We start from the raw sequence: 64,420 nt of genomic DNA on the forward strand, positions 1-64,420 counted from the left end.
TCCTACCTTATTCCCTGTCTTCCTTCCATCACCTTTTAATGGCTTGAGTCTGTTTAGTATTGGCCTATGCTATTCCTTGTTTAAGGCTTCCCTTTTCTTAGGCTGCTATTTTCAGATCTGGGTGTCCTGAGAAGCAGCACATGCATGTGTTAGAGTCTTGGTGACCTCCTATTTAAGATGCCATTGGGACCTGTCCTGCTCACAGCCTTTTTCCTGCCCTCTGCTCCTTCTAGTGCTTCCCTAGCCAGACATTTCCCTTGTTTCTTCATTCAGACTGGCCTTAAGGTTTCTATGACAATTTTATATATTAGCTTGTATTGTTTCAAGAACCCTTTTGTACTTTTTGGACATATCCCCAGACAGAAGTAGTGTAGAAAACAGACTCAAGCTCTAGAAGTTTTTTTGGTTACTAGGAGAAGACTCGCTGCAGTTACTTGCAGACCAGTATCAGCTATTTCACTTTGCTTTTTCAACAACTAAAATGGTTGAAACACTGAAAGAAGCTGAATTGAATCTGATTACTTTTTTAGCCTGTCCTAAGTTATTTGCTTCTTTTGTTACAGTTAATAATACAGGAGCTATAGTCTAAAATTATCTCAGGTATGTGATCCCCACCCTTTTGGCACAGTAGTGATTACTCAGTAAATTACTCTTAAACCCAACTATGTGTGGAATGATATGGACAACAAGAGAGAAAAAAATTTGAGAACTGGAAACATCGTATTTCTGAATTGTCTAACTTAGAAACAGCCTCTAGATTTATTTCAAATCTTGCTTGAAGTTTCCCTTCATGCAAACCCTTTCATGAGAAGTAAAGGGAGCTTTTAACTTAACAACTTTGACATGGAACTAATCTTTACTGCAATTTCACAATATACCAAATTGGCAGTCAAAAAATCTACCAACTTAGCAAGCAGTAGCTATAGAGTTGTATGGTTTGTGTTTCATTGACAGAGTTATACGTGAAGTATAATTTATACATGTTGTTCAAAAATCTATATAAAGAGCCAGAGGTTATCTGGCAAAGCTTCTGATGAGCTTGTTTTATGTTAAGAGCTGCCAGAGTAGCAACCATTAAATGCAGTAATTGATGTGCTACATCCTTAGAACTTACAAAGCAATGCTTTACTTCCAAATGTCCCTATAATCTTCTTCTTAGTTTCTTTGGTATTGATCATTAATCTCCATACTTCATATCAAAATTAATCTGTAGTCCACATACTTCTGATTAAACCACTTATATTTTGATCTCTCCCTTGCCTACTTCTCTCTTATCTTTTTTTTGATCTGATTTCCTCACAGTCCTTTTTTACAGAAAGCGCCATTAGAAATCTAATATAGAGACTGATGATGAAGGCTGTGAGTACAGGTTTAAAGTCTATACACCTCATCACTTCAATAATGTGGTTAGCCTTTGAAGCTTTATTAGGCCTGAGACACAAAGTCTGATCACTTTCACAGTTTTCCTACTTGGCAGACATTGACTGTTAACACATCATTGAAATAGTTACTTAAGAAACTTGTGTTTTATTGATTTCAACACTTTTCAACATACTAGGAGTGAGAGTATGATTATAGATTAAAGGAGCTCAACTATTTTTTTACTGAATATTTTTGTCTCCATTTGATGAGTTCTTCCTGCAATAATAACTTGGAGCAACATCATCTGATTTTTTAAGTATCTAAATGACAGATCAGAAAAAGTATTTGAATAACAAAAGGTTGATTTTGGTTCTATCAGAGAGTAACAAACAGGTATTTGAAATGGAATGTCTCAGCCATGTAATGGCCACCTGTTAGCCATATATTAGGATGGCAGACACATATATAAAATATTTATGAAAATGATCTCTTAGAGCTTCTTGGACAACTTTATTCTCCTCAACATTGAAAGAACTGTGATTTAAATGAGGAAAATAAGTTTAATATTAAAGAAAATCTAAGAAGAAAAGGAAATTAAAGGATAACCACAAAAAGATACAGTAGCTGAAATTTTTCAACTACTTTCACCTCCATCGATACAGCCTAAGAATCAAAATAGAAAATCTCCATTGGTGTAATTCATCGTAATTGCACTGGAGTTGGTGGATTTATGCCCACTGGCTTTAGGCTCTGGAACCCTACTGTATAGCTGTCCTTACTGCATTATGTCTCCATCCTCGCACCCCATTCCTCCCAACACTTCCTCTTACACATTCCCACTCACAGTGAAAAGCAGTGGAAAACTTCCACTGTACATGATGGACTGAATTCCTCAGACATCAGCACCTGATTATTTTTTGCTCCTCACAGAAACTGAAGACAGGATCAGCACAACAACGATATATCCCCCTCATATTCTGGAAAAACACCTTCAAGTATCTGTATGTATGTTCCATTCTCTTCATTTTCCTGAAATGACTGAATGTCATTCTTCTGTGGACACTGACAACCTTCAAGGGTATCTGTTGCCTATCATTAACACAATGAACATTCAAGATCAGAAACTAGATGAAAGACTCTATATGAAACACTACAGTGGTAGGAAATCAAACAACATCATTAATGAAAGAAAAACTCATGTACAAGATGCTTTTCCTACAATGAATATTTCATACAATGCTTTTTTCAGGTTCAAAGCATTTCTGGACTTTCTGAAACAAGTGTGTTTCACAAACATGCACACATGTTTTCGCACACTGATAAGACAGTTGTGACTGATATTGCAATACTGCAGGATATAACACTGAAGAATGCAATCTTATCTTTAATTCTCTTGCTTAATCCAACATGCAGAACTTTTGTCTTGCAAACATAAATCAAACATCATATGCCAAAACAAGACGATGTGTGAAAATATATCTGTTGGTAACAGCATTAGATTGGGTGAGACAGCATATGGGCCATAAAGGGCAACTTAAATTTGTACATTCCATAATAACTAGATTAAAGAAACGTAACGATTATTAGCATCCAAAACCTTTTCTACAAATGGGGGTGGAGAAACAGTAAGGCTCAAGTCTACATATCAGGGTCAATAACCCTAAACAAGTCCTTTTTGCTTTACTGTAGTTTCATTTCATGGACGTTGTGGTCTATAATTAATGCTGCAAAAGTGAAAATAAGCAATGAAATGGAGATGACTTACAGAACCTAACAACAATTTGCAGATAGTATAAATACTTGGTGAAAAGTACAGATCTTAAAATTACTTCACTGTAGACAGTGGAAATAGTATACCTCTCAGAATTTCTTTAAAACTCTTAGATTTAAACATTCTCAAGACAGTAATATCTCTACACAAAAGTTTATTGGAAGTGTAGCATGGTTCATTCCCCATGTCATAATATTCACTAAGATGAGTGAAAAATTGGAAAGCAAGCAAATTGTTTTCTTCTTTAATGCTTTACTCATGGTAATATGCTGCTGAATCTTATTTCTTCCAAATCACAAGTTAATTTCTTCCCTTTCTTGGGAGGTAAGCAGGGATATCCAATGTAGCTTAAGAAAACACCAAACTTTTAGAATATGGATTGTCTTAAGTTCATTTTATATAATCAACACATTAAATATGATAAAATTAATCCTATCATCGTCATATAATTCTGTTTTGAAAGGCAAGCCAATATGCAGTATTGAACACATCATACTGCTCAACAGTACTCAGAGAAATGGCCAAATGCTGTGTGAGGGTAACAGCCTATCAAGTTCCCATGGATACTCATAACGCATGAAGGCCCAAAGGTCAACGGGTCATGAGAAAAAAGTGTTACCAACCTGAAGTGTACAGCTGCTGCATCTGTGAGCAAGTTCCCAAGAACAGCCGTGGTGCATGAGTGGCTGGAGGTCACGAGGGCATGAGAATTGGGGAGGTTCCTGCACAGTGAAGTCCACCCCTAGAGTCCACCAACTCCACTCTAACTAGGGCCCATGTAACCACATATTACAACTAGATTAGCTCTTCAGCAATGTTAGGATGTCAACAAAGACTCAACATACCACTGTTTCCCAGAAATGCCACTTCTTGAAAAATAAGAGATCTAATATATGGCTATCATACAACCACACTTCTCTAAAACGGACAACATAATTTTCACAATGTATATAAAACATTTTTCAGGACAAATATGTGCAATATAAGTTTCAGGATGCATAAGCCCTGAAGGCATCACAGAATAACCCAAGCATTTCTTATCTTTGCAAGAAAAAAGAAACACCCAACAACAAAACTATCATCTCGTAAAGCAGATGCCTTTTTTCTCCCCATAATAATTTGCTTCATCATTATAGCAAGTATATCTGAAGTACCTGAAAATATTACCAAGAGTTAAAGACTAATTCACAAAATTCGGAAAAGAACTCAGGCTAGAGAGTTGAAGTTGCCATGATATATATATATCATTTTCCTCAAAGGGTTATTCATAAACAAAACACAACCAAACATTTTTGCTTACTTTCCTTCAAGACTCTTTGTAAAACAAAGAAACAGAGAAAATAAAAAAATTATTTTATTTTTTTTGGAAATGAAATTGAGTTGCATGATTATTCCAATAATTTTTTTCACTATCATATTTTGAAATGGGACATGACATTTTTCATGCTTATTGAAGACATAAAAAGCTGTAAGTATTTTAAAGGCTGAAAATTAAAAACAGTACAGAAGAAATACATAACAGTGTAAGAGGTCTTTCATTATTTGATCTGAATTTTTTGTATTTTATTATAGTAAGCATTCTTATTAATACAGTTACTAAAATTCTTTATATAAAATATATGGGGAAAAATATATATGGGTTTAAGGTGAAAAAATACTTTCCTAGAATTTAATAGGCAGATATTTCCAAGTTCAAATACTATGCTTTTCCCTAAAATAAAGCCAATTTTTACAAAAAAAAATTTTGGATAGGTTAAAATATACACTTACTTTTCTTGTCTCCCACAGTTTTTGGATGTCTGTCATATAACATTAAAAAATAATGTGGACTTCTGGTTTCAGGACTGTAGTCCAATCAAGTTTACAAATTAGAAGTGAACTGTTCCTACTACAGTTATTGAACACTAGGAATAAATATCTTGTTTGATATAGTAATGAAGCGGGGAGGGAGAAGAATACTGCAGGATTGAACTAGGCTTGGCAGAAGAAAGAAGAGGTCAGGAAGGAATTATGACAATTAAAAATTAAAAATGAGATTGAAAAATCAACTGAAAAATTGATTTTTCATTAATTGAAAACAGAACATCCAAATCTTAATCTTCACACCTTATTAAGAAATCCATCAAAACCAATATCTTCACAAAAGTCAAATGCAGATTAGCTTCTCTGTCTGCAATGACATTTATGTGCCAGGGCATGATATAAAATTTCCTGGATCACAAGATCTGGTTCTCAGATCATATGTACGTAACAGCAAGTGACATGGATGCCTTGTTTTCCTCTCTAGGAAAACCAGATCATGTGGTAATGAAAGCCTACTGCTTATGTAGGTCTTTTTCATAGCTAGACTGCATCTAGGGATGAAGACAGTTGGAGCTGGGAAACTGGCAATACTCCTGGGTCCTGCAATACATATTTAGCTTCTCATAATGTCAATACAGTTACAGTTAATAAGTTTGGGTTCACTGGTTTTTTGGCTGTAAGGCTGGATTATGGCCAGCCACTATGCCAAAGCTAACCAATAAATGAGATGCAGTAAGTTTCTGCCACTTAGACTGCTTTGCACTGTTTGCTTTTGTTTCTTACAGAGAATCCTAGATCTCTGGGTTGAGCTTCAGTGCTCTCAGCAGTTTCATTTCTGGTTTTGGTGATAACGTCCTCAACAATTACATTTATCAGAAGCAATGATAGTTTCCTTAAAGACTCACACTCTTGGCTTTTTGGGAGCATTATTCAGTTATAACTAGAAAAAGAATTCATTTTCCATTGAGGAACAAATCCCCCCATTCTTTGTTTTCAGAAACTGCAGCAGAAAACGCATCTTCAAAATTACAATTGTCAAGTAATGCACAACTGCAACTAGATTTAAAATGTTTACCAGCTTTTGCTTCCAGGGCTGAACACCTTAATCTGCCCAGTAATTCATAATTTGTTATTAATACTGAACATTCAAATTAAGATTTTTTTCCTACCTTTTCTCAGGTATCAAAGCTCTATGGTTAGCAAAACAATCTTTACCAAGATCATTGATAATAAATCAGTGCCAATTACTGTAGGAGGGCTTGACACTAACAGATGTCCTCAAAGTTTGTTTCAAAAGTTCCCCACTACAGCTGTATAATTTTAATAACAGGATAAGCAGAATCCCTAGGAAAAGGGTTCAAATTTGCCTTGAGTAGTTGTTAGGACATTTAGCTTAGATCTTTCAAAATTACCAGTGTCAACAAATGGGAAAAAACATCATGAAGAAGCAGCAGTGTGGTTCCTCTTTCCTATTGCAACTCTTGGTAAATCACAGACTTTTTATTTTTCCTGTGAAAACTCTCACACCATCAAACTGAAACTACATGTAAGGAAAGAGAGAAAACGTTCATGATGGAGGAGCTCAAATACATATGGATGTTTGTGAAGGGGAAAAGAGCAGAGCTAGCTGTCAAGGCCTGGAGCGCTGTCCTCTACTGTAGGAGTTTTTCTCTTATTGCTCAAGGCCATCTCTCTAAAAAGACACAGCTGTCTGAGATGCCTCAGCCAGCTGGGGAGCTCTTAGAGAAAAACTGGAAGAAGCCTCAGTGAAAGCTCCCTCACCTTCCATTGTGAGCTGCTCTTAAACTAAGGCTCTCCATGTTGGTGGGTATCTGTCTGAGTTATTTGCAGCTGCACTGCAACCATTCCCATGCCTGGCGATGCACCCTATTGATCTTGACCCTAACCCACAGATTTGACTTCCTGGCCTGACCTTCAGCCTCAGCACCTTGGCCTCACTCTGGTTCCTGTCTCCAGACCTGATCCTGACCCTAACCTGCAGGCTGACTCCCTGATTGGACCTCAGCCCTCCCTGTCATCATGACCTTGCTCATGACCTCCACTCGGACACATGGCTCTGGGCTGGTCCTAGTCACCATCCTCCTCCCAGCTCTGCTTCCTTGCTGGGTCCTGTGGGATGGGGCTCTCCTTATGGAGGGCCCAGGCCTGCTAGCCCTTTAGCCACCCTCAGTTCCTGGTTCTCTCCCTTGGCTGTACCCTGACCATAAGACTTGTTGGCAAAAGAAACTGGGGGAATGTGTCTTTTGACAATAGGAATTAACTATTTTGGGTATTTGCGGTACCCTAGAAGTGGATAAGAGAGAACAGTTCACCCAGCCTCAGTGGGGTTCTTCAGATGATGGCCAGATAACTTCCTTATTTCTACTCAAGGACAAAAGCTATTGCACACGGTATTGTCTTGAGAATCTAAGGCAGCGCTTTGGAAAAAAATTTCAGGTGGATGTAAGGGTTCTTAACATTGGTCATGTTAAACCACAGGTGATCTCTTGGCCAGATGGAGCTTTTATTTAACCAACATTGTTTATATTGAGCAGAAATTATGTTAAGGATATGTCCATTTGAGTTTAAAAGGGCAAAAAACCTTGTCATGTGACAGCCAATTCAAGAGATAGTCACTTGAATACAGAAGATTTAAGTCTCTAATATAGATCAGATCCTTTACAGTTTCACTTGGTTCAATAGCAAAGCCTGTAAAGGCTGAAATCTCCACAAGAACCTAAGTTCTCCAGAATTTCATAGTACCTTTTATTTTGTAAAAATAGTCTCAGAAAAGAAATACTCCTACAGTTTATACGCCTTCTAAAGTTAATCAGCCATATCCTAACTAGAAGTTTCTTTCTCTACTGTCATGTATGTATGTGTGTTCAACATTTATGAAAAATAATAATTAGACCATTAGACTGAGAAGTCTGTTAGAAAGCTGGACAATGCAACGAAAATAAAAACAATTCTCTAAATTAATTTCTGTGCGTAAAAGTTTTTTATAACATGAATCGCTGTAAGATTCACAAATAAGGATTTTTTTCTTCATTTCAACCTCAATTAATACAACTAATTCTGTTATTTTCATATTTTTATGCTCAATAAATGCCATTTATGAGTTGGGGCTGCCAAAATGTCTGCCTCTAGTCATCAGTAAACTTTAACTCCTTTCTGAAGATAAAGTCTTACTGAAAATTAGATTTGAAATATGACACCATTCATGCAAATGTGTGACTGTTAATCATCCTGTTTTTCTGAATACCCTATTCCTAATCCATAACCACAAACTGATTGCATTCTTCTGTGGTTGTCCCTCATCATCTAAAGAAATAGTTGTAGTTTTGATATAAAACATCAAGTCATAGACAGGCAAACTGATTCATAATATGCCTGCCATAAGCCAGCTCTTACCTTATTAAAATTGTCACCAATTGATAGTACAGAGAATCTTTGCATGCAAGACAAATATTATAATTTTTTACAGTTTAGTAAGTTTTAAGAATATGTTTTGGAAATGTGATTGTAATTTAGTTCTGCTTATGGAATAGGCTCTTAGGGCCAATAAGGGACTATATATTCCAGGAAAGAATGAAATCTCATTTTTCTCCTCTGAGATAGCTAGTAATATTTTTAAGAGGGAGGACTACATGTCTCATATTAAAGTATAAAATCTCCTTGCAATACACACATTAACTTTCTTGTCACAAGTTACTTTTTCTTTTGCTGTGCATGAGGTAGAAGGGAGGAATCACTGCTACCCTGAAAAGTGGTTCATCAAACAACCTTTCAGTTTTTCTGGAAGTACTTTGTAGGTGCTTGGACCTGCACCTGACCAGTACTCTTTGGAAGAATTTCTACTGCTCTGTATTGTGATAGTAGGCTCTTTCAGCAAGGAATACTTCATCTTGGAAGAAAGGATCTTGCTTTATGTACACCAAGGAATGGGTGAAATGAAAACTGAAAAGAAGAGCAGAGAAATTAATGAAGAGGGGTGGGTTTTTTTGAAAAAAAAAAAAAAAAAAAAAAAGAATAATATATTTATTATCCCCTTGAGACAGAAAGAATTTGATGGACTGCAGGGCTTGGTTGCCCAGAGATGAGTAGTCAAAGCTGTGCAATCTGGGGTTACCTTCTGTTGTGATCTAAGATTATCAGCGGTTGGCTTGCCATGAATGTCTATACTTCAATCTCTCATCGGCACCCAACTACAAAATAGTGCCTTTCTCCAAGAAGCTTGTAACAACTATGTATCCAAGAGTCTCTGCATGATTCACATCCTTGATTCCACACCTGGTTTAATGACTAGTAGGAAGAATGAATTTCTCTGTTTCTCATGAGCTGACATCTCCTGTCCCTGTCAAGCTTTTGGTAGGTCTCACCTTTCCTCATGCAAGATCCTCTGATATTATCACATACTGAAGACCTCTTCTATTGCCAGTTTACAGAAACAACATGAAATCTTTCAGCAGAAATGCTGTGTGTGTTTTAAATGCTCTTTTTTACTGTTCTTTCCCTTCAGCCAAATTACTAGGCTATTCTGTAATACAAAATGGAGATAGAGAATATTCTTTTGGTTTCCACCACCACCTAGTGCAATCCAATGTAACAAGGAAGTAAAATACTCAGTGTGCTTACTGGCTTAAGGCAAACAAGGTCTCTTTGCCAGCATCAAGTCTGCCCTGAATTCTCAGAAAAGATGAAGAAAAGAAACAGGAGTTGCTAAGTCCCTACCTCAGGAAGGAAGGCTATCTTCTATAGCATGTAGAAGACTGGCAGACCTAAAGATCTGACCAGATTGTGGGATTACCAGCAAGGTAGTGGTAGTTATTTCAAAGTAGTTATTTCAAAGTGCTGTTGGTAACAAAAACTACAGAAAACCACTGTTCTCCACTGTGGCTAATTCTTCAGTCCTTAGTAATAGCAATGGTATGGAAATTGTGAAATAAGGTGTTTGAAACAATGACAGTGAGATTTACACCTCAACCTCACTTGAGACAGAACAAAAGACAATTTTTGAATGCAAGAGATCTTTCTGTGTGCTGGTACTAAAGACTCCTGTCCCAAAACACTGGCAGTATTCAGGCTTTTTTATTATTGATTGGTTAACTCCAGGTTTAAAAATTTAACCAATTTTTCCCAAAATTGCCTTCTGACATCACGATTCTAGATACAGATTATACTAGATTAATATCTAGGAGTAATAAACTACTTCTCAGTAGAAAATTAAATCCACAACTGCCTTTGTGTATTTACCACCTGAGACTAGGGTGAAGAATGCACATATTTGACTCTACATCAAGTGATCAATTATTTTATAGCTAACCAAGGACATTATGATTTTACAGTGTGAGCTTTCAGATTCCTTTTGCATTCAGTAATAAAGGAATTAATCTGTAACTGTCTTGAGCCAATCATCTTTCCTGATCTGTATATCTTTTAAATAGATGTCATTCTAGCTAAAGGAATTTGAATATTGAAGAATCTGTTATATAACTTACAGCTATAAGTAAACGCTGTTGATAACAAGATGCATATTTTCTACCTTCAGTTTATTGTACTGGTTTTTGATATACTTTTGTCTATGGAAGGAGAAAAGATGAGCTGAATGCTTTCAAAATGATACAAAATGGAAATAGACTTATATTTGTAGTCTTCTATTGCACCTTTGTCCATAAAATTCTATGTTTTGGATATTGTAAACTCCTCACGAGCAAAGAAATAATTATGTTATTCACATAACATTTGTAAATGGCTTCAGACTGTGGTAACTGTGGAAAACGTATTTTAAGCCAAAACTTCAAGTACGAATTCTTGGGATTCAACCTGAATGCCAGAGCCCTGACCTTTAACACTTCCTAGACCAAAAGGGAAACTATAACAAATATGTGTCAAGAGGTGATGACTCTTCTCTCTGTCATCTGAAGAAACTTAGCAGTGTCTGTGCCCTTCCAAGTATAACCATTATTACATCAACAACAAGTGATGTGAAGCAAGCAAATCTTTAACTAATTAAGAATTAAGCTGTTTCATATCTATGAGACTCACCAGTTGCTCTGTTAAGAATAAAAATATACATCTGCTTTCAGCCTAGAGGGCTATTACTGGAATATGGATGACTAAGTGAAGAAGTACTTACACATAGAATACAGCCTTGCCTGAACAAACTGGTGAGGAAATCTGTAAGAAAACTCCACAACTGGCTTAAAAAGTGTGGAAGCTAAGTCAGTTAAGAAATTTGTACAAATTAAATGCACATCTGAAATAGATAATGTCACTATATCAGTGTGGATAATATATTTTCCTTTTTGTGGGGGGTTATATGAAGCTAGAGTGGTTTGCCATGCCTCACAGTAATGCAACTCCAATACTGTTTTTTTGTTTTTCCTAGAACAGTGTCAAAGAGAGAAGCAAATAGTAAAAACCAAATAATTGTTTTTCTCTTTACAATGTGACAGCAAGTACAACCAAAAGTACTGAAATACTAATGCAGGAAAAAATACAGTAAGTGAATTCTAATGGCCTTTCACTCAGTTTTGACAAGGCTAGAGATAGGGATCTGCTGCAAGGACATAATGGTTACTGCAATGCAGAGAATTTATCAGAAAATGCAGAATATCAAGAACAAGGTGTCAAATCTTTGCTTCAAGACTACAAAGAAGCAGCCAACAAATCAATAGCGATTATAAGCAGTTTACTGATAAATCCTGGAAATAAAATGATCTCTCCTCAGCTAAGCTTCTAATCTATGACTATTGTACCATCAAAATAGGTCTTCCATTTTCCCTGTGTGTAACTGGATGCAAACAAATTTGCAAAGATCACTGAATCCATTTTGAAAGAATAGCAGTCCATCATAAATCACACTGCAACTAAACCTTATAAGTCATTATTATTTGACTGCTAGTGGGAGAAAGGAAGAGATGAAAAATGTCATTTTAGCAGTGAAAGGGAGTAAAATAAGCTGAAATTGCATAGAACTACTGTCAATCATGCAGCTACCACTACAGCCATTCTACTGCACTTGCAGAGCTTGGATAGTCTTTTCCTTTTGAATGGTTAGTAAATCCATCTAATCATCTTTTTCCTCCCAGTGACACCTCTGAAGTCTGGTCACCTTCTCTTTTTGCTGACAGTTGCAGCTTTTTTGTCAGCTTTCTTCTGAGAAGAAAGATTTTCCATATGTGGGAAGGAGAGTGGTTGACATAGTGTTGACCAATCAATGAAATCTGTATCAGGCCATTTGATCATCATGTTCTGCTTGTATATAGAATTATAGGTACATACTTTGGCTATCTTAGGAGCACAATTCCATAATTCCCAATTTTTATGTCTATAAGAGTCCATCCACTATCTGTGAAGTAGAAGTTACTATCAGCTGGTTTGCACTCATTATAGGTTATAAATCTGTAAAATTCTACTACAGACAATACTTAATGAAAGATATATTTAATGAATTCTATGAAGAGTGACAAGTTATCCAAATGCATAACACATTACTAACATTTTATATTAGAACTGCTGGCCAGCTGAGATGCCATTTCTTGTTTCCTCTCTTTCTCTGGATAACCATATAAATATAATTATAGCTATAAAAAATTATAGTGAGAGATTCATAATGTTTACAAAATAATTAGAATCACCAAATTAGTGAAGATGTTTGAAATATTATTAATGGATCATTTCCAACCTCTTTTTCTATACTACAGAAACTATCATTTGCTTTTTTGTCCCATTTTAATACCTTCATCCCAATGCTCCTCATCAATATCAGTAAGTGCAAGAATCCTAAAAAGTGTCCTTCAGAATGTAATTTAAATCTTGTTCCTAATGTGACTTCAAAAACACTAGAAAGAAGTTCATTAATGTCTTCAAAACGACTTGCCACTTTTTAAAAAGGAGACGAAAAAAAAAAAAAGAGTCCAAACCTTGCAGTCAATTGTTATAAAATGGTATCGGACAAATCGGTTGGAAAAAGTTTCAACAGCTGTCATTGTTCCTTTTCTTTGTATTGCAATGCCCCCTGCAGGTATAAAAGATCCTGTTTCTCCATAGCATTTTCTTTAGCTTCAGTGGAGCATCTCATCTGAGAAACACAGGACTTCCAAAACCCTTGCTAATTGCAAAACATCGTTTGAATCACACAAAAAACTTACAAAGTAGAAAACAGAAGGTAGAGGAAAAAAAAAGTTGATATATACTATATCTCAGATGGAGACTATATGCATAAGACAGAGAAAAAAACACCTTGCAGAGGCTAGTGAAAACTTGTGTCCTGGTCTGTACTCTGTAGGTCTCAAGAGGTTTAAACTGGAGGGGAATATGATGGTCCTGTAATACAATTTCAATACAAAACCTCTGGCCTCAGTCTTAAATGAACTGCATGGTGTTATTATTTTTCTTAAATGAACACAAGAGAAAAAGTAAATGAAGTCTCTCGGAATGATAGATTTTGTGACCTACCCAACCCCACCAATATATGTTAAGCATGAACCCAGACCACTGTCATTATGTGGTTACCATTATATTGCAGAACATACTTTGACAAATAATGGATGCTCATACCTCTTTGACAGCTTTCAGATAGGGAGCTATGGAGCAGACAATCAAAAAGACTAAGGAGGTGATGTGGACCTCTTACACCCAGGTGGGGGCCTGATGCCACTGAACAGCAGTTATGCTGGTATGATTAGAGTGATTATTGGTCTATCCTAACTGCATTGTTAACACTAGGTAAATTGAGGGATTTGTGAAAATTTTTCACAGACTAGTAGCTCGATTAAGGAAGCATGTCAAAAAGGAGAGAAAGCAAGATTTCACAGTTGTTGGCAGGTAATATTTGATTATATTATTTGTCACGTTTCCTACTGTGTTGAACTCTGAAAGGATGTTAAGCAGAAGTTCCATGAAGTAATTACAACATACTTACTCCAGACAGGGCATACCTGAGACAAGAAGGAGTGGATACAAGTGGATACAGTAGTTTCTTCATTTTTGTGGAACATACACAGTCTCAATGTAGGGACACATGAAGCTGCAACACCACCTACAGTACATAAGGGTAACATAGAGGATTCTATAGGCATGGTCCCAGCCTGTCCCCCAACGACAACTTTGAAATATGTAAGTAAAAATTAATAAATTAATGTATTTACTCTGTAAAGTGTTTTCCCAAAGAAGATGCTGCTATATAACTAGTACTAGAGTAAAGTAAGAGAGTAGTAATTCAGTTCTAGCTGAAGCTATGTAAATATACTATATATTATAAAAATGAATAAATAATGTTCCAAAATACTTTTGTATTGAAATGTAGTTTCCGCTAACTTTAAATTTACTTGGTCTTCAGCAGCACTACATTATAATTTTGGAAGAGTAGAAGAGTGCATTCCAGTTCTAAGGCTTTGATTGTAAACTTTTTCCTACAATTACATAAACAGCTATTGCAGCTGATTAATTAGTAGTGACTGATCAAGTTGGTGAAATTCTATTTTTTTACCCATTAGACACATATTCCAGACTTTGGAACTGAAAATACAGGGCATTCATAAAACTAAACGACAGAAATCTCATTAAGGAAATATCTACAAATAGGTTTGGCTCAACCTCAGATTTAGTGATCTCAGCTTATGAAGTGAGGGGTTACAGTGCAGCTACAGTGGTAAAAAAAATATATATCTACTGAGATATAGATGCACATAAATGCACGTACATACATACATATGGGCATGTCCTTCAGTTCAGAACTATTTAATACCTGCACTAGGTTGTATCTCTACCTTGAAAAAGAAGAGGTGGCCATTTCCTACGTATACCTAGTACCCAAGGTTTTGTTATGTCTTGTAATCAAATTACATACCTTGGTAATTAGTGAGGTTTTTTTGTATGACTTAGTCCTTGCAAACGGGATGCAGCAAATAACCTGTTTGGTCACAGTTCAGTTTCCAGTATTGGTCAATCCATCTAATTAGTTAATTTAATGTGTATCACCTATAAGGTGTTTTTTTCTATTCAAATCCTAATCAGTATAATTAAAGCAGTGCATTCTTTGCTAAGCAAATACAGAAGTTTAAATCAAAACAAATTTTTTGTTGGCCTGGAGACAACTGGAAATTCTGGAAAGAACTGTCTGTAGACTTGCTTTAGAAACCATGACTCATCTTATGGTTTATCTAAGCAGTCTTACATAAGAATAGGAAACCACATTAAAAAAAAACACAAGTACAAAAATTTCAGAATGAGATGTAATGGCTGCCCAACTATCCTTTCTGTTTAGTGCTGAAGAGACTCAGGAGATTAGGAGGCAAAGCTTATTTTAATGCTTTTTGTGATTCATGTCACTAAATTTTATTCTTCTTATTGATCGTTTGATACCTACTCAGATATCCTACCATTCCTACAATGGGTGCATGGAAGGAGTTACACTGGGTTTGTAAAAGCTCCATGAAACTAAGAGGACAATGACAATCACTATATAAAACACAGTTAAAATTGTTGCCTAAGAAATGACAGCATGCATACACTTCTCCTTAGGGAATTACTCATAGAAAAATTGAAAGGAAAATATTATATTAAAAATTCTTAATCCATAGAAATAAATTACAACTGTATTTATTTAAATATTTTAAAATGAATCATACAGAATAACTACATGTGATCAGGAACAGACAGTCATTGTAACCTGTGCCTGTGGAATGGGAAACAACTTTTTCTAGGGAAAAAAAAAAAATAATAATAAATAAATAAATATATATTTTTTTTTGTTGTTGTTGTTGGCAGGACTGGATTGTGAGTGATGGAGGAGCTGGGAAGAAGAGAAAGAGGGACTCCCTTTTCAACAGCAGCACAGATCTATGCAAGTTCTACAGAACCCTCTAACTATGGGGTTCAGCTTGCAGGGAACTAGATCCAGAGAGCAAGAAGTCTCTCCCACTTCTGTACATCATTGAAAGTACCCAGAAACTGATGACAAATAACTAACAACTTATGGGAAAAAAAAAAAAAATAGGTTAAAAGCAAAAGCATGCTGCATCTACTGTAGATTAACATCCTTCTATAATGAGTGAATAAAAATGGACCAGAGGCAATGTTTGACTTCAGCAACTACACGTAATTAGCCACAGCACCAATATTTTACTGTAATCCTGGAAGTCTTTGAAACTAAAACCTTTAAATTTCATGTGGGTGAAAGTGAAACAGCTTCCCTGTTCAGCACTGACAATATCTAGGTAAATTGTTGGCATTATAACCACTTTTGGATCATAAACACTTGCTTAAGGTTATTAATGCTATAAATTAAACTCCAGACTAATTTGGTTGTGTTTCATTTTCCTAACAGTCAAAAGATTGTGGCTGTGTTACCGAAAAAAGAGCTGAAGAAAACAAAATTAGTGACTTTTACTTTCATATGCTTGACTCATGAAGATCTGCTTCTCTACTGGTGCAGAAAAAGATACAGCTCATCTTTTTTTCTTTTCAAAGAAATCCAAAAGGTAAGGCTATATTCACAGCTTAGACTAACCTCTGCTTTTACTCTGTTAAACATGTATTACATCAGTGATGATGTTTGATGTTCAAAGATGAGAGAATAAGGTGAATGTGCAACAAGTGCACTAATATGCTATCAGAACCAAGTTCTATAAAGTTCTAATGCTTTTCTGAAAAACACTAGAAAAAGTTTAATCCAGATAAGTCGTACGTGCTGATTTGTCGCTTACAAATAGCTCAAAGGCTGTGTAGTTCCATTAGCTGAAAGAAGAAAGATACTCTCATATATTTCTTAAAAAAACTAGCAAAAAATGCAGCACCTGGTGTTCTGCTTCTCACACATTCCCCTGGAGTAAACATCAACAATATTTGTCTGAATTCAGTCTGAAGGCATCTATGCATCCTTTCTGACTGAAAGTGCTAAACATGAATCAAACACTTAAGAAGATGTTTCTCTCTAGCTTTATAAATACTGAATATCAAGATTTGGCAGCTCAAAGATAATAACTGGCGTAACTAGGCCTCTTGCTCTAGAATGATCAAACAGCACTGGCATTTTGGAGTGAGTTATCTTCTTAAAAATTAGAAATCTAGTTCCATAATATCCTTTCCTTGGTTTAATTTAAAATTAGATCTATTTTTTATTCAAAATAGGAACACAGAGAAAACTGAAACTTCAATAAAGGTTATGCATAGGTATACCCTTTCAGAATATCTGGTGATATAGCCCGAAGTTCATATTTCTAAAACAAAACAGCTTTCCTTCCTACTACAGTGTAAGGTCCAAGCTACTACAGTCTTACAAGCGTGTCACACCCAGATCAATTTCTGACATCAAAAAATGAAATAACTGCTGTTATTTCTGCTGTTAGTTGGCCTTCTTAATAAGAGGGTATTTTTTTTTGATAGATACATTGAATGTTACAACTGAACCTCAGTTCTGTTTTCCTTCCTTGGTTTTCTTTTATCTTACTACTTTACAGTGTCATGAAAATTTTTCAATTCTAAACCACAGAAATTAGGCAGGCAGAGATCAGTTGTACAGAAAAGGGAAATATAATGGGATATATGCAAAACTGCAATCAAATTTGATAAATCAAATTTATCCCAAGAACATTATCACACAGATTGAACTATTCCAGCAGCAGGCTAAAATGATAGAGTTTTTTTCCCATTTGAGGATATTTGCACCTCACAGTTTGAGCCAAGCATATGCAAATTACTTCATCTTATACAACTCATAATTACAAGATAAGAATGATTTCCTCCTGGATTCACCTGATTTGAAAGCATAAATACCCAGAAACTGTCAAAATACAATCTGTCAATCTTCATTTAAAATTTAATAAATCAGACTCTTAAAGGGTGATAAGCAAAATCCTTTTGTAGTAAAAAAGCCTGAAGGAAAAAGTACTAAAATTACTTTTAGTAAAAAAAGTAACATACAAGAAGAAGATTTTTGCCTAAGATAGTTGCAAGAATGTCAGAGATTTTTGCTGAATTAACTTAACCTTTTGTAGCACAAAGTCTACATGGTCGCATGGTGGATTTACAGCATTTCACTATCTGACAGCTTGCACTTCAAAAAATTCCAGTTGCATGCATATTATCTGAACATGGACTGTCATAATTAAAGCTAACCAAAACAGGAAAATGGTCAGATATATAGATCAAGACAACTATGAAATTGTAAACAAACAGCAGCTGAAAAATTTAATTCCTTTTAGAGGTTTATCTAATTCCTATCAAACCATCAGTCAGTGTATACACTGATTTAAACAGAGTGGCATCACAGCCTCTGTCCACGAAGGTCTCATCCAGATTACAACAGTACAAGAGTTGCTTTCATTTCTGCAGTGACAACAGGCTTACCTTGTGGTTTTGTTTGGTTGCAAGGGCAAAGAACTATTTTTGCCCTTGGATTCTTTGAGGTCAGTTATCACTTCTGAAAGCACTAAAGCCAATTAAGTGTAACTGAGTTGTTTTTTTGTTTTGTTTTTTTTTAAATTTTACACATTCATGCAAAAGTGCAAAGAATGATCATTGTATATAGTATAATTCCAAAGCTATAGTTTTATTATTTATCAAAAAAACTGAACTTTGCTTCAGGAAACAGAATGGTTCAATGAGCCTTCAATATGCATTTGAAGGCTGCATACCTATTAAAACATCTTAAAATGTACTTTTCCCTGCCAGATGCACTGACTGATCAAAAGGAAATAAATATACAACTCCTTTCTTCCTCAGGTTCTGCGGATTCCCATGCAGTCAGAGAGAAGGAGACACAGCCCATCTTCCCATCTTCCAAATTCAGGAGCTATGTGTTCACCTATTCTGTACGTGAAAGAGGCATGTAAACCAAAGCTGCTTATATGTCTCTTTTAAAAATATGTAAAAATACATTCTTTTATTCCAAACCTGTACAACACGTTCATCAGGGGTTCTAACACTGAACTGTCATTACTTCTCCTGTGTATTCTGTAAACATCTTTGCCTGTAACTGGTTGTCATGAATGGGTGATTTAAATCGCTTAAAGAACCACTGTCAAAGGTATTAGCAAAAGTGTTTTTAATATGATGTTGTAAAAGTGCATTTTAACAAAGTTCAGTGGCAAGGTTCACTCTATTACTGTACAGCACAGTCATTTGAACAATGATTCAAAGCTACCAAGGCACAAATCAAACTTACCAAGACAAAATCAAAGTTACCAAGGCACAAATCAAAGTTACCAAGTCAAAATCAAAGTTACCATACTGCAAGGTTATTCATGATACTGGTTGCTTACCAAAGATCTGCATTGGTAAAAAGTCTCTCTGCCTTGAGAAACAGCCCTGAGAGGCGTCCCAGCTCAAGGGGAGATCATTGCCATGCAGCCAGGCTGCTTAGCCAGGAGAGCTCAAAGAAGGCTCACTTAGGCTGTCATATTTATGGAATAAAGTGGTTGGCTTGTAGTCAAATTACATGCGATGGGAAAGGTATGCATGAGACTCCTTATACCCACAACTTTCTTTGTTCCTGGATAAATGAGTCTTGGAAAAGCCACCCCTATTCATGTGTTAATCGCATGATCTGTATCACTGTGTCACTCCTCTCCTTTGTGGCTTTTCAGAGCACAGATTGAAACTAGAGGAGTTCTTGGCCTGTTTACGGCTTGGGCCTTTACCTTCTTTGGACCCTGTACCAAACTACCGCTAGTTTGGTTAAGGGGTTGAGTGCATCTGTCATACTGGCATTTCTCACGAGGACTGTGATCCTGGAGATTGTTATGTATTTTAAAACTAGCAGGACTTATTTGTTCACAAAACAATGGTGACAGAACAGAATTTTTTGTGTGTTTTGTCACTAACACTTCCAGCAAGGAGAAATGCTTTGTCCAGTAAAGACAAAGAAAAAGCTTGAAATGAAATATTTCTCCTTAAACAGTCAGTTTCATGCTTATTCAACTATCTGAACTTATAAGATGCTTTAAATAGTTCATGCTCAAATTATTCATAAAGTGATAGTCACCGATCTCTAATGATGATTCCAGAAAAGTATTTGCACGTTCCACTTAGTATTATTGCTCCAGTTCAACACATGGTCTGAGAAATCTATTCGCTGGTTTTTAAATTACAGAAGAATGAATTTAAAGTGCAATTTTTACCAATAAACAAATTTACCAAATATCTAGGGAGATTTTTTTGTCATTATCAAAACCAATAGGAAATACCCTAAAATAGAGTTTCTAAAATTATGTTCATTTCTGGAAGATTATTATTATTCTACTGTATTTAATTTGTGATTTCTAGCACTGGACTTTTTTTGTAACAAAAATTTAATAAACTAAATCGCTTGGAAATTAGTTTACTATCAAATATGAAATCATTGAAAAAAAAAAGAGTGAGTGCCAGTAACTCAGAGCAAAATATCCCAATATTAAGCCATATTTGCATACCACACACTTAGAACACACTGATGCCAAAAGTCATGATAGACTATTTATAGCATTTAAGTTGTCATAAGATAGCAAATTATATTGAAAGTATTGTGATATCTTTAAGTGTATTTGTAAGGAAAGACATACTTTTAGTTTGAATTTCACCTGTAAGAATTCCTGCATTCTGAAATTATTTTGTGGTTCCCAAAGTGCTCCAGTCTCCTCCGGGCTTCCCAGATGTGACAAGCTGTGCCCCAGTATGAGAAGGGTCTGGGCTGAGAAGTGAGAAGTCCTTGCTCACGGGCAGACCTCTTTACTCCTGCTTAGGATTCCTGAGAACCAGAGTCAGAGAATCATCTGACAGCTCCTGCTGCCTGCTGCCACATGTAACCTGGATTCAGACAGACTTGACCCTTTCCCTGCTCTACAGTGGAAAACACTGTGAGGTTGTTTATGCAATATCTACAAGGCCTGGGCAAAGGCTCCTGAAGATACACGGCAAGAGAATATAGTCAGAGAAGATTGCCATGCAAACACGCAGGAATTTTTCAACAAATTCTTTTTACCTATAGCAGCAGAACCATTCAAATGAAGACTTACTTAGAAAAAATTCTCAGGATGGCATTTCTGGTAGAAAAGCGTGGCTTCCCCCAGCGCGACTTTGTGTTTAGACAATGGTTTTCATTCTAAACTCAGCTCTGCCCCATCTGGAACAGATTTCAACTCAGATGAGCTTTTCATCACTTAGCTATTTCAGGATAGGTATATTTTCACAGTTTCTGTTGGAGCTAAGCTATTTAAATGGCTACTGAACTTAAGTATCAAGAAAAAAAATGTTAGGGAGATAGGAAACAATAGCACAAAAGAGGATATTTTATGTCTAGAATTCACATCTAAGAAATATTTATAAAACACTAGCACTGACAACATAAGTTAACTGATGGAAGCAGAGAGGTTTTTTATCCTTTTCATACAAGGCTTATTTAGACTGTCATAACTTCATCTTCCCTATATTCCCCAGCAGCAAGCTTTCTACTTGTTTCAGGATATCTTAAGTCATGCAGAAAACAGTATTACTGGATAACATTTCATCAAAACCCCTGCTTTTTCAGGTTAAAATCTTGATCTCCTGGTAGATAATGTTATCAAAATAACCACACTTTTTTCACCTTTGCCCCTCAGGAAGATTCAGCAAATCTGTCACAAAATGTTAGTACAGAAGTCAGTTAGTAAAGATATTCCAGAGAGTGACAGATTCAATTTTCCATTTTTTTAAGACAACAGATAGTTTAAAGTAAACATTACTAAACTGTTGATATTTCACATTTTTCACTAAATTTCTTTGAGTCTGGTAATTGTTATTATTTTGTATTCATGTTTGGAAAGTGGAGGACATACACAAAACATTCAGGACATGAACTTCATGCAGGTTGATTTGAAGGACAGAAATTTTACATCTACATTTGCCTCCATTTTAAACTATTTGTTGCAGGAATATGTTGTATTTATACACGTGTTGATTACAAGATCTCCAAGTCATTTAAGCAAACACTTACTATAAAAGTGCAGTCATTATATCAGACTGCTGGTAGAATCCTAAGAAAGGAAAGGTCCTGCAAACAAGTCATATTTATAGATTTATTTTCTCTCTATTGTAGAGTACAAATTAAATCTGACCTTGATATACTACAGTAATGTAGAAAGAGCTTCAGTTAGCAAGTCTTTGTCTTATGCAAATGTTGTTCAATAGCTTTTAATGAAACTGCCAAGTATCATTACAATAATGTCTTTTGCTCATTTTACGGTGATGTAGATGATTTTAGCTAGTAAAGTTTACTGGCATAAAATATAAAGTGAAATATAGAGCTGAAGAAGCTGTGGAGCTAAAGTAGAATTCAGAGCAGACAGATCTGATATTTAAAGAAAAATAACCCAACCCATATGTGCCAAAACAGATCAAAATACAAACAGGAATTCAGAAAGTTTTGTCTTCTATCTCCTTCTGTCTACAGAACCTCTTATTCAATCTCACCAAGCCCTTTCCTATTGCCCTGCTCAGCAAATTTTCTCTTGCTTTGCACTGAACTTGCTACAATTCGTTGCTAACAGGTTATTTTTAGATAAAGAAGAATGTTTTGTCATAGTAAATCAACAAATGACTTTCTTCTCTCAGTCTAGTACTATCTCTGCCAGAAAAGGAGACATTTCAGTTAAATGTTAGTGATGCTGTAGTTAATAGTATCTGTAGATAGTACAACAAGATCATGTGCTCTTGGGGTGTGTTACCTGGTGAAAGAGAGGACAAGTCACTTTGGTCACTAAATGCCATTTGTGAGCACTTTGAGTCTGTGTTGACTCATCACATACCGCCTGCATGGAGAGTGGAATCTGTGTTTTCACAAGGAGAGGAGACAATAGGTCATACGGAGATCAAAAGTGGCCCAAAAAAGCTGAGGTGATCATTCATGTCCGTACTCAGAGAGTCTGGCTTTTTCCTCAATTACTTTTTTGTATTTTTACAAAGATCAAATTCCTGCCTAAGTACAGGAGTCAAAGTCTTAACTGTTCTTTTCACATTTCTATGCATAGAAACAGAAAACAAAGATGAAAATGCTTTAGTATGTTTCGAGAGCTCTATTTTAACATCCAAACATTTTTTATGTCTACAAACTCTGTTATGACCTTTTTAATTCTGAATCAGTAGCTACAAAGAATTAATGAGGCTTAACTAATCCACTTCATATTCACACCATTAGTTTATTTAGATAAATTTTCTTTACTGTTCCTATGTGGACAAAAGCTTAACAAAGACTAATAAATGGATAGAAAGCATATTACAAAAAATAAACTGAATGGTAATTTGCTTAATTAGTCACTGAAAGACAAATGTTTTTACAAGCAACACTATTTTTAGAAATGTCACATGCAAAATGTAGTGGATACATGGGAAATACGTATAAAGAGACATGATGTAAGCATACTCACTAAGTTCGCCATTGTACATGCTTTTAATTGGTTTAACGTGAAACATAAAGAAGACAAGATAAAACAATGGAAGGTGAGATAAAGGGTCAAAAGAGGACAGATGGCAAGAAAATGAAAAAAACAGATGAAAAATAATGACTTCTAGTAACTGCACATACAATACATTATGAAATACAGGGAAGTTATCAATAGTATAAAGGTTTTGAAATCTTTTTCAATCCACATAAAAATTGTTTTTGTAATGGTAGTACAGGACTGGGGGAAAAAAGATGATTTCATAGAGAATTAGGCAAAAATATAGGAACTTATTTAATCTGCTAAAGTTGAAGTATTAGGACTGTGAAAGATGCAAAAAAACTAACTACTTGCATATTGAACTGGAACTTGGAAAGGAATAGTAGCCTACACATCAACAGTGATGATTATGAGCTGTCACGGTTTACAAACACGTCTCTTCTCATTCCTGTACCCAATATCAGTTACTCATACGATGTGTTTGTTACACAACAAACGAACATCTACAGATGGGTTTTCAGAGGAAGTGATAGAGAGAACACAAAATCCCAGAATCCCAGAATGGTTTGGGTTGGAAGGGACCTTTAAAGAACACCTAGTCCAACCCCCCTGTCATGGGCAGGGACATCTTTCACTAGATCAGGTTGCTCAAAGCCTCATCCAACCTGGCCTTGAACACTTTCAGGGATGGGGCATCCACAAATTCTCTGGGCAACCTATTCATGGGCATGGCAGCTGTGAACCTGAACACAGGCATCCACGCAGGCTGTGACAAGAGGAAAAAGATGGAGTGCAGAAGTAGACAATTTAAATAATGTGTTAGGAAATGAAATGAGACAAATTGTCAGCAGATGGAGTGATTTAACAGCAATGTGCCATTCCCCTTCTATAGTGTACATTTTTCTGACTGAATTTTCCATTTAATGGATGACTTTAGGTTTTGCTCTCCAGCTTCCAGACAGTAATTCATCTCGCCTCAGAATTTCAAGTGATGGTGGACTCAGCAGTTGGCAGCCAAGTGAGTCTACACCATTGCCAGGACAGAGGCTCCTTCTGCCAAACTTCAATCATTTACCTCTGAGGTGGTTTTCTTAGACCTTCCTCAATGTCAATAAAGAAAAATAAGCAGTCTTAGAGAATGATTCCCCTAACATATTTTAAAAGTCTACTCTGTGTTGAAATGAATTCCTTTCCAAAAATGTCTATTTCTCTCCACTGCCCAATGAGGCAGCATAGAATGACTAGCTCAAATATCCATGTCTAGACTGCAGCCCATGCCTGCATTCCTTTGACAAATTCCACCCAAGATGTCAAAAACTGAGAGAGAAAACATGAAGCTGTCTGGTTATATGAAAAGAAACAAGTAAAAAATTGCTGGCCCTTTCATGAACTATATAGACATTTATGAAAGATAATATCAAACAAAATGCGTACCTTTGGGATGCAAAAAAAAACCAACCTTTATTTGGGGAAGATTAAAGAAATGAACAATTCTTGATTGCCCAACACAAATCTTCATTGTCACTTAGGTCTTTGGCTTCAGCTATAATAAAATCAAGCAAAAACAGAATAGAAAAAGAACAAAAAAGCAAACCCACTATCCCTGTTGTGACTGCTCCTAATTTCATTAAATATTTTTATGTTTTGTTCACCAGGTCATAAAATTACCATGAAATTTTTCAAGACAATTTGCAACATATGACAAAGATCTGCTTTATACTTACAGATTTATAATAATTTCTTGGGGTTTTTTTCATTGATTTTATTTTTTCCCCAAATTAATCCCTTGGCGTTATTGAACATATCTTTTTATTATTTTTATTTAGAAAAGATTTGCATTTCAGATTTCTGCTTGACTCCTTGGCCAGATCAAGCGTACTATGGAAGTGGGAAGTGGGAAAGGCAAATGCCATTTATGTTGACGATATTGATCTATACAGACTAGCCAAACAGCAGTGCCACCTACTGTTTAGACTTTAAATACAGAACCTCCCGGGAGCTGTGTCCAGGTACCTTATGCATGGTTTACAGTGGGAAGTTCACTTAGAGAAGGAATTACCTTCTGTAACTGCAACAGTGTAGCTCGGAAAAAAAAAAAAAAAAAGTTTAAAAGCAAAATTAAAAAACAAATAGCTGTGCATGGGTGAGATCACTGTCTTCCATTTCTGTCTTATTTTTTCATGCAAATTATTCCAGTAGGGGAAATAAGAAATTTAAAAACGTTTTTAAATTAAGGGATAAAGTGCAAAGGCAACTTCTTTCACAGTCAAATGGTCCTTTGATTTGTTACATGATTTTGGAACATATCAGCAGTACTTGAGCTTCCTACACTGTCTCTCTCTCACTCACTCACTCACAACACGCACACATGAAATGGACTTGCAGACTGAGCTATTCCTGAAATTAATGATATTTTCTTCTACAGAAAACTTACAGAAATTAATGTTATTTTCAGATTAATTGATAAAAGGCACATAAAATACTAGCAGATCTTATTTGGAGGAAACGTTTGTACTGACATGTTTAATAAGGTATCCAGGAGCAGCTCTTACCGTAGGGTTAGTGGGGTCCATCTGCACGAGAACTTTATAACCCCTCAGTAAATCTTTGAGTCTGATTTCATTCCTGCGTCAGGCCAAGGCACAGCACGTGCTAGGACGGAGCCCAGCACCACAGATGCCAGGATAGGAAGTGCACTGAGCCCACACACCAGCCCCTGGTGAGGATTCCCCTGGATCCCCCCAAACACCTACCCCTGTCAACAGGCATGGGGCAAGTGGGACTGAGCATGGGAAGTAGCACAAATTAAAAAGTTACTAGGTCCTTTGGGAAGTAATGGCCACTTGTGAGGGTGGGGGTGTTTTTCCAACTTATAACAACTAACTATCCTCCTTTTGTATTACTGAGGTAAAGAATAACCTACAGTGCTCTTGTTTCATGTATTTGTTCTCTTTAAATGTCAGACGTTACACATAGGTACACATATACACAACAGCCTGTTACAAAATTTTCTGTTGAGATCGTCACCAGCGAAAAAAGCCTCAGAGGGGCTCCTGGTGACACCATTAGAGAAAGTTGTGAGTTCTAGATTCCCCATCCCTCTTGTAAAATGATTACAATATTCCAGTAATATGTGAGTCTCTAAATGTCTAATGTGAGTCTCTAAATACAGGCTAATAGTTGAAGCCACCTGACAGTGAGGCTTCTCATTCAACCACATCGCATATCTGAAAGAAGCCTTTCAGAGGGCAAGTTGCTTCATCTTAAGATACGATATGAGCTGATTTACCTTACTGCAAATGAATGTCAACGTGTACCTTACGTTAAACAACCAAGTGAATGAAAAATTTTGGCCAAAATTAATAGGGCAGGAAAATCTTTAATACAGATCTTTCAAAATGAAGAATTTCAATCCTCATTTCAGAGCAATGCTTTGTTTTAAAATTTATGGCATCTATTTTTAATAGAATAAAGTATACCTTGACCTGCAATTTTTGATTTTGGGTAGAAAACAGGAAGTGTCTCTATTCACTATCATTCCTTTTGAACAAACTCCTCAGCACATTTGCTATGTGTGGCAAATAAAAGCACAGATTAGCTTTACAGGCTAAGTGTCAGTGAAGACAAATTTTCTAGTCTGAAGTGGTCAGTTGTATACCACAAAGGACAAGCAAACTCTTATCTTACTTCCTGTATCTGTGGTACAATGATAACCAATATTGAAAACAACTTTTAATATTATAACTAGATGATAATATAAATACCTAAAGGCCTGACCTAAACTCTCAGAGACCGTTGGGAGATGTATAGCTGCTAAAAGGCTGATCTAGTAGAGTATCTAGGTGGCAAAATCAGATCCAATGCACGATTTAAATAATGCTACTCTGTCCAATCTAGATAGATGAGGCCTTTGGAAACTGAGGAAGAACTATCTTCTCTTTGATATTTAGAAGTAACTTGGCATGTCATCTTTGGACTAGATAACAGCTGTGAGTCAACCCAGGGGAAATCTCACCCTCAGTCTTTTTGTTAGCTGCTGTTACTCAGGTTTAATTAAAAGAATGCTCCAGATAAAGCACAGGCAGGTGCAAGGGAATAAAAATGAAGAGTACCTTGTCTACTCAGCTTGATCAAAGTAAATTTAACTGGCACCCAAGTGATAAACTGGGGGCAGAAAGGAACAGACAGAAATCAAGATAAAGACAAACTTTAGTCAATACAACCATGAAAAACTAGTGTTACGTGTTCCTTGTAAACAATATTGTACCATTTTATTTAAGGAGCCTTAAATCACACAATGTCAGTTAGTCTTCACAATATTTGTGTTTTGTTTAGTTAACTATGCCAATCATAGCCTCACTTGCTGCTCAAACCAACCACAAGCTGGTCTGCCCGCAAGTTATATTATATAAAGCTAGTATGCAACGTTGCGTATGACTAAACTCAAACAAATTCCTTCAGGCTTGGACTGAACTTCTGGTAAGGTTCAGTATATCTAACCAACTATTATGTACTACCTATATACTATATTGTATAATACCTTTTTGTTCAGAAAGGGTGAGACTGTTAGCCTTCTGCCTTGAATGATTTTCTTGGCTTAAATCAGATAAATAGGAGAACTGTCTCGCACTTTATATATATATTTTGTTGTTGTTGTTCTGATTTTGTCTGAGAGGCCATATTACAGGGCTGCGTCAGGGAAGTCCATTGTTCAGTGGACTTCTGGTAACCTATGTTCCAGCTTTCTAAATTGCAGCTTAAGATAGGTTCTTATTTCATAGAATATGACAAATAAAAGAATTCTTGAGCATTTCTAAGGACAGTTTAAATTATGCAGTTTAGGGGTTTTCCCCCTTTAGTCAGAATTCTATGATAAAGGCTTATTCACTGGTTAAAGTTTTAGATTTAAAGGATAACAGAGATTTTAGATTTCTAAAATTTATTCAAACTAATGATGCAATGTCTATCCGCTGGTAATGATGGTTTTCTTCTGCTTACATACTGTTGAGAGACTTGGCTTCAAATACTGGGACACACTGCAATTATTCAGCTTATAATCAAAAGAATAATCAGAAACTGGTAAGTAGTAATTAATAATACAATGCCATGGTAATTACTATTGTAACTAAAGTTACTTATTTTCTTGAGCAGCAGTTAAATCCACTTTCTTCTTCTTTGTCACTCTTGGGTGTTCTTCTGAAATTGATATATCACCGTTTTCCTTTCCTCTTCACACATTTGGATCAAATGTGGTACAGTTTTCTGGAACTTTTACCTTCAAATACATTCATCTAGCTCTTCTTCCCAGTAATCAAAAACCTTTTTTTTTTTTTGCTTTCTCTGGAATTTGACTCTTTTTTTATTTGCAATGACAAACCAAATAATTAATGCAAGCTGTACCTATTCTACAAAATTCAAGCCCACCCTTAATTGTGGACTCTTCCTTAAATGTTAGCTTGGCTTTAGTCATGTTACAATTTACTAACAAAGTTCACTAGCAAAGATGTAGTCCCAGTGTTCTGTATTTCTTTCCCACAGACTTGAAAAGAAGCAGGACAGGAACTGGAAAAAGCAATTAATGAAAAAAATAACTGCACTCCTTGCTTTGAGAAATTGTCTTCGCATATGATGCCCCAAACTGCATTTCACCTTCATATTTATTTATAGTCAAACTAAGCCTTTTTTTTTTTCTCTCTTATAGATATCATTCACAAAATATATACTTTTAAAAAGTACTTTTTCCTGAAAATTCTCTTTGGAAGTACACCTTAGAAAGATACTAGTCATGACTCAATGATGCACTGGATCTGTTTTCACCTTGCCTTTCAAAAGGTGAACTTCATCGTGTTTTTATTTTTCCCTTTTTATTACATTTTTCAATATTATGTCTATATCATTTGGAGAAGATCTTTGCTAGAGGTTGCTAACTCTAATTTAATGAAATTGACCAGTAGTATCATAGCTGGTTTCCAAGCCAGCTGCTGAACTTTGCCTTCTGAAAGCCTTCTGCTACTGTTCTTCTTTCTCATGAGCCTCAACACAGCTTCAGCTTTGTTAACACCTCCTTTCTCCCACAGTTCCTTTGTAGCTAGACATTTCCACCCTAGTTCCCCACACTCCTTCCACCCTATGAAGTCACCAGTCTCTCTCCAAAACCAGTTGGTTTTTATCTGGAAGCACCTCTGTTCTTTTGAGCCTACTTTTGGGGGGAACAATTCCCACATTTGTTTTATCTGTGAACTTCTGTCTCCTGTAATCATTCCTCTTTGGGTCACTGTTTGGACACCTTATCCAAGCACAAAGTGTTTCTGCAAGCAGGATACACCCAGCTTAGAAGTATATTTATTATAGGTTATTACATATAGTATATTTATTTATTGCCATACACAAGTGATCACTACTAGGTCAGGCATTAATATGCCCACCACCTTCTACAAAACACATGCAGAGTCTTTGCTAGCCAGGCAGACAAGAGTCAGGAGGATCAGGAGCAGTTCCTGCAGCTCCCTGGAGCACAGCCACAGTTGTGCCATCTTCTGACACCCTGGGTTTTCTTTATGATTTTATACTTGCCCATGTCAGTGCTTTACTTCGTCTTAACCTGTCTGCAATTTCAGCTTTCTTATCTCACATGAGTCTCCTCTTCAGACTTTCTGACAGCTTTTTTTTTTTTTTTCCCCACAAGTCAGCAATTTCCTCAGAAGTCTCAGCCATGGTTATGTAGCTGTGCAGTATCAGCAATGGGCCTGGCATCCTTAGAGCACAGACACCTGAACAGACTTCAAGACAGAGGGAGTCACACTCCTTTTTTTTAGTGCTGAGATGACTGTGACACAGGAGGTAAGGAAATGGATTAGTTCTAAGTGGCTACCAGTCTAACCCATAGGACTGCGTATCAGTTGCTCAACAGTAACCTTCTATATGCTCATGCTTATCCCATAAGAAAAGCTTATCCTTTTCCTTGTGATACACCATTAGACATTTCTTCAGATCTTAATATATCGCATGCAAAAAATAATTACATTTTTTTAACTTTTCAACCCATGTATCAGCATTTGGATCTAGGCCAATTTGAATTAATGTTGCAAAAACCTTCATTAAATCCTTTAGTGACACCTATCCAAAACAAGAATCTTCCATCCTCCCCATGAAAATTTATTATGCAGAGCTCATAGAAAAGAGACATTCAGTAGGAGACATAATTTTTAAATATATACAATTCTGAATAATATGCATAACAACTTTGTCAGTACTAAAAGAAGACTTCCAACTTAAGTTTTACTCGCAAAGACTTTATATGTCTCCTCATTTTCCATGTAGGACTCAATCTGTGAAGTAAGAATTCAGTCTTACTGGTAGAGACACGTTATAGGAGTCACACCACTAACCAATTTAATGATGCTGACCAAAAATGTAACAAAGTTAAAGTCATATTACCAAAAGCTTCTTTTGCTGCTGTAACTTAGCCTGTTATGGGAACTGATTTTACACACACCTCCAAATAACTTGTAACTTAACTATATCAGTGCTCCAAAATACCTGTTCTGGCAAACACCGTGTTGTAAAAACCCTGAAATGTTTATATAACTCATGCAAGCCTTTTTTGCTGCACTTTATTCTTAAGAAAATGGCAGAGTATTACTAAGAACAACAACTATTAAAGGAACAAAGAGTGAAAGATATGTCATGCTATAAAAATGTTGAATATGGATAAATTTATCTAAACACAAACATGTAGCAAATAAAAGAAGCTTTGACACCTGAAGGATAAGGGTCTGATCGAGTCTAGCTATGGGAAAGGGAAAGAGAAAGGATTAAGTTGAAATAGGGAGCCAAAGAAGTCTTATTTATACTTTCCTCTAAAAGGGCAAAAGAGACATGAGTGCCAGCTGCTAGATAGAGACACTATCTCCGTTTGCTGTCCTTGGCAATGGCTTGCTTTGCCTACACTTGGAACTATCCCTGACTAAAGGTTTAATTCTCAACAACTCAGAAAACTTAACCTACATCACTCATTTTCCAATTTGTTAATAGATCGGACACAGTACAGAAGGAACAAGAAGCTAACTAATGTACTTGAGTCCACATCTGGAAGGATGAGAATGAAACGGGTTCTCCTGCCATGTTTGTGACCTTCGTACTTGCCATAGGCACCAACCAAAGTATCAGTTTAGATGCAAGTGTGGTCCTAATGATACTGCTGCCCACTACAAATTAGATCTCTGTCTGTAATTAAAACAAGATCTTTTTTCTACCACTCTGGCTCATCTGGTTTTCTCATCTAAAAGCTCATCCTGTAAATACGGGCAAAGAACAAGGATGATGAAAAGAGAAGGCAGTACCTCCACCACAAGACAGTTTGGTTGTTGTAAGACAATCCCAGGGCTCTGTTTTGCAACTATTTCTTTTCACTGTGCATTTGGGCTGCAAGCCAGTTGCTGTTATTGCTGCTTCCTCTTCCTGCCCATACAAAATATTTGCAGCAAATTTCAGTTTAAGTAAATCTGAAACAACCAAAACAACCCACAACTCCTTTTGTAAAGTATTGAAGGACTATTCCTTATGAACACTTGTCATGGTTTAACCCCAGCCAGCAACTAAGCACCACACAGCCGCTCGCTCACTCCCCCCTGGTGGGATGGGGGAGAGAATCAGAAGAGTAAAAGTGAAAAAACTCATGGGTTGAGATAAAGACAGTTTAATGGGTAAATCAAAAGCCGCGCGTGCAAGCAAAGCAAAGCAAGGAATTCATTCACTACTTCCCATCGGCAGGCAGGTGTTCAGCCATCCTCAGGAAAACAGGGCTCCATCACGTGTAACGGTTACTTGGGAAGACAAACGCCATCACGCCCAATGTCCCCCCCTTCCTTCTTCTTCCCCCAGCTTATATACTGAGCATGACGTCATATGGCATGGCATAGCCCTTTGGCCAGTCTGGGTCAGCTGTCCTGGCTGTGCTCCCTCCCAGCTTCTTATGCACCTGGCAGAGCACAAGAAGCTGAAAAGTCCTTGACTGGTGTAAACTCTGCTCAGCGAGAACCAAAACATCAGTGCGTTATCAACATTATTCTCATCCTAAATCCAAAACACAGCACTCTACCAGCTACTAAGAAGAAAACTAACTCTATCCCAGCTGAAACCAGGACAACACTGAAAATTCAAAGGCAACAGTGCTTTATGCAGGGAGATTTTAGTATAACTGCCATCAATTCCATGGAATATGTTCCTGTTTTATTGCAAACTGAAATTCAGTGACAACAGTGATTTGGACTTTGCTGTCTTCACTTTTGTCAAAAAGCTGGGTGCAAAACTTCCTACTTTTTGCAGAGAGATGGACAGCACTATTTGCAGGCTATTCAGTGTAGTGATCTCTCTTTGTAGATGGGCCTACTTTATAAATGCGTGTATGTCACAAACAGGTTTAGTAAAAGTTAAACACAAGATTGCAGGAAACTTAATGACCTCAAGAAATTCAGTATTTGTCTATGACTACAATTGTATTAACATAGTGCAATAAAAAGAGGCTGTTTTGTTTCTGAAATATTTTCCATTTCCCATCCTGAGCAATGAGAGAAACAATGCATTTTACTAATCAGCTGAAGTGGCATCTAACATTGCTAATCATGCCAATCATTTAAATTAGGGTAAGAATGAGATAAAAGCAATGGGTAACAGACACGTGGAAAAGGTAGAAAGAAGGGGAGGAAAAAAAGAGACTTAGTTAGTGGGAGACGTACTCAGGTCTGTATTTTCTTTTCTTTTTTGTCTAGCTTTTACAGATCACTATTCACGTAAAAATGTCAGAGATCCACTTTGTGTTCTTGTGAAAACTGAGGCTGAAATCTCAGATATTTCTGTATTGCCCTAATAAGAAGCATATTTAGGATTATGCCATTGATTAATTTAATTCTCTTCCCTCTTACTTAAAAGCAGTATTTTAATTTATAGATTGATAACATGCACTAGCTATCACACAGAAAAAAATCCAATTAGACTCACAGCAAGCAATTCCAAAGTCATGCTGAACAGGAAGATGCCTGTAACACTTAACATTTTGTAAATGTTCGTATTTCACTAGCATGAGTCACATTAAATGTGTTTTTTTTCTTACACTGAAAAGTAATATGTAAATTAGTATCTTCCAATGTTCAGACCCACAGATTTACATCTGTGGTTCTCATTTCTAAACATCTTCAAGTTGCTGATAACATACATACGTAGGAGAAGTGAATTTTCCCATGATTCACCTTTTAAAGATTCCAAGTTTTTTTCCTGTCGAAACTCTGCTAATTTATGCTTCATTATAGGCTAAAAAGTGCAATTGTGGATCATGCTACAGTAAGGTCTGTAGCCTCTATGTAAGAAATAGGTGCTTTGCATGATTCCATGTAGAAACTATCCTGCAATTTTTTATTGCAGTATTTTCTGTCTTAGGATACCATCATTACAAACCTATGGCTGTTAGTAAGATGTAAGGGTCAAATTAACTAGTGGAAAAAAAAGACATCAGTATTATCTGCATATTCTGTTTCTCCCACAGGCATAAATTTGATAAGCAAGTTAAAAGTCAAATTTAAGGACACTGAAAGGTTCAGCTCTGTAAAGGAAATGTGGCTATTCTTTAATCCTGTAAAGTCTACAACAGACTAAACTGAAGCACAAAATAACTATGTCTTATTAAAGCAAATACTTTAAGAGTAGAGAACTTGGCAACTGAAAAGATGACTAAATGGTACACAATCACTTTAGAAAACAAAAGCTGTCAAGGTTCCCCTCACAAACGGCTGCACCCCCTTCTATCCCAAACCTGTAGCAGCCCCTCTCATATACCAGTAAAAAGTAAGAGTAGTCGCTGCCAGAGGTAGAGCGTGTGAAATCTAACAATCTGTGTGAAATCAACAGGTTTTTTTTCCCCAGCTAGTTTAGTTTTAACCCGTCAGACCCCTGGGAGAGTTCACACATCTACACTTTTATCTCACAGGCATCTTTGCTCTCCCTAGTTTCCTTCATCCACCGTTGGCTACAGGACCCCGCTCCATCTTGAATCTGTACGCTGTGTTGACTCTGGCACTCGTCTGCCAAAAGGGTGAGCAGAGTCACCTTATTAAAACACACAAAAAAAAAAAAAGAAAGAAAAAAATATCAACTTCATTGCCGCCCTGATGTCACCCTTTCAGCAACATGAAGTCCCTCCCTACACAGTGCCCGGCCCGGCACAAGCCGACCAGAGGCCGCGGGCACCCGCCCACACGACGTCTCCCAGTGACGGCGACAGCGACAGCTCACAGGGTGAGGGCGTGAGGCGGGCGGGAAGGCGCCCCGCGGGCCTTCTCCCTCGGGCGGCCGCAGGAGGAGGCGGCCAGCCCCGGCAGGCACGCCGCCACACCCAGCACCTGTCCGCCCGGTGGCGAAGGCGGAACGAGCCCGCCTCACCCGGCGACAGCCACCCCTTGACGACTGCGCCCCGCGGACGCAGACGCGACCGCCCTGCCCCAGGGCTGCCGGCCCGCCCGCGTCCCGCCCCCGGCTGCGCAGGCGCGCAGGGGCAGCGTCACGGGGGAGGGGCCGCGCCCCCAAGGCTCTGCGGGCGGCCCCGGCTCCGCCCGGCGCAGCGCAGGGACGCCCCTCCGCCGCCGCGGGAGGTATCGCGGTGGGGGAGCCCCGGCCGTCTGGCGAGCTGTGGTACGCGGCAACCCTCCCGCGGGCGGCCTCCGCTGCTCCCTGCCGGAGCTGTCTCCGTGGCCGTTACCGAGGGAAGTGGGGCCGTTCGGTCCCGGTCCCGGTCCCGGTCCCGGTCCCGGTCCCGGTCCCGGTCCCGGTCCCGGTCCCGGTCCCTCCTGGGAGCCGAGGCGGGCGGGGCGCCTCCGCTGTGCGCCTAGGCCGCCTTAGATCCCCGGGAGGGGCTGAGGCAGGAGCCTGCGCGGAGGGAAACGGGGGAAGATGGCGGGGGGGTGGTCTTGAGCTTAAAATTGGAAGGGTTGCGGCCCGCTAAAACATCACCCCTCTGTCGCACGTCTACAAGTTTAAAAGGCGCGGTGACTTTTCTTACTGCTGTGATGGCTCCAGTTGTCACTTGACTTTCTCTATTTGTTACATTTAAAAATTTTGTCTCACAGTTTCAGCTCGGTTTTGCTTGTTTATATCGGTTGTTTACTGAGCAAAGTAGAGGGAGGAAAAATCAAATTGCATTGTAGGCCTCATCTCATGGCACACAAGATGAAGAAGAAAACCTGAAACTCCCTTATTTGACTGGGGTTAAATTTGAAGTTGATAGTGTGTGTCTGAGACCTGCTTACACAGGATCACACAGGGTTTGTTTGCACTGGTAGTCAGGGCAATAACCTATTTTTCTTCTCATGTAAACAAGTGCATTTTCATATGTTATTCTTTACAGTCAGAGTCTTGCTTGGTGTAAACCAGACTTATTTTTGATTTGCGTGTCACTCCTATGATACCCTTGTAGCATAGAAGATTACAAGGCTTGCCCTGTACCAGCTGGCATGCTTGAGTTTTTCTTACTAGGATCTTTGTGAACAGTTGGTTTGAGGTTGCTGGAACACTCCTTGCACGTTTTTCCGCTGAGGTAGAAGGAACAGTGTATTCACATTGTTAATTATAAGGGACAGTTTGTTCACTTGTTCTTTGAGTTACTGACCATTTTAGTCCTTCCTGTTTCTGAAATGAGCAATTGACTTTATGGTTGGTGGTGATCAACACAGTGCCAGATGGAGGCTGGTGAGACAGACAGCAGCTACTGAACAAAAGTTCTGCCTAGGACTGTTCCATTGTCAAATGAATCAGCTGTTAACACATCTGTGTTTTAGGTTGTGATCCCTTGAAAACTAAATGTGAGAGCGTTGTGAAGAGGGCCTTGTTACAGTATCAGGGCCTTGGTGTGCAACTACCTTTCAACTACTCTTTTTTTTCTTTTTTTCCCCCTTAATGTTTTTAAACAGGTTATGTGTAGAAGAGAGGAAGTTTCTACTGTGTACTTCTATGGTGTCCAGCTCATCTATTGATACTTCCTTTGTGACTCCATGCTAAAAGAGCTTCTGAGAGTATCAGTTTGGTTACCACATCATCTGGATCCAGAGGTCACTTTTAAGAAAATGTGGACTGCTAGAAGCCTTTGTGGTGCTCAAATACTGTTGCTACAGCTGAAAGAAGGCAGATTGTGTGCTTGCATGTTTCCAAAAACTCATCAGTTCTGGATTGGAATTCTAAACTATTGCACCATAAGAGCGCCATGTAACAGACTTAAATTCCAGGTAAGTATTTTTGTGATGCTCTGGGTATAAGTGATATGCATCAATACAGTGGTAATATCACTTCTTTTAGAATCTACAGAGCTAAACTTTTGATCTTGCAGGCTTATTTATGAATTGAAGATGCCTATCAAGGTAAAGGGGCAGGCAGCAAGAAGTTGCAGGAGAACCAGTGTTTCAGAATGAATTCTTTGTGTATGATAGTTCTAAGCTGGGGAGAAACATTATTTTTTTTTCAAATTATACTTTAGACAATACTGCATGATAACTGACAGGCTTATTAGTTAGAGTGACAGCCATTTAGTGAAGAATAGGACCCGAGTTCTCTGGAAAACTTTTCACTAATGCAATTTTTCACAAAAAATGGGAAAAAGTCAATTTCTAGTGGATCGGTAAGGGAGGATGAAACATAAGAGTCTGATTGTAAAAAAAAAAAAAAAATAAAAAAAAAATCTGTGGATATAAACAAAAATAGTGGGAAGGGACACAAAATTAAGGCTAATCTGGGACACTGGCAGTTCCAAATGGCAAAGTTTTTCTAGATGTCCAATTAAGTTCATCTTTAAAATATAAATTTCTGCCTGCACTTTATAAATACTAGAACATTGTGCTTTCGGCTAGTTTGGGGGGGGGGGGGGCTAAACAATTGAGATATTCATCTAGATAGTTTTACAACTATTTCAATTGACTTTATTAATCTGTTTAAGGATAAATAATGTTCATCTTACATTCGCCTGTTGTTTCTTTTTAAAATAGTAGTATTTGACTGTATGATTGTAGGTTTCCAAGGTAAATGATAAACGATCAGTAGTAGATACGAGAATGGCTACTAGTGCAGAGGGAGCCAAAATAGCTGCTGGAAGAAGTCCCAGTGGAGTACGTGATGGAAGCCAACATTCATTAGAAGGTATTGAAAATTTCGCTACCCTCTTCTTAAGAAGTCAGCCTTCCCTGTCCTTTCTAGACATCTTGTGTTAATGATTAAGATGGTCTAAACCCTTAATTTGAAAGTTCTGTGTTATGTGATGTGTTTATTTTTTACTTTTAAGGGGATTATACACCATTTTTATAGTTTGCAAAGGCTCATGTAATTTTCCTAAGTGTCTTAATGGCTGATTGGATTGTGTGCTTATTATTTTGTATTATTATTTCAATTTTTTTCTTCAGCTTCATCAAACTCTTACAATGCTTATTCCGTGTGATTAGATAGATGCAAAACTTAGCTTTCCCGTTCTTTTGCTAGTAACTGTGGTGACTCTTAAGTAGACTATAATCTGTTGGATGGGTTATTGTTTTGTGTGAGCATATTTTTGACGGGGAGAATCAATTTCTTGACTATTCACTGAAGGCTGCGAATGGTCTGTGATGCTAGTGAACTTTTTTTTTCTGTTATAAATGTGAAAAAACAATTAAACATTCCTGTGTGAGTGGTGATTTCTGATTCAGGTAAATTAGTAGTTACAGTTATGACCTTTATTTTAGCAATGCTGCCTAGCTAAACAGTTCTTTCCATAACTTTGCTTGTTTTGTCATTCCTAGCTAATAACTAATTCTCAAATGTGCTGTTATGCATCATACATTTTAGCTTCTGTGCTTCAGGGTGCTTGGTCATTCGCATTCTATGTATATTTAATTTTTGTTTGTAAAGGTTTTTTAGTCAGTTGCTTTGGGCATTTTCAGCTTTTGTTTACAAACGGGTGACAGGGAGGTAGTTATGACTGGTTAAGACACTGAGATCGTATACTGTTTATGTAATTACATTGCTCAAGAAACAGCAGTATGAGAAACTGTTGTGCTGTTTCTGTGCATGACAATTAGGAAGACAGTACCTATCCTGAAAAAGCTATATTGTACTATATCATAATTCTGCTGTACAGGCTTGTCTTCTTACGTACATTCTCTTGTAGGTTTGCATTACAAATGGATGAGACACTGCCGAGTAAACACAAATGCCTTCCCTGCCCTCCCCAGTATATTTTTAATCACCAGTGAATTCTTTTTTTTTTTTTTTTTTTTTTAGATGTGAGAATCTTTAAAATAGAACTCTTACGTTTATTCCTGAATGCTCCTGCATTATCTGTAAAATAATGAGATTGAACAGCCCCAGTGTCTTTCTAGTTTCTTCTTGTACTTATCTTTTCTTATGTTTCTGGTTTTTCTTGTAGACAACAGAAGCATACCTATCCCCTTAGCCAGTTAAAATCTTTACATTTTGAAATTTGCTAATCATGTAAGATGACAACATTTTTGAAAAACGGTGGCAAAAGCATCTGATATGTCCGATTTATGTCATATTTCTACAGTGTGTGCACTGTCTAGCTGAAATGTACTTGTGCATCCTTTAAGGTTCATTGAAATTTTTTCTTGACACGTGCTAATATGATAACTTTTGAGTTAATAGATAATATTGTTAACAGTCAGTGTTTCATACCATTTCTAAGATAGTGAGATTTCTGCTGTTTGCTCAGGCAGCTGAAAAAAATGGTCGATGTCCAGATGTGACTCTGCGCCTATTTCTGGTACTCTGTAAGAAATTGTCAGGCAATAGTCATATTATAGACTTAATATTAAGTTTCTCTGTATGTCCTCTTGGGAGTTGTTATAACCCTACTACTCTTTTTGATCAAAAGAGCTGTGATCTGCCAGATCATCAAAGCAAAAGACATTTTTGAATCATACTGTCTCTGAAATACACCATTCCAACTTGCAAATCAAGTTGTTGCCATGACATATTTGCAAGAATCAAAAGAAATGGGAAGGTTTATATTCTTGTAAAAGTGAGTATTGTGGTTTCCTATTTCTTGCTTTTCTGATTTTACGAGACATTCATCTAAGGAATGCTTTCTTATCTTTTACCCAGATATTCCTTTGCAACGTGAAACGACATTGCTTAACTGCATCTGTCAAGCAGATAGTTCCTTATAGAACCATGATTCTTATTCATCTGTATCATCTTTGCAGGTTAAGTGCTTTCTTACAGATTTCTTGTAAGAGGCCTTCAATTTGATGTACAGAACCTCCCCGCAGGCAGATGCATAGTGCTGAATGAGGATGTTAATATTCTGTTGTTTCTCCTCTATAACACTGATTATTTGCAATACTCTACTGATTTTAATATTCTGAACAAATGAAAGAAGACCTGATTGTTTCACCCAGCAACAGGTACTAGCTGTCACTTAGGAGCTAAACGTTACATGATTTTTCAGTTAACAAGTGGATAAAGCCCCTGAGCAACTTGATTTGATCTGATAGCTGGCCCTGTTTTGAGCAGAAGGTTGGGCAAGAGACCTCCTGAATTATTCTATGATTCAATTAATATTTTTTCTCTCATTATTTACCCACTTGTAGGGTTTTTACATGTATGTGCAAAACCCATTTCTCAGTCTTGCAGCTAGATGTAACCACTGGATCTGTCATTTGATCCTGAATGTCATCTGCCAATTAACGTTTGTACTGAAGTATTTTTAAACTTCATGTTTTTGTGACAAATACATAATGTAGACCTGGGAACTGACCCTAGTTAATAAAAATGTAGTGACTTGATAACACAGCCATGGTGTTGCTACTTTTGATTTGTAGTTCTCTTGGGGAATCTGTAAAACAGTGCTGTATTGCATGCCATACAAATCCAGTGGGTCAAGTACTTCTGTTTTGGTTTTGTTTTTTTTTTTTTTTAAAAAAAAAGGTGATTTATTTTTAACTGCTTTTTGGATTGCATTAATTTCATCTTTTTGGACTTGAAATTAGTCTACTCTTAACAGAGTGTGAGACTAGCAGCATTCTCTAACAGTATTCCTTTACTTGAAATCTTACTGTTCTTTTTTTCTTTTTGCATGTTTGTCTCTCACTGAGTCCTTTTGTCAGTCAAGAAACCGATGTGAATACTCATTCAATAATCTCTGTCTCTTGGGTAGGGGAATGAAGAAGGAGGAAGAGAAGTATGGGATCTAAGCGTTAAGAAATTAACTCTCATCAAAGAGTGAATGCCATGTATCCAGACACTGAAGAGAACAGTGGTTACCCACAATAACTGATAATTAGATAGGACTAAAGCTCATATAAGGAAATAAAATTTCCTCATGAAGACTTGTAGGAGAAGTCATGGACATCTGACTTTAGGCAGTATATTTTCAGTAGGTTTTGATCTGAGATTCAAATAATCTCTTCAGTTCACATAACCTCCTTTTCTGTTCTACTCACTTTAGAGAAAATGTACCAGCCAATTCTTTATACATTGAAGTGTGATTGTCTTCTACATTTGTAGGGATTTTTTTTTTCCTTTTTAAAAAATCTTAATCTAAAATTTCTTTCTGTAACTATGCTTTAGATAGTCTTTAGTTTTCATCTTTTTTTGATTTGTGAACATCTAAATATTTTCCAGCAAGGAGAGATACCTTTTAGAATGCTTTGTAAATGAGCCTTCTTTAGAAGATGTATATATACATATGCTTGTTTTTATTTAAATAAGTTTATTATCTTACACTTGTGTTTCTTAGTTACATTTCATAGGTCCCTTAGATGTAATTCTTGGGACTTGTGAACTCTTACTTTGCTTGTTTATTTTCTGACCAACTAACTACGTAAACGTGGTCCTTATTTCATATAATGTTTGACATTAGTAGTGTCTTGAGCCGGAAATCTCTTTTGGACAAAAATGGGAGTTAATTCTTCCATGCTTGCTTTTGTTCCTACTTAATAATGTAATTGCTTTAACCAACTCCACCTTTTTGTTGGAGTGGCCTGTGATGCAAATGCATCTTTGCTTCTAATTTGCAGAAGGCATGGAAACAGCTGCAGCAGTTGGTTAAATTACTGAGAGTTTAACTAGCCTGAAAGAAAGCATATCATGGCATCATACTTCAAAGTCTATTTTAGTTTTTTTCCACTCTACTAAAAAAAAAATCTTCAATGAAGAACAGTGTGTGTTGTTTTCCAGTAAAATCTTGCATAAATTTTTATCTTCTATGCAGTACAGTGATTTCTCTTTAAATTAAAAGATCCTTTCTTTTTAAAAGTAGTAACAGGATTTATCATTTGCTTCATTGCAAATGCCTTTCTCTTACATTGCCACAGCAAGAGCCAACCTGAAATCCTTTCTATCAGTACAGATGTGTTAGATGTAAGTTACAGGTATTCATACTTGCAAGTGGATATGCAAGTGTTTCCAGTGTAAAGGGGGTAAAGCGCCCCCTTCTAGTTGATAAACTACCTTATTATAGTGTAATGTTTTAGCAGCATGACTGATACACCATACAGTATGCCCTGGTACTGAGATGTGCGCTCACTCGCTCTCTAATTTTAATCATGTTATGGGTAAAGCAGTTGAGTTTATTGTGTCATCTTATCTAGTGGTTTTGAAGGCTGTTTCTTATCCTCGTCTTTCCTGCTCTTCCCATTTCTGAGCTGAAGAGGCAACTTAAACCAAAATCTGTTGCTGTATATGTTTGCCTCTGTTCATCAGAACTGACACCACAGTGTCTGTAGATTATTTCCAAGAGAAGCCCTTCATCAGCTATTTCATTACGAACCAGAAAAATCAAGTGTAGTCCTGAGTATACTGACTTTTTTTTTTAGTCCCATTCATATTGATGCTACCCAAATATACTAGGAGTTTATTTTTAATTCAGTACTAAGATAATCTGTACAAAGTCTTGTATATCTGTGCAATATAATCTGTGAAGTAGCTTGCTCTCGTAGTTATTTGCAGAAACAGAAGAGCTAATATATACAGCCTTTTTTTTTTTTTTTAAATAAACCACCCCTAAGGATCTGAACTTGTGCTTCCTGTTTGTGCTTTTTGTTAATTTTAAATTCTGTCCTTGACACCTTCAGAGTGTATGTGTGTGTTTTCATATGTTTATTGATTTGTATTTTACTTTGGTGGTTTTTATTCCTTCTTATTTTAATAGCAGCAATGATATGTTTTGTATTTTTGTTTTCTAAACAAGAAATTACTTTAAAGAAGAATTTGTCTATTAATGACTACTAATAATACTAGTAGGCAAATGAATTCCAGAGGTGAAGGAAAAAAAATGCTTTCTTAGAGGATTATATTGGATTCAAGACTCTGTGTGTGTAAGGGGAGTATGATGACATAGTAGCCAGCAATTTTATAATTAATTTGACTTTTTACTCTAGGTGGCTAACAGTGTTCACTCTACAACAGCATTCTTTTATCACTTTTGAGTAGCTACTTTTATTTTGTATTTCTTTGACAAGTTAGATGAAAATGTGCAATTATGTTGTATATAGATATATATATTTCTTGATTGAAAAAGGGATTTATGCTAAGGAGTGTTTTAGAGTTGTTTTCAATTTTGGAGATGCTAAACAAACTGCTACTTGTTTGATGTATTTGGTAATCAAAAGGTTTTACTGTTCTTAAATAAACTGCTTTTTGTTATATAGATATAATATATTATGTGTTCTGTGCCAAAAGAATAGATGTATATTATAAGACAAAATTAACTGATCCTTTTTCTGACTGTGAAACTTTATTTCCACAGCAAAAATGAAACATATCAATCTGTCATTTGCAGCTTGTGGGTTTCTGGGTATTTACCACTTGGGGGCAGCAGCTGCTTTTTACAGGCATGGTAAGAAGTTACTGAAAGCTGTGAAAGCTTTTGCGGGAGCTTCTGCGGGATCACTGGCTGCCACTGTCTTATTAGCAGTACCAGAAAATATAGAGGTAAATTAATAAATTCGTAGGTATAGGACATGATAATTTTCAAATGATATTTTTTATATAATCATCTACCATTAAGGTTTTTTTTAAATATTTTTATTCTTGTTTTTCTTTTTGCTTGTAAAGGAACAGGACTCATGTATGTGTTTTCATTAACAAAATCTGTGACTCATGGGCAGAAATGTTTATGAAGCAAGTATTTCTTTATGAGAAAAGTGTCATACAAACTTTATATTTTAAGCTATGTAAATATAAATTTCATGTGTGTGAATGTTGAGTTGTATGCAACCAGATACACTCTAATATACTGAAATGTATATGCACTTAATCACTGTACATTACAAAGTTAATCGTTGTTTTCTTGGCTAGAGGTAGGCTTTGTTAAGCAAATGCATAGCACCATCCTTTCGTCCTTTTGTGAAGGGAGATGAAAATGGTAGATGGACTGTTATCTTCATAAAGTTAAAGAACACGACACACTGGCTCAAATTTTGTGCTTGTTCTCTGTGCTCCATTAGACAGCGCAAGAAGTGGCTTGTGCACCTCCTTTAGACTCAGTACAGTTCACAACTTAACAGCAGTAGCCCCAGCGTGTGCTGGGGAGGATTAACCCTCACAGCATTCTGTTCTGACATGCTCCATACCTGTGTGTTTGGTTTTCTTTTTTCCAGAGATGCCACCCTTTTCTCACCATGGACATGGTGTCATGTAGAAACAGCAAAGTGATATTCAGTGACTACTCTCACAGGTTCTGTGGGAGGGCATTAGCTTGTTCTTGTTTGTTTGTTTTTCCCTTTAGGTTAAAGCTGCTTTGCCCTCCTGAAGTGCTTGTAGTGACTTTGCCTTAATATATGTAGAGGACCAGGCCTTGCTGAAATGTTAATATTTCTCTAATATTTTGAATTATAATTAACAGCATTACTGTAGGGGGGGAAAAAAAGTCTGTTAGATTTTTTTTGGTTCTAAGTACACTTAGGTTTCAGTCCAGTGAGCATCAGGTAGCTTTCTTGGGGCCTTGCTTGTTACAGCTTTCACTGAATATGATTCAAACAATAGTCCCAGCCAATACCACACTTTGCCACTGATCTTTCTGTTTGCGTGTTGTTTGTTTCTTCTGTGATATGGACTTAGCTTGCAGTTAGCTATACTTCTGTTGCTCTCAGCAGTAAGTTCTTCCCTGGCTTCTTTCCACCCCACCACCCCCCGGGTGCATTCTTTATAAGATTTGGTATTAGGAAAGTTCCGCTCTGTTGTGAAGAGAACCTTACTTGTATTCGGTCCAGGTGTTACTCCTTTTCTGTAGCCTCTGATTAGTAGTTCAGTTTCAGGTTTGCCTGGTATAATGCATACCACTGACTTTAATTTCCCATATGGTGAGCACAGCAGCTAGCCTTTTCTTAGCCCAAGGAAATTTTTCTGCTTATTCTAGGCTCTGGGTACGAGCATTTGTTCCCAGCCTGGTCCAACTTACAAAAGTCTTTCTAAGTAAAAAATATCAGAAGAGTTTTTCCTTTTTATGTTTGTGGAAACTAAGCCTATATTACATTGAGTCTGATGGATTTTTTCCTTGAAAATATGTCATTTTAATGCAAACTAAAGAAAGTTTCATGAACTTTTTAGTCCTTTTTTTATTATTTGCTTTTTAGTCATTCTGTTATATTGTTTAAATGGAAAATTGAGAGCTGTTTTTTGAGGGGGAATAATTCTTCCTAATTCTCATGAAATTTAAGTAAAGGCAGTGTTGTGTACTGAATAGAATTAACTTTTCATATCAGGATAATTTTATTATTACTTTTATTATATTTCTAATTTGAAATATTTTATATCCACAAATACAACTCTTACATCAGTTAATTTTTTTCTTCTTTTTTCCCCCCCCTCGCTCCAAAGATGGCTATGTTAGACAAGCTATAATTAGGACTTTCTCCATCTCCTAGTCTCAAAACTCTACTATAACCCTTCCTTATCTTGGAGTGAATGTAACCTTGAGGATTTCTTGTTTTGACAGTTGCTGTTCTAATGTGACAATTTGCAAATGTTTTTCAGTCATATCTTGGATTTTTGTCACTGTTGAAAAGGCATGGGACTTGAGAATTCTAGGGAGGCTTATAGAGTTATAGATAACTACGTATTTATTTCAAAAGTACCTTGATCATGTTTGATGTCAAGTTTGCTTAACTCAATACAAGTAGTTACAATTTCTGAACATGTCCTTAGTCACTATTTAAAATTTAGATGTATTGTTTAAAGCTTCTAGCACTAAAATTATAAACAATTTGTAGGGGTAAGAAATTGTCCCTTTTGGCAGCAAGAATTCTATGGTTTATTCTTAGTACTTGTAATATGGAAAGTAGTTTTCTGTCATTCACCTAGGTTTGGATTCACCCATCTCCCTATTACTCTTAGCTCCCTGTCACTTTATTAAAGCATCTTAGATATAAAGATAGTAGTTCTGAGGTGCTTCTATGTAGGGTTTGTGGGTTTCTTCTCTATTTAGAGAGAGAGGTGTCTGAATGTGCATCTTTCCAGCTGATTGACTACAGAAGAAGCCTAAGTGGCTAATGTAGAATAAATTCAAGACTTGGTGCATATAACTAGTTTAATATATTTGAATTGGCTTGGAACTGGCAATGGCAAGTACCTCCTAGGGTAAAGGTGCAAATCTAACCTATGTGAAATGAATTGGCACAAATCTTTACAGCGATTGTTGCTTTAAGAGGTAAGGACCTCTTAACGAACTTTTTTGATACATTTATTTGAAGACCGTATAGAGAAAGTGCAAGAACTACATTTCTTTCTTTCACTTAGGTGAGTGCTGTGTTGTACAGTTATGTGAGGAAGTTAAACTGCTCCAACCAGCTTGTTCCTGATCTCATACTAATCCTCACCCCAACTCTTTCCTGTTTTTCCTTCCATTAAACCCTGTACCGTCCCCCTCAATAGGGCACATTCACTTCTCTCTCTTTTTTTTTTTCTTTCCCCAGTCACATCAATCATTTATTTTATTACTAGCAACATATTTGTTCTGCATGCAGGAAGCTAATAAGCCAGGAACCCCAAACTATCTATAGACAGATCTTTTATTCTGTAAACATGTGGCTATATAGGTGAACATGGGTATAATACATCTATTGAGTACCAATTTCAGGAGGTTGCCTAAGAATGGATTTAGTTTTTTCCCAAGTCCCTAAAATCATTAGAGAAGTCTGCATGAAAGGATAAAAAAAGGAATATGAATACTGAATACTGACTCTTAAGCATTCAAAATCATAATTCATTGTTTCAGAACCTTTTTGCTAAAAAAATAAATGCTACCTATTCCTTTACTCTCCTTTTGGAGTTCTTATGGCTCACACTACAAACTATTTTTCTGCAGTCATTAATGCCTAGCATTTCAGTTTGCGTAAAAGAGGTTCTCTGTGCAGTGGAATCTGTTGCATGGTTTTCTGCAGTTGTCTTTTCTTCCTTTGTCTTCCATTCTAGTATTCCATTCATTAAATACTTCCATAGTATTGTATTCATTAAATATGAGTATTTGTTAGTAGCGTGGTTTTTGCATTAGTGAGAAGAAATTGTAATAATTTTTTTAGTGCTTATAAGCATCTTAAGGTACTTGTGTCTGGTTTTAGTACTGATGTGGTCTTTAAAATAAAAGGTGGCTTTACACTTGAAATGTAAATGATTGTTCTGGTAATAACATGGTTCAGAGAAGTGATTATTTAGCAGTGGTAATACATAGAAAAATAGCCTTTAATTTTCCTTGATTTTTAAAGTGGTATTCTTGTGAGGTTGTTGTTTGCTTTTTTTAATTAGGGATCTTGTTTTCTTACAAATTAGTTCTTATAAAAGGATCAACATTTTGTTATGCATATCTTGTTACAAAATAAGCACATATGGGAAAGTATTTTAGTCGGATCTTATAACTCTCTCTTGATTAAAGCTTTAGCCACTAGTGTGTTTTAGATACAGCAGTTGAACATTCTTCTCATAACTAAAACATCCTTAATGGTGAATATTTTCATTTGCAGAAATGTAAGCAGTTTGCCTATGGATTTGCAGAGGAAGTTAGAAAATTGGACTTCGGTGCTGTAACGCCTGGTTATGATTTTATGAAAACACTTAGGTACCTATCTTAATGCATCTATAAGAGCATTTTTGTGTGAAGATCTCTAAATGAAAACTGAGAGTGTGCATATTTTTTCTGTGGGGAGCTCAGCACTCTTTCACCCATAATGTATTTGCAAGGTTTTTAAATAATGATGGTGAATAATGTTTAGTGTTTTCTTTACTCTAGGGAAGGCATAGAGTCTATTCTTCCTTCTAATGCTCACGAGATAGCTGAGAACCGGCTCTATGTGTCAGTCACTAACACCAAAAATGGGGAAAATCACTTGGTTTCAAGTTTTGCATCCAGGGAGGACCTCATTAAGGTAATGAAGTTGAGTACTGCTGCTTTAAATAAAAATGTTTGAGTTTCTTCAAGGTTTAGGAGTATGTTATTAGGTACACAATAAATCACTCTTTTACTCAAGTAATCACTTATACTACCAGTGGCGCTACAACCATAACATAAACAATGGAAGCCGTTCTGCAAATTTTGCTAAAATTTATTTTTGTGTGTGTTTCCTTCATCTGTTTTTAAAGCACTACCTTGTAGGCAAAGTCTGTTTTAAAAAGTAACAGGGTAGCTAATAGTTACAGTAGATGAGAATAAAACAGAGGATCTCCAAATTTTGTAACAATTTGCTGAGTCTTTTTGCATCTCTTACTTCACTGATACCATTTATATTATGTTTCATCACAAAAGAAAGTAAAGAAAAGAAAGTTCCTGTCTTAAAAAAAAAAATCCAACACTTTCTACAAGCCCTTGTGGAGAACAGATATAATGTAATGTTAAGTACCATATATAAACTGTATTTTAACTGTCACTGGAAAGCGTATCTTTTACTGCCCCTCTCTTTTCTTTTGAAGGCCTCTTTTTAAATTTGGATCAGGATTGTATACATGAGCTGATGTGAAACGGTAGGATGAATTCAGATCAGATGCATGTAAAGCAAATGTTCTTTCTAGTAATTGATTATATCTTGGTGGAGGAAATCATAAGATATAACAGAATAAAGGAGGAAATAGAATAAGAAGAAATTCCTTCTTTCCCTATCCTTGTGGATGCTTAGAGTAAATAAGAGAACCTGTATAATTAAAGGAAAAAAATATCACACTTGTTAACAAAATCTCAAAGTATGGTTTGGAAGTTTGCCTTTAAAGTACCATTTTTTAAAATTTTGACCCTGTTATATTCTACACGGCCAATCAGTTCTCAAAATTTGTAGGACTTAATCATGCAAAGATAACTATGCAAAAAGTTTATCTCAAGTTATGCAGTGTTATTTCTAGCTATGGTAGCCAGCAGTGACAAGCATGGAGTTTATTATTCTGTAGGTTTATGGTTTTTTGCAGTGAAATCTTCTAACCTGAAGACAATTAGAAGCTTCAAGATGACCTTGGAAATACATATATTTTATTTGTATTTCAGTAGTTCTTTCGTTGACTTAACCATTTCTGTTCTATTCTTTTGTTCCATATGCTAGCAGCAGAATGGGTTGGAATAATAGTAATAAGATTCCAAATAATTGCTCACTAGAATACATTCATGTTGTCTGTTCTTTCAGTGCATCTCGTAATACATGTTTTTGTGTGTGCCTTCAGCTATGCATGTATACAACAGTCTTAATGCTGGTGGCTGCCCCAGTAGTGTGGAAGATAGAGCTTGTTAGGTTATATATTCATATTATGCCTTTCCTAGACATGATCTACTATATCCAAGGCATGGATGAAGATACTGCTGGGCAAGCAGTGTTTTATAACAGCAAAACTTCTGTACCCTCTGCCAGAAATCTTTCAGCTTTTGTATGCAATTGGTTTCAACGCTTAACAAGCCTTATGGTTCCAAAGTTTTTCATAATGGCTAAACTGAATATATGTTGCTACAATTTTAAGCTTTTATTTTCTTTTACTATTCCCAGTGGACGTGGAAAGGCAGTTAATAATCTCCCACTTTTGAAACAGTCTTTACATATGTGAACAAAATAATCATGTACCAGCATTCCTAGACTTGCAGTTCTTAAACTGGAGCTGAGGGGGAAGAGAGACATGATTTGTATGTTTGTGAGGGAGCAGGGTGCAGAACACTGTTGTATTTAGTTTGGAAAGGTGGGAGCAGTGGATAGGAGTCCACACTAGTCTGTTAGTGGTAGGGAAATACTGAAAGCGTTAGTTCTTCAAACTTGTCCTTCCTCACCTCACTCTTGAGATCTAAGTGACTTTATAAGGAAGGCCAACTGCTTTCTTCAGTCTTCTTGAAAGGAATTCACACTTGGCAGAGGTCACCTGGTTTTGACTCTCTTCCTTCACTAAACTTTTTTGATCCCATTTCTCTTTAGTTTAGAAGGGCCAAAGTTACTGAGATGGAGTTGAAGGAGAGAGGAGAAAGGGAGGTGGGCAGGGGAAGAAGCTGATGTTGGGAACTTGGGAACCCTGTAGGACGTCACTTTTGAAAGAGGAATGGTTTCAAGGAGGACCTTATGATTTTGTGAGGGAAAGGCCTGTCTGGTAGAGAAATAGGTACAATTTCACATTTGGAAAATAAGAAGAGAAAGCCTTTTTATCTGAGCTCAGACAAAGCTTTGGTGCTTTAGATCACTGGGAAGAGAAACAGCCAAGAAAAGAGTTCTCAAAGTGAAAGTTAAAGACTCGATATGGAGTCTTAATTGAAACTTGTTAGGGGAAGAAAGCTGTTTAATACTGAAAGTAGCTTAACTTGTTGTAAAAATAAATGTAATTCCACCAAAAAAAAGCTCAGGCATTTTCTTCTATGATCTCCATGGATTGTGGGTTTTTTTGCACCTGATCATCTTTCACGTAGTATATAGTCCAGTCTGTAACCTGCTTCTGTTCCCCAGATTTCTCTCTCATGCTGCTATGCACGCATATGCATGCATATTCTCCACATTTAGCTATATGAAAATTTCTGACATACTGCACTTCATCCACACATCTACCCCTTGTCTTTGAAATGCTGTATACTAATTGCATATATATATATATGGGTGGATACATAGGTGCAGAGATACACACACAGAGTCATAGATATTACTATGAGTGGATAGAAAGGTATGTGTGTGTGCACATCAGTACATGACAGAAGAGGTGTCGTGGTCTAAAAGAAAATAAAAATTGAGAACTGCTGTAGACAGCAATGTAGGCTTACAATAGGACAAGTAGTAATTTGTTAATACTTGAATGCATTAAATGGAAAGTATTGATACTGATAAAGATATACATATGTGAATTTTCAGGCTGTTTGTAGTATTTTTCAAAATGTTTAATTCTTAGACAATCTAATTTATTAGAAGAGTAAACACTATATTAACATGCCAGCAGAATGATTGGGTCAGCTTCTTTGACAATACTCTATACGGCATTTTTTTCAGCATATGCATAGTTTTTGCAAAATCATACATTTACTTCACATTGTGTAAGACTAGGTTCATACTCTTTTGAATCACATTAATCAATGAGTTAATTTGTGATATTTCGTTTTGAGAGTTGTCACTGTCAAGTCATAAAAAACCAAACCCTACTGAGTAGTTTTAATCACATTTTGACATACCACAACAACAAGACATTTTGAGATGACAATGGTTTTACAAAAAACTAATATATTAACTGGTTACTGCTATATTATTTAATACATATGTATGAAAATATGTATTGGTTCAGAATTAATTTGTTGCTTTTTCTTCACTTCTGTTCTCTATTCTTTCTCCTTTCTTTTCTCTAGGTCCTGCTAGCAAGTAGTTTTGTACCAGTATATGCAGGAATTAAGCCAGTTGAATATAAAGGAGAGGTAATTTTTCATTAAGTTTAACTACCAACTTTTTTTTTTTGTAAGAGCATTCTTCATTTATGATGTAATTATTTGATCTTGGGGGAAGGGTAGGTGGGAATTGCAGTACTGTATTTTGTAGAATAGTTACTGTTTCTGTTGATACTGTAGATTAACACCATGAAAGATGTCATGAGTTCATTCATGTGTTGTTTCAAAAATTGTGGGTGTTGAGACTGAAATGATCTGTGTGGCATGAAACTGTTTCCTAAAGATAATGTCTCCTGCTTACCATTAGGAAAAGCTTCTTGTAGTAAAGATGCTTCTCATGGCAAGTTGTGTTACCAACTCTAAAATGTTTTCTGCAATTTAAAGGACCACCATTCTGCTTTTCTGTTTAATGGCAGGAATGATAAGGAAGGTCTTGGCAGCTTGGACACTGCTGCGGTACATGTGTGTGTCTAAGTCTGTGTTGTAATTCTGTACAGAACGTGAGAACATGCTTCAGGCACCTTCAGATCTCTTATCTCTGGATAAACATTAAAGAATACATTTTTTTTCCCCCTATAGCACACAGCTATAAAGTTTTCAAAGATGTATGCTACTATAAGAAAACCTTTTCACAGTTGCTTGTACTTGGTTTAGCTTCAAGAACTTTTTTGTCTTACTTATATAAATATATTAACATTTTAAGAATAATTTTGACTGTTTAGTCTGTTTGTAATTACTAGAAGCATGAAAATAGCCATTTTTTTCTTTCTGAGAATTACTACATGATACTCTCTCCTTTATTTCCTCATATGCATCCAAATGGTGCCTTTAGATCATCTATAATCCTTACAGCCACTCTGCCAAAAAAAACCAACCAAACAAAAAAACCCAAACCCAAACAAAAACAAACAAAAAACCCCACAAAACCATATGCATTTGTCTCTAGCAAGAGGGAATTGGAGTTCATTATGTCAGAAGGCTTGTCAGCTTTAGAACTATGTATACAGCAATATATACCAGCTAAAATGTGTGAAGGGTTTAAATCAGTATTGCCTGACTGCTTGTGTTAAATGGAGACTCCTTGCAGCTTCCCAGGGTCTGGAAATTTTGTTGATTAGAGTCTTTATATGTTGCTTGTGCAGTTGAAGGGGCACACATGGTTGTTCTAGGTTCATTCTGCCATTAGTTAAAGGGAAGGAAGTGTCTTTGTTTAATTTCTTGTGTTGTTCTTTCAATTAAGAGAATGAAAAGTTGGCTCAGAGTTTTGTCCAAAACTTATTTAAAACCCATTTTATTGGATGAACACTGCTATTATGATTTGCCCGGGTATTGTAGTATTTACTGAAACACCTTCAGCCTCTTCTTAGTGGACAGTTCTTGTTCCTGCCCAGCTTTATTTTTTGCATTCAGAAGTGAAATCAATGAATGTTTCACAGAAACTGGTTCTTCTGTTACTTGAAAGTTTGTTGTCATTCCCAAAGCTTCTTACTACTCTCCTTCAGAAAAGGCAGTTTCTGAGAAGAAGGTTGCTTTCATTTATTGTTATTTGTTGGAATGATTAGTTATGCATGTCTGCACTGACTTTTCTCATACTCTTTTAAAATATTGCATTTGTGGTGTGGGGAGGTTTTTTTTTCCCCGGGAAAATTGTTGCCCGTAAATGAATGCGACTTCCATTCTTTAGTCCAAAATACTTAGAGCAGGGTGAGAGCAAAGATCATAGGATTTCTATTGCAATAGTATTTCCACAGCTTAGAATAGTGGGTAACAAGGATATGTAGGTGGGTAATAGGGCCCCTAAAGCATGCAGTGTAGAGCCAGATACATGGCATGTAACCTCGTGATCCAGACATGGTAAGCACTGAAGTCGGTAAGATGGATTGGATACTGATTTGGCTCTGCAAGGCCGCCTATCATATTAGCATCATATTCCAAGTTTTCTGAAAGCTTTACTGTAGCAGACTAAAGTTCTGTCTGTCTGCCTGCATTTACATTAGTTTCAGGGGGTAAATTCCTTTGGCCATATGGTCCACGGCAGCATGGAATTGAGCTTACTCCCTGCTGCTCGAGTCTACTGGCCTTACCTGTGCTTCAGAACAGCTGATCTGGATCTTCTCTGGTCTACATATGTCACTTGCATACATATCACCAGGCCATCTGGGAATGTTTTTGAAAGGTACCTTAGATAACATACTGAAATACATGTTGTGTGATACGTAAGGGAGTATGGTGCAGTTTTGCTGGGATAGTATCAGAAAATAGCCAAACCTGTTGCTAGCCTGTCCATACTGCCTATAGAGAGTAAACCCCAGGTAAACTGTTCCCAGCATTGCACTTTAGTTTTCTTTTCAGGAAGAATGCTTTTTGGGAAGCATGGTAACATAGGTGTAACAACAGTCTGTTCATAGTATGTTTTCTTCTGGTTTGATGAGCCTAAAAATAATCTGATGGAAAAGGGAGTGTAGAGCAACATCTGAGAAGTTATAGTCTGTTAATGATGTCAGCTAGCTTTTTACCTTGGCTGGGTATTTAAGGTGCCCTTGGACTAGGCTTCCAGTAACAGCAGGGCAAACTTGCTCCGTGTGAAATTATCTTTCTTTCAGTTGGTTTAGTGTCCTCTGAATCTCTGGCAAGGTTAATCTTTAAGACAGATAAAGATCCACAGATGATTGAGTTGACTGTATCTGATGATGAGGCTGTAGTTTCTGTCACTGTAGTTCTTACAGAACAGCTTTGTAAAAACCATCTACTGGTAAATGGGTAGATTCTGTTAGGATCAGCCGACATTCTTAATTTCATTGTCTGGTTTGGTTTTCATTCACATTATTTCAGAACTCTGTCTTTGCACTGTACTTACAAAAAAGAAACTAATTCAGAAGTTACCAGGAATTTGCCTCATCAGCTAAGAAGCATTTTTCAAGAATTGGTTAATGAAATGAAAAGAATATGGGGCATTATGTTTCTTTATTTTCAGCATACTGTTGTGGTTTAACCCCAGCCAGCAACTATGAACCACACAGCCGCTCACTCACTCCCCCCCAGTGGGGTGGGGGAGAGAATTGGAAGGGTGAAAGTCAGACAACTCCTGGGTTGAGATAAGAACAGTTTAATAATTGAAGTAAAATGAAATAGAATGATAGTAGTAGTAGTAGTAGTAATAATAATAATAATATAATACAATAATAATGTACAAAGCAAGTGATACATGACACAATTGCTCACCACCCCCTGACTGATGCCCAGCCTGTTCCCGAGCAGCAATCCCTTCCCCGCTGGCCAACTCGCCCCAGTTATATACTGAGCATGACGTCATACGGTATGGAATAGCCCTGTGGCCAGTCTGGGTCAGCCGTCCTGGCTGTGCCCCCTCCCAGCTTCTTGTGCGCCACGCAGAGCATGGGAATCTGAAAAGTCCTTGACTGGTGTAAGCACTACTTAGCAACAACTAAAACATCAGTGTGTTATCAATATTATTCTCATACTAAATCCAAAACACAGCACTATACCAGCTACTAAGAAGAAAATTAACTCTATCCCAGCTGAAATCAGGACACATACAAATGTTTTATTTTAACTATGTAACATGAGATACTGTGGAGCCAAAATATTTTTGACTGAGAAGCAGTTTCTCACAAATGTTTGAAAGAAAATAAAATGACAGAGGGCATGTCAGCTAGGAATAACAGAGTTTACAAAATATAGTGCTTAACGAAAAGTATTGCACTTGCCTTGGTAAATATTTTAATTTTTCAAATAAATATTGAAGTTGCATAAGAGGAGAGGGGAAAAAAATCTAAATAATCTGAATTTTTAAAAGCGGGAGAACTTCTAAGTGGTAAAAGTACTAAGCTAGACTTGTGGAAGACATTAATAATGTCATATGTTATGGTGTCTTTGACTTGGCTTAGACAGGGACTCCACTGTTCTGTCACTGTAGGAACTGCAACGAAAAGCCACTTAGTACTCCAAGGAACATTGCATTTAAATCAATAATAAATGACTATTTATGGACACACAGGAAAAAAAAGCCTTAGTGTTAGAAATGTTAAGGTATGTTGCAGCTTTACTCACAGTTATCGCAGCAATGGTGTAATGGAGTTCGAGAAGTCTGAAAGATAGCTTTAAATGGTTTTAGAATTTTTTTTTTTTGCCTCTTTTTCTAAGGCAAAACAATCTCAATCCTAAGAATTGAGAAATACAATTTTTGTGGAAAGTGAAGGAATTCAATGGTGGATTGTGGGTACTGACATCAAGAGCTAATGTCAAGAGTCAAGCTCTAAAGTATGTTATGAAATAATAGGGTGAGAAGGTTCATGGAGACTATTGAATGTGAATATTTGTAGCTTATATTTTAAGCTCAGGAGCACAAAGAATTGTGAAATGGCAAATTTCACCTGAGAAAGTGAAAAAGAGGGCGGGGTGGAGGGACAAAGCAACCTTCCCCCCTACCCGCTCCCCCCAGATGGTGCTTGCTATATATCCGCATGTAAAAGAGTAAATCCATGTATTGCCAGATATGGGAGTTGACAGTGGAAGGAGGGGCAAGTGACAACAAAGTCTTTTGGTTGCATGAACTAAACAGTGGTACTGGGAGAAATCTATACCTGTAGAATTAAAAGGAGATTTGCTTTAAGCAAGAGTAAAGGATACAGCTGAGATGGATCTATACAACCAAGTGACAGACCTCAGAGAATCTCAGGGGCTTCTGAAGAACAAACACTGTAACCTGAGATAATGCTTCCTGTATAGCAGCCACTGCACTGAAAGCTAGTGTCTTGCCAACAGTTTGAAGACAAGTTTAATTTAGATGTTGTAAACAACTTTGTAATAGTATACTTTTTGTGGGAGATTTTTTTTTTAATTTTGTGACTAAATTCCTGTGGCATTTGCAGTAATTTTGTGGGAAAACTTGCATTATTTTGCTGTTTCATAACAGTCACATACAGTATCACCTACAGCAGAAAAGCAGTCTTCTGCCTGACTGGCGCTAAAGAGTACTAGCACAATTTGCTATTTGTTTATAATGTTCTCTGTTAATGAAACTTGAAGCTGATATCCTGGAGCGTTACGTTTATCTTTGGGGAGGTCAAACCCTTAAGAAACACTGAGGTGAATCTTACAATATTATTTCTTACAGGATTTCAACTTGATTAGCTTTAGGTGTGTGCAGTAGTCTACATCTTACAAAGTTAATGCATGTTTCCTTTATAATTAGTGGAGAAGAAGAGAAGAAAGCACTTTTTCAGCACAATTCAAATCAGATGTAAGTGCTTACTTTAGAATAAGGTGGATCATCAATTTGCTAGAATTGTTCTCTCGATTGATGATAAAGGAAGTGTAGAATGACTAATTTGGCTGCAGATGTATAAACTTAAGTGAGATGCACCTGATCAGCAGACCTCATGTATGATGTCAGTGAATGCATCTAGCCAGTAGACTGGTGTTGAGTTTTGGGTTATGCATGTAAGCACAGTAAGAAATATGAATGTATAAAATATATTGGAAGGAGATGTCACAGCTCTCCCTGCTTATGCTAGGATGGAATTTTGCTATGGTCCCTGTTGAAGATCAGGCTTGTGCCCCTAGACTGCCAAAAAATATGTGAGATTCTGCAAGAAATTAATTGGTTTCTTTTGTTTTTTCTTCCTCATTCTTTCCTATACTCAACTCCTGTAGCAGACCTGATGTCTGCTCCCTCTAATGTGCTGTAGTCGTTCAGCTCCTTCCCGCCTTTACCCTCCACTTTCCAGCTATTGCTGTCTTGTGTTGTATATGTAAGAAGACAAGAGGCTCTGGAAGAAGAGAAGCCATTTTTGGTTTACGTTGTGCAGTCGGTTTACCTGCACATACAGATTGTCCAGCTCCTAGTTTGAATCAGAGTAATGTTTGAGAGGAGTATACTTTATCTGATATGGTTCACATGTAATATTAACAATCTTAACTTTTCATGTATGTGTTGAGAAAAATTCTGTATGGGGCATTTTGTTATTAGGTCAACTAACAAGCCGTGTCAGTAACTTGATAAATATATTACATATTTCACATTATGTCAAACACTCATTAATTAAACACTGTGTGTGTACATTGTCAGTTCCTTGATTTTTATGCTTCATACTCAAGCTTATTCATGATTTTCTCAGAAGGAAACTTGTAAATTTTCTTGAGGGTGGGGTGGAGGAGGCAGGGACAGGAAGGATGAAGTGTTTAATTATGAACATAGTGTGCTAAGGTTACTTTGAAAATATTTTTATTTTCCAATAGAAGTGGGTTGATGGTGGTCTTACCAATGGCCTTCCTATCTTGCCTGTTGGAAGAACTGTGACGATTTCTCCTTTCAGTGGTCGATTAGATATCTGTCCACAAGATAAAGGACGTGTGGATCTTTATGTTAAATTTGCAAAACAAGATATAATGGTGAGTTGCTTGTTTATTAAATAACTTCAGAAGAAGAAAAGCTAGTTGAGCAGTTAAGGTTATGCTTATTTTTAAGTGTTTATTTTCTGCGTATATATCAGCTTAAGTAATGTTTTGGAATTTTCTGTTTTGCAAATGGAGTGTAAACTTTTTCTTAAACATAAGGGAAGGAAGACATAGAAGAAATTTTGTCAGAAAGGTTGAAAAGCTTTGATCTAGCACAAAATTGAGCAAATTATCACAGGCAATTAAATGTAAATAATCTAGGCTTGCTTTAAGTATCAGCTGTCTTTGGCTAGGCAGAGTGTTTATAGGGAGAAAAAAAAAAGACTTCTGTAGAATACCTCAGGAGGGGGAAACTCCAGAACATCCCTTCATACTTACTGAAATTAGCTGCTTTAACTGAATTTAATATACAAGTTTGTTGTACATTTGAAATGGTATAGTGGCTTGTCACCTCATTGCTCAAGAGAGCTCATGTTAAGATTTTGAACATTTGTAACCACAACATTTTTCCAGAAGTTTTGTTAGATGTTACAGAAACACTTCTGTATATGGGAAATATAGACTAAGACTGATTTTTATGGCCTTCTTTTCATCGTTGACATTTCTGTCTTTGCAAGCTTTGTCTCACAAACTTTAACCACAGTATCGCTTCCTTTGACATAATGAAAGAAAATATTGAATAGCAGTAGACCTAGCTGTCAATAAAACTCCATTAGAAAGAAAAAATAAAGATTAGCAATAATTGTTACTTTTTTAAAGTTCCTTTTAGACAGTTGTTAATATGTTTTCTTAATTTGAGTGATGTAATCCTAAATTGGACCAATTTCTGAATCTTTATAATGTTTCACAGAGAAATTTTAAGCATGATAGTACTTGGTAAATGATCATAAAGCATGAGATTACTGATTTTGTATATATTGAAACTATATGCAATTGCTCACTCTGTATTTCTTGGTTGTGATTTGTATCTAATATCTAGTACATCTAGAGGAGGAAAAATGAGCTGGTGATTAGGTTAGTTTAGAGACAAAATGAATTGCAGAGTTACATTTCTTCTAGGGTTCTGCAAATGCAGAATTGTGCAGAATCTCAGGCAACATTTTAAACTATTCCATTTGAAGCACCCTTAGCTTTTAGAGCTGTAAAAATGTGAACTAAGAATAAATTTTTTTCAGCAATATTGTAATCTGCATAGAATAGAGATCTAGACCTTCATTTATCTGGATTGGAATGTGAGCAGTCTTCTGTCTCTTTGAACCTCCTGCATCTATTAGTGTAAATTTGAATAATTGCTTACTTCAAATAATGAAGATTAGTTTGATATTGTTTTTCAAAAGTGTGAATAATGAAGTATGTGGCTAAAGTATTGAATTAATGATGTAAATAAAGTGTTCAGAACTTTATTAAATCTAATTATATTTTTAATTTTGTTGTAAACAATTTAATAATGTCTTTATTCAAGAATAGAGTTCTGAAATCTTTTTACACCATCAAAGTGACCACTTGATATGCTGAGTAGGTCTTAATTTGTTGGTAATACAAGCTACGTTTATACTCGTATGTTAAACATTGCCTGGGAATGTTCCCAAGAATATGGTGGTTTGCACTAGTAAGCTTTCAAAATATTTCCTTGCACAACTTTAGCACGTGCCAGCTACCACTCTTCCAGACAGCTCTGGGAATGGTTCCGAAGTTAAAATGTTTCAGAAGCTTTGGGCAGTTTTACAGGCAGACAGTCTGTCTTGGAGGCTGTGAGTTTAATAGTGGATATGCAGACCATTTGTGCCAGTTTGTCTTGGCGCTCAGCAGTGTACCTGGACACGGTTAATTTACTAGTGTAGACATAGCCATGCTGGTCTTAAGTTTTTACATATGCTACATGAAACAGATGACAGAACAGATAGCAACACAGTCAAGTCTAGATAAGTTGCTATAATAAACTAATTTATAGCTTCTTGCTCTGTTGCAGCTGTCTCTGGCCAACCTAGTAAGACTTAATCAAGCTTTGTTCCCACCAAACCAGGAGAAAATGGAATTGTTGTACCAAAATGGATTTGATGATGCTGTACGTTTTTTACTGAAAGAAAACTGGTTTGAATAGATGGTACATAGAAAATGAACAAAACCTGATGGCTATCAAAACACAGCTATGGGCATCCTACAGAATCTAAGGGATTGCCGTCCCAGTTTATGGAAATAAAAATCCCAATGTAATTGCATCTCCTTCTGCTGAGAAAGTATCAGCTGCACTCCGAATACCTGTATAAACCTGTCAGAATGATAATTGTACTTGCCTGGTAGTTGTCTTGCTTTGAGAAGATTCAAGCTTAGATCCATTTTGCTTCAGCTGAGGACTTGAGTGTGGGATTTGTAAAAAGCTCATGTTGTCATAATAGCAGAAATTTGGAAAAGTCTTTTTCAATGTTATTTGAGAGACAAATCAAGGTTGTACCATGAAAAATTGCAATCTGTATTGTTCACTTAATGTAATAGTTGTGCGTGCTAATTGGATGCTTGCAATATTGCTGATCTGATATGCATCTTGCAGTGTTCTAAAGGACTTGAACACTTAGCACTAGCCACAAGAAATAAAACATTTGCACTCTTTTACTCTGATATATTTATTTTTTAATGTTAAAAGTTCTTTCCTTTTTCAGGTCTTTTAAAATTTGAAATACTAGTTGAAATTTGTAAGAGTAATGTAATGTTTGAATGTAAAAATATCTTGTAAAGAAGGGTGTGAGAAATTGTTATATTTATTATGTTTTCTTCCTCTGCTAAAATTGAATAAATATATTTTCTTGAAACTTTTGTCAAGAGGTCATTTATAAATTTCTCAGAATATTGTAACTACCTGATTATCTGCAAAAAAAAACAGTCTGTTGGAGAGAAGTTGAAGTCAGCAGGTAATGAACTCAGACTCGCGTAGCTTTTTCTTTTACCATCCACCTTGCACTGACTACCTTAAGTGCAAGTTCAGATTTTCAGCCTTAATGCCTAAATCCTAAAATTCACAGCTGTTCATTTGAAAGCAAACAGTGTTTGTATTTTAAGTGTGTTTTTTTAAGTTGATTTCTTAGTACTTAAAAAAAAAAAAAAGGAGATTGAATTAAACATGTATGAAATTATAGAATTCCCAAAAAACAACAGAAAATCTGGGGAGGTTAAAAAAAAAATCTGGTACAGCTGTTTGAAAGCCTCTTCAGCACATAGCCACCAGATCTACATTGATATGTAGATTGCATCAGATTAGGATTCATGTGGCAGGGATTGAATTCTTTTATTACTGTTTTTGATAATGAAAGAAATAAAAAAATGCTGATGTAAAGCCTGAGGTTCTGTATACAGTGAAAACAGGATAGCTTGCAAGACTTCCAGATCTGTAGGACAGCATTTTTGCATGTAAAACTGAAATAAGTTATCTTTGTGCTACCAAGGCACCTGTGTCTGGCTCCCTTGCATACTCATTTATACAGAGGATAACTTTCAGCATGAGTAGAAATAGTAGATAATGCTATTAAGGGGTTCTCTTTCACACTGATCTGCTATGGCCTAAGTCTCTGATTCAATGGTAATACCTGTTTTGGCACTCTGGTGGAAACTTAAAACAGCTCTTTTTCACTTTGCGTTTTGGGGGCCTGGAGCTACTGACCAGCTCTCAGAAACAGCGTACATCTTCTGATCAGTTACCTTTCTGAGCATTAATGGCGCCATATATGTTTAGCAAGCCTGTACAAAGCTTGTTTCTCTGGATGCAGTTTTTTGAGTTGCTTTTAAAGGAGAAGGTTATTAAATGCGGAGTTCGTTTACTGATGATGTATGTTGTTTTTGAGCATCAGCATTGTCATAGTTTGCCATGTGCTTTAATCCATAAAAATCTAACTTCTTTCAGCATGTATTAATGTCACCCACAGGAACATATGCAGTATCATGTTTACTGAGCCCTAAGACCCACAGGTAACATTGAGTGCTTTAGAAATTGACCATCATAGTTTTATGGTAGGACGATACAAGATTTTTCAGGAAGAATAAAAGCATATTAATGCAGAGATAAGATGTGGAAGTATTCACTGTGGTAAAGTGGTGGGGGTTTTTGTGTTGGAGCATAAAAGTTGAAGGAGGACAGAAATTTGTTCAGTCATAACACGAGTTTTCAAAGGATACTGCTGCATGCATAGCAAGACTCGGAGATTTTTCAGTTACTACCATTTTATAAATGTGTTTTGATTGCGGATGACCTACCCAAAGCAGAAGGATGCAAGCCTATTTTTTTTTCTAAGTTCTTCAATTGGTCCTAACAAAGCATAGTAAAGCACATTCAGAAATGCATTATTTTCAGCCAACTATGTTTAAATCCATTTTGTTTGTGTGAAAAATATCTTCTTTGAAAAAAGGGATATTTCTTAGCATATTTGGGAAATATTTGTAGCAGGTGAATCAGGACGATGGTCATAGTCTCTTTGTTTCATGTAAGAAGCCAAGGCTGCTTCTAAGCATTCAGGTTTTGTGAACAGTATCCATTTTATTTCCTCCTTCCCCCAATCCCTTCACTGTGTCACCTTGAAATATGAGATACAAAGTTTAAAGAAAACCTGTTTTTCTAAGCAAAGTAGCATTTTTACAATAGAGACAACCTTATTAAAGGTGAATCTATTTGCTTTCTGGTTTAGCATCCATAATTGTATGAATTGGTCATGATTTCTTCCTATGTATTGTTGTAAACTTCAAAGCCTCCTAATTCAGTTTTGTGTTTACGTCTGTATTTACTCACTCACTATTTCAGTGTTTCACCCTGGACAGAACTTTCATTTTACAATCTCTAGTTTTAAATGGATTTCCTGTATCTGATAAAATAGCAATGTTTTTTTTGCCAAAAATGATCTAGAACAGAGGAGACCATATGGATGTGGGGAGTGTTGCTTCTGGTTTTGCGGCATGTACGTGCCATTTGTGTTCACTACACAAATGAGGGGAAACCAAGGAATGTTTGCAGAGGTGACTTCTAGGTTAGGAAGGCTAATAAGTACCTTTACTTAGGTCAGTTTCTTTCATGGGAAAAGATCTGATCCCTTTTAGATAGTCTACCTATCTTCATATGTATTAGTACTAATCCTATCCATACTCCATCCCAGCTTTCCTAGTTGGAATATACATATATCTATCTGCTTGTGTTCCTAACCTAATCATTTTTCTGTTTTAAATCTCTTCTATGTATGGTCTTAGTGGGCAATTACACCTGTACATTTTTATTGGTTAAATATTTTCTATTTAAAAGAGAAACAGTGAGAAATCGAACAAGATCAGAGCCTCTTAGACTTTGTTTTCTATTAACAGTAGTCATATTCTTCAAGGAGTGAATATTAGCCTTTCTGAATGGAGGAAGCTCAGGGGAGTTTTACCACTTTGCATGTTCTTCAGTTTGGTATGGATCTTTCCTGGCTAATTATGCTGACTAATAGCTGGAATTTTCTGTTACAATGTCATAGATCAGTTCTGAAAAAGGATCCTAGCCACCCTGTTTGTTTCTCACAAAAGCCTAAGGTAGTAGGGAGTCCTCTTTCAAAAAGTCCTAAATAAGTGGAGTTGAAAATCAGTTAGCGATATCTGTTGTCAAAACAAACCACAATGAAATATATTAACTTGCAATTTTAAGAACACTTCTTAAATAGATCGCGTTGGTCTGTTCTGTTAGGGGTGTTTTAGGTAGTCCTCGTGTGGCTGAAAGCCGAACCTGAACTTTTCAGAATTTCATCTTTTGATGGACTTGCTACACAAATAGGCTGCATAACTGTTTTAAAAAAAATTATTAATATCTTAAAAGGCTGAAGGAAATGAAACTTTCTAAAACTCATGCCTATTTTGTACCATGATGCTGTTGATAAGTGGTTGCAATGACATGGACAGTGGGATTGAGTGCACCCTCAGCAAGTTTGCTGATGACACCAAACTGTGTGGCGTGGTAACACACTGGAGGGATGCCATCCAGAGGGACCTTGACAGGCTGGAGAGGTGGGCCCTTGGGAACCTCAGGAAGTTCAACAAGGCCAAGTGCAACATCCTGCACATGGTTCGAGGAAATCCCAAGCACAAATACAAGCTGGGCAGAGAATAGATAGAGAGCAGCCCTGAGGAGAAAGACTTGAGGGTGGTGGTTGATGAGAAACTCAACATGACCTGGCAATGTGCGCTAGCAGCCCAGAAAGCCAACCGTATCCAGGGCTGCATCAAATGAAGTGTGGCCAGCAGGTCGAGGGAGGTGATTCTGCCCCTCTACTTCGCTCTCGTGAGACCTCACCTGGAGTATTGCGTTCAGCTCTAGGGCCCCCAACATAAGCAGGACATGGACCTGCTTGAGCAGGTCCAGTGGAGAACCACGAAGATGATCAAGGGGCTGGAGCACCTCCCCTGTGAGGACAGGCTGAGAGAGCTGGGGTTGTTCAGCCTGGAGAAGAGAGGGCTCCAGGGAGACCTTATAGCAATCTTCCAGTACCTGAAAGGGGCCTACAAGAAAGCTGGAGAGGGACTTTTTACAAGTGCATGGAGTGATAGGACAAGGGGTAATGGCTTTAAACTGGAAGAGGGCAGATTTAGATTAGATATAAGGAAGAAATGCTTCCCTATGAGCGTGCTGAGGCACTGGAATAGGTTGCCCAGAGAAGTTGTGGACGCCTCCTCCCTGGAAGTGTTTGAGGCCAGATTGGATGGGGCTTTGAGCAACCTGGTCTAGTGGAAGGTGTCCCTGCCCATGACAAAGAGGTTGGAACTAGATGATATTTAAGGTCCCTTCCAACCCAAACTATTCTATGATTGATAATTGCAGACAATACTTAAAAT

The 64,420-nt window shown here is 36.8% G+C and overlaps 1 protein-coding gene across 6 annotated transcripts; it reads left to right on the forward strand.

Annotated features, from left to right (window-relative positions):
* Positions 1–34,882: 34,882 nt before the first annotated feature.
* Positions 34,883–60,365, forward strand: PNPLA4 (patatin like domain 4, phospholipase and triacylglycerol lipase). Of its 6 annotated transcripts, none has more exons than XM_087757800.1 (9): positions 34,883–35,019; positions 36,294–36,605; positions 37,383–37,509; positions 43,109–43,293; positions 47,319–47,413; positions 47,585–47,720; positions 51,131–51,196; positions 57,428–57,580; positions 59,556–60,365. In XM_087757800.1, the coding sequence occupies exons 2-9, from the start codon at positions 36,375–36,377 to the stop codon at positions 59,685–59,687; spliced, it is 1,125 nt and encodes a 374-aa protein (XP_087613926.1). In that variant the 5' UTR covers positions 34,883–35,019; positions 36,294–36,374; the 3' UTR covers positions 59,688–60,365. The 6 variants fall into 6 exon arrangements, with proteins under 6 accessions (XP_087613926.1, XP_087613930.1, XP_087613931.1 ...); XM_087757804.1 differs by having other exon boundaries at positions 43,142–43,293; XM_087757801.1 differs by lacking the exon at positions 34,883–35,019 and adding an exon at positions 35,924–36,161.
* The last annotated feature ends 4,055 nt before the right edge of the window (positions 60,366–64,420 follow it).

The sequence above is a fragment of the Nipponia nippon genome, unplaced genomic scaffold (genome assembly GCF_047370975.1).
Source record: "Nipponia nippon isolate SJK-2023a ecotype South Korea unplaced genomic scaffold, ASM4737097v1 scaffold_2, whole genome shotgun sequence".
In the NCBI taxonomy this organism is placed as follows: Eukaryota; Metazoa; Chordata; class Aves; order Pelecaniformes; family Threskiornithidae; genus Nipponia; species Nipponia nippon.

What these genes read in the sequence shown, in the direction of transcription:
- PNPLA4 (XM_087757800.1), top strand. Translation starts at nt 36,375, where the DNA reads ATGCTAAAAGAGCTTCTGAGAGTATCAGTTTGGTTACCACATCATCTG. An exon ending in CCAGGGAGGACCTCATTAAG is followed by an intron (nt 47,721 to 51,130) that starts GTAATGAAGTTG and finishes TCTTTTCTCTAG; the next exon opens with GTCCTGCTAGCAAGTAGTTT. An exon ending in TTGCAAAACAAGATATAATG is followed by an intron (nt 57,581 to 59,555) that starts GTGAGTTGCTTG and finishes GCTCTGTTGCAG; the next exon opens with CTGTCTCTGGCCAACCTAGT.